Below are 72,089 nucleotides of genomic sequence, written 5' to 3' on the forward strand. Positions count from 1 at the left end.
TGTGTGTGTATACATATACATTTGGCCTTGCTGTGCAGCTTGTGGGATCTTCATTCCCTGATCAGGGATTAAACCTGGGCTCTCAGTAGTGAAAGCAAAGAGCCCTAATCATTGGATCTCCAGGGAATTCCCGAGTCTGGGTATATTAAAATTCCCTCAAGATACTCCTGGCTTTCATCCGATGTACTTTAGGGATCTATTTGTGTCAGTCCCACCAAGGCTGCAGGGACAGAATCCAGCCTGTAGTTGAAGAGTACATGGCAAAAGTACCCCAAACAAATTAGAAAATATTCCAAACAAATATAAACTGAAGACTATCCTGATATAGAAAGGAAGATCATGTTTGTTAAGAAAAAGAATATCCAAAAAAAAAGAAAAAGAATATCCTAGGAGAATAATAAGCGAAAGACTTACACATGTCTATCATAAAAGATTTGTAAAAGGACAAAGAATGAAAAAAAAAAATTCAACCTCATTAATATTCAAAGAAATGCAGTAAATCATGATGCTACTGTCATTTGAAATACAATTTTCAAATTAACAATATAGAAACACATCACAGATATAAACATACACACACATGATAAAATGTTACTCCACCTGCCTTTGTTCATTCAGCACCATGTACTCTGCCACCCATTTTCCCATTCCACGCTGACAGTCTGATCCTCCTGAAACTAAAACCAACTGCCACTTCCTTGCCTAGAACTCTTTAGCCGGACCCATTCCAGCACAGGCCCCTTGGCCTACAAGGTCAGGGTGCCCAGAATCTTGGTTGTTCCTCCTCCCAGTCCTGCCTCACACTTTGCGCTCAAGTTAATACACAGCACGTATGGTCATCAGTAGCTGTCGCACTTCTTGTTTGCTCATGAATTTCCCTGGAATTCCTAAAGATTTGTCCTCCCCCCTCCCCGCCAGAGAATCCTCTGACCTGGAGCGCCTATGGTATCTTGGGGCTGCTGCCATCATCTCACATAGCACAGAGCCTGGAAATCCTAATCCTCTCCTTAGAGTGTAAGTTTTAAACTAGGACTGTCTCACTAAATTTTCTATCCATGGTGCTAGCACAGTGTCTCTGGTGCATAGAATGATTAATATTTAAACTGTTTTGTTCATTCTTTTTAAAATTTCTTTTATTGTTTGAAATGTTCAGCATTCTGTTTAGAAAAGTGTGTTGGTGATTATACAGATATCTCATCAGAACTTGAGTGTTCTAACTTTTAAACTATACTTTTCTCTGTAAACCAAAGTTCATCTCATAACCTTAGAAATTGATGAGAGATACAAATTGAATTTTAAAAATAAATGAGCATTAATCACCTACCACCAGTGCTTTCCTTAAGGAAAACAGCTAAAGGCAAAAGCTCTCCAGGGCACGGAGACAAATTTCCACACAATGCAATGGCTTTGAGACATACAAAAAGGAAGGGAAAAACAAAAAAAAGGGAGGAAGAGAAAGTCAGGAAACCTGGATTCAATTTTAACTTTAAAAATACAATTTTGGCTTTAGTTTGTGAATGCTGTCATTTTGGGGGACTCAATGGGGTTGACTGCAAGTGACAAGCAATCAATCACCTGTCCTCAACAGAAAATTCTGAGTGCTCTGAAAGGGCTGTATCTGAAGGAAACAGACATTTGCCATTTCATAAGTATGGTATGATCCACTGAAGACATTCCTTGTCAAACAGTTATGTATAGCTCAAAGATTTTTAAATCAAATATTCATTATTCAGCTAAATACAAAAAAGATTTTTAGCAGCATATGTAATCACAAATATCTCCTCTCTCATGTTAAGCATTCAACAAAGAAGTTTGCTGAGGCAGCATGGAAAGGTGCCAAAAGCAAACTGATAAATGAAAAGGGCAAAGTAGGAAAAATGGAGAAAAAAATGCCATTTACACATAAAAACGCTTCATTTTATCTGAAGAATTAGATATGTTTAATATCTGTATATAAACAGTTAATACTTTTTTTTCCCATCATAATTTTTAAGTATAATCCAAGACTAAAAAAAAAGTTCTTTTTTTTCTTTCAGACAAACTTAAAGCCACAGAAGACTCCTTTTAAATCAGTGAACTTATTGATTCAATGACAACTGGTCAATACTGAAACAGCAATCTCTCAAAGAAGGGTCAAAGTAAAGAAAGAGAAAGCCTAGTCTTCTCCATTTCAGCTGCTGCCAATCACAGGCCCTGCTGCTGCCACAGGCAGCACTGGTTGGCCTAACACTGGTCCAAGTAAACTTCAAATCTTACTTCTGGAGGATGGAAAACTGTAAGGTTTGGAAGGTAAATCACCTAGTGGAAAATTCTTTATAAAAACTATAAGGGCCAAGGATATCCAATACCACAGAAGCATATAAATGCATAGGCTCCATGGAAAAAACCACTAAGCATGAGAAATGATGACTTCTCTCACCTGTATAAAAGTGGGAAAAACTCATTTGATCAAAACCCCATTTTAAGTAGGTTGTCATGTCAGACTTTCTTTACAAAAGACAAATTATCACCAGGTTTCAAAGAGTATGGAAGAAGTGTTGGCCAAGGAGATGTTTAAACTACACTTTGACCTAGGATAAACCAAGTGGTTAAATAATTTCAAAACATGCAAAAGATATATTTTCCATGAGTTATCAAGGCTCTTCAAAGTGCCTTTCAAATGATCCATGAGTCCTACTTGTTAAACAGTCACACAGGTGAGAATCAGATTCAGGTTTCCAACAGAAACTGTAGAATGTTACTTGGCAAAGCTGCAATCTCCTGTGACACCTTGTCAGGGAGTTGATCAGTCTTAAGTGACTCTGGTTCCTCTGGAATTGCTGTCAAATCCCACTTGGCTGCGAGCCGAGGTCAGAGGACGAGACGGCCAGCAGCCGCTGACTGAGGAGCGCGTTGTGCCGCTTCAGGTACACTATGATGTCTCCCTGCTTCTCCACAAGCTCCTCCAGGCTCGAGAGTGGCCTGCATAGAACCAAGGTGGCCATGGTTACACACGTTCACCAACAGTCTCTGCTAATGGAGCCCTACTACTTTTCAGTAAAGCATATTACATTTGTTATTTTTCTTAGACATCATAAGCCAAAGCAATATCCCCAAATGAGATTCTTTCTTTAGACTTAGTTTCACCACAGCTGAGAGGAAAGAAACAAATCAAACACAGTTGTAAACATATTCTAACATATGCAGAGTCCTAAACTCCAAGCATCAGAATGGTCTCTAGATTTTTAGATGGAAAAACTTTTAATTCTCTTTCTCTACTCTTTCACTCTGCACATACCTGAATCCAGTCTCCGAGGTAATATTGTTGGAGTAAGCATAGATTTTTTCTTCTTCAAGTACATCAGGCTGTGGCTTGGCTTTATTAAATTTTTGAATTTTCACTAAAATAAGAAAGTCATTATTATCAGGTTATCCAATCACAAAAAATTTTCTAATTCCATTTATTCAAATTACATTAGGAATTGCCTATTCTTTCCAAATAAAATGTAAAAAAAAAAAAAGCACTTCATAAAGTGAATACACAAAAATGGGAAAAATTGACTAAAATGGAATGGAAATGCTGATGCAGAGAGGCAGGAGTAGAATCAGGAAACAGCCATCAGTGGTCACTGCCAGGAAGTGAAGACACCTATATAGAGGAGCCAGAGTTTGATGACCTGGAGACCACTGATGAACTTGAAGCCCTAATCCCAACATGACTGTCCTTGGAGACAGTACCTTTGGTGAAGTAATCAAGGTAAAAACAAATGGGATTGCTGATCTGATACATGAAGAGACACCAGGGATACACGTACACAGAGCCAAGGCCACATAAGAACACAGTGAGAGGGCAGCCACCTATATCCCAAGGGAGAGGCCTCAGGATAGTCATCCTTGCCCCCCCACCCAATCTCAGATGTCCAGTCTCCAGAACTGAATAAGTTTATGTGTCTTTGTCATCGAGTTCTAGAAGCCCCAGAAGACTAATGCCACTGGGAGAAGTCAGCTGGAAAGACAAGGCTGCTGCTCCCAACCTCATATCTGTCTACACACCTGCATGTCTGAATAACAGCCACTGTCCAGGCACCTACTCCAACTGCATAACAACCCCGGGACATGGCCGGAATGAGTACTCCCACCAGAGATGGTACAAGGAGACAGAGGCTGAGGCAGGTCTCTGTGACAGGCAGTGACTGCCCTTGAGAATTATTTCTGCAGCTCGAAATGGGTGGAGTATTCAGCATGTGTGGAGGGGAGAGGAGGTGAGTTAGGCCCTGGCACAATTTTTAAAAACTCCACAGGATTCTTTCCTTTCCCATAATAACCCTTGAGATATAATTTACATATGATGCAGTTCACATGTAATTCCTTTACTGTGTACAATTCAATGGTTCAATACATTCAAAGTGTTGTGCAACTATCTCCACCATCAATTTTAGAACATCTTACCACCCCAAAAAGAAGCTTGGGTTCCTTGAGCAGTCATTCTTCATGTAGCCCAGCCTCTAGGACTAGGCAACACTTACACATTCTCTTTCTCTATAGATGTGCCTGTTCTGGTCATTTCAAGTATTATAGAATCATATAATATTTATGACTGCTTTTCCTGTGGGCACAATGCTTTCAAGCTTCACTCCATGTACTCCTTTTTTTGTGCCTGAACACTATCCTCTGTATAGACAGACCATCATTTGTTGGTCTAGTCATCACTTTATGCCTTTGGGGTTGTTCCTACTTGTGTGTGTGTGTGTGTTAGTTGCTCAGTGGTATCTGACTTTTTGCAACCCCAGGGGCTGTAGCCTGCCAGGTTCTTCTGTCCATCGAATTATCCAGGCAAGAATACTGGAGTGGGTTGCCATTCCCTTCTCCAAAGGATCTTCCCAATCCATACTATAAATAATGCCACTTGGAACACAAAGTATAGAAGTAGGCAGATACCCAGAAGTACATGTGCTGAGTCATATGTTCAATCTGTCATGGAACCAACCAGAACCCACAGATGATTTTCATGTGACTCTCAGCTGAGAACAAGGCAAAAGAAGCTTAAGCAATGAAGCTAAAGAGAAATGTGGGAAGGTTAGGAGATATGCAGAGGGTTCACCAGAAAGGACCAGAAGAAGTGAGATGCCAAAAGAACGAAGTGAGAGAATGTAATGAGAAGCCCTTGACTTTCAGGAGATGGTCAAGAGAATTAGAAATGAGAAGCCTCTCACACAAAAACAGACACATAGATCAATGCAGCAGGATAGAGAGCCCAGAAATAAACCTACACACTTATGATCAATTAATCTATGACAAAGGAGGCAAGAGAATACAATAGAGAAAAGAAAGTTTGAACTTCAACAAGATGGGCTGGGAAAACTGGACAGCTACATGTAAAAAATAAAATTATAACATTCTCTAACACCATATGCAAAAATAAACTCAAAATGGATTAAAGATCTAAATGTAAGGGTGGAAACTATAAAACTCCTAGAGGAAAACATAGGTAGCATGCTGCTAAGCTGCTAAGTCATTTCAGTTGTGTCCGACTCTGTGCGACCCCATAGACGGCAGCCCACCAGGCTTCCCCATCCCTGGGATTCTCCAAGCAAGAACACTGGAGTGGGTTGCCATTTCCTTCTCCAATGCATGAAAGTGAAAAGTGAAAGTGAAGTCACTCAGTCGTATCCAACTCCCCGAGACCCCATGGACTGCAGCCTACCAGGCTTCTCGGTCCATAGGATTTTTCAGGCAAGAGTACTGGAGTGGGGTGCCATTCACAACAATTTTGGGGGGATCTATCTCTTACAGTAATGGAAATAAAAGCAAAAATAAACAAATGGAACATAATTAAACTTAAAAGCTTTTGCACAGCAAAGGAAATGATAAACAAAAAAAGAAAACCTAAAGAATGGGAGAAAATATTTCCAAACCAAACCATGACACCAACAGGGATTAATTTCAGTTCATACAGTTCAATATCAAAAAAACAAACAACCCAAACAAAAATAGGCAAAATTCCTAAATAGACATGTCTCCAAGAAGACGTCAAAATGATCAACAGACATGAAAAGATACTTAGCATCACTAATTAGAGAAATGCAAATCAAAACTATAATGAAGTATTGCCTCACCCCAGTCAGAACAGCCATCATCAAAAAGTCTACAAATAATAAATGCTGGAGAGGGTGTGGAGAAAAGGGAACCCTCTCACACTATTGGTGGGAATGTAAATTGGTGCAGCCACTATGGGAAACAGTATGCTGCTGCTGCTGCTAAGTCGCTTCAGTCGTGTCCGAATCTGTGCAACCCCAGAGACAGCAGCCTACCAGGCTCCCCCGTCCCTGGGATTCTCCAGGCAGGAACACTGGAGTGGGTTGCCATTTCCTTCTCCAATGCATGAAAGTGAAAAGTGAAAGTGAAGTCACTCAGTTCTGTCTGACTCCTAGCGACCCCATCCATGGGGTCCTCTGTCCACAGGATTTTCCAGGCAAGAGTACTGGAGTGGGTTGCCATTGCCATCTCCGATGGGAAACAGTACGGAAGTTTATTAAAAAACTAAAAACAGTTACCACATGACCCAAAAATCCCATTCCTAGGCATATATCTGGAAGAAAAACATGGTTTGAAAGGGTACATCCACCTCAATGTTCATTGCAGCACTGTTTACAATAGACAAGACATGGAAGCAACCTACATCTTCACTGACGGAGGAAAAGATGTGATGCATATATACAATGGAATACTGCTGCTGCTGCTGCTGCTGCTGCTAAGTCGCATCAGTCATGTCCGACTCTGTGCAACCCCATAGACTGCAGCCCACCAGGCTCCTCCATCCCTGGGATTCTCCAGGCAAGAATACTGGAGTGGGTTGCCATTTCCTTCTCCAATGGAATACTAGTCAGTCATTAAAAAGAATGAAATAATGCCATTTGTGGCAACATGGATGGATCTAGTGATTATCATACTGAGTGAAATAAGTCAGAGAAAGACAAATATATGATATCACTTATATATGGAAACTAAAATATGATGCAAATGAACTTATTTACAAAACAGAAATAGACTCAGAGACACAGAAAACAAACTAGGATTTCCGAAGGGGAAATGGGGTGCAGAGGGAGGGATAAATTAGGAGTTTGGAATTAACAGATATACACTACCATACATAAAATAGATAAACAATGAAGACTTACTATATGGCATAAGGAACTATATTCAATATCTTATAATAACTTATAATGGAAGAGAATCTTAAAAAGAATATATATATATCTGAATCACTTTGCTGTACACCTGAAACTAACACAACATTGTGAATCACCTACACTTCAGTGAAAAAAAAAAAAGACATGAATAGCCCCTTGGCTTCCAATGGCATAAGCACAGCACCCTCATCCAAGAGCAGATAGGGACTGAGCACTGGGTTCCACCATGAAGGCTGGGAGAGTTCAGCAAAAAGATGAGGCCACCAAGGGGGCAGGCAGGATCCCAAGAAGCCAGGGTCCCAGGGCAAGTAAAGAATACATCTCGAGGAGGGAGCAAACCACCATGTCCAGTGCCACTTTGGAGATGAAGGATGAGACCTGACTGTCCCAGGAGGTTTGCTCCTGAATTGGAGTTATGTTCATATGGCATCTCCTTATAATCTTTTATGTTTTCTTCCACATAAAAACTCCTACATAAATGGAGAAACTTGGAACAAGTTTAAGTTTCTTGAACTTGGGAACAGAAATAACACTTAACAGGGTACTAAAATAAAAGTTAAGAGGCAGAAATAAAACACGTAGCTCGACGATATAACAATGTCCAACTATCAGACTCATCTTTGTAGGTTTTGTTTTTCCTGAAGATGTTCCCCTTTTTAAATTTAAGTATAGCTGATTTACAATGTTGTGATAGTTTCTGCTGTTTGTGGTTTTTAAAATAAGCTGCATGCAGTCAGCATTTTACAGATCGCAGCCCAGGCAACACCATGAGTGCAATCTACATAGAACAATAAATCTTCTACTCTTTCTTTCTGCTACAATAAGCCCAGGAGAGCTCTCACTAAACTGCAGGATGTGGGACATGGGCCTGCTGCCCTTACACTCCTTTCCTCCCGAGCTGAAGCCAGAACATCAGGACTGCTAGAAGACTGGTAACTGAGTAGCATTTTTTGAAGCTTGGATTGTTTCTAAACAAATGGTGAGCCAATCAAATCACAAAGCTTTTAAGTTTCATGTTCCTAATTTTTTCCAACAGAGGCAGTCCAGTGCTCAGTGAAAAAGTCCATCTGTATTTCCAGAGATTAACTACTTTACTACAGACAAGTCAGTCAAGTTTAGGTTAGAATTAGTGTATCAAAGAATTATGTCATGAAGAGTTACTATTCACATTACCAAAACTAGATATCTTTTAAATCTTTTTAATATAGGGAGGAAAAATGTATGTTAACCTTAAATTTTTTGTGATACACTTCAGTGTATCATAACAAAAGCAATATTTGCCCTAGAAGTCTCAATCAGAGGCACAAAATAGTAAAATGGAACATGAGTTTTGGTCCATGTGACTTTTCCTTCATAACTGAAGAATTATCTCTTTCAAATAGGACAGATAGGGTATTTTATTGTCACAAAACAACTGTTGATCAATAATACCAAATTAGCTGCATTACAGATTTTGGTGCATGTCAATATTGCAACAGGAATGAAATCTTGATTTCTATCAGCTTTGGATTTTTTTCTCTTCAAGAATCCTTCCACCTATTTTTCCTGTTAACATACTTGAAGCTTATTTAATTTTACCCCTCAGACTTTTGAGAGACAGCTAGCTGTACAGAGCAATCCTTAGACAATTCTAAATTTAGAAAGAAGTAGATTCTTAAATGGTTTATCAAAAACAAGTTTGGTTTAAATACAGTTTTCAGGTACTAACTTATTTACTTTCATTTTTTATTAAGATTTTGACCCCACCAGCACCTGGGATCTTAATTTCTGGATGAGGGATAGAACCCATGCCTCTGCAGTGGAAGTTAAAGAGTCTTAACCAGCATGACTGCCAGACAAGTCCTACATTTTGTTATTTTCTAATTTAAAGCCAGACTTACATCTCAGTTGCCTTTGAGGACACAGAATTTATGGATTTATCATTTCTGTTTTTTAATGAAAAGCCTTCACTCTATTTAATAAGAATTTTTGATGACATAAATCTAGAAATATGACTCACTGGTATGTTCCTAGTGGTTTGAAATTAGAGGAGTTTGGATGTGGTCAGCAATGAGAGACATGGGTGCTCAGTAGGGTCTCAGCCACATAGAAAAGCTTTCATGCCAGAAAGGTAAACAGGCTGGACTTCAGATGGGGATGGGACCTGCAGTTAAAGACCTTTCTCAGTTCTAACAGGCTCATTGTCATGCTCACCTGTGTACACAAGCAGGCACGTCAGGGAACAGATCAGCTCCAGGGCCAGGGTGGCCAAAATGAGGTTCAGGTACCATGTGCTGGGCTCAGGGAAGGAGTGCTGCAGGCAGAGGAGAAGGAGGAGTGCCGTGCTGCCTGCGGGGAAGAGATGTACACAGGTAGGGGCACAGCCGGGGTCCAAGCACCCCGGCCACCACCACAGCAGGGGCATGCACCCCCAGTTATTTGGCAAGAAGGAAGTTAGAGGATGGAAATCGAACACAAATAAACAACACTGCCAAAAGTAAATGATGTCCATAACACAAATAGAGAAGAATCTGGACTTTCTTAAAACTCAAGGAGCAAGTTTCTACAAGGACCCAGTGGCCCCTTCTGGTCATGCACCACAGTCAAGGGCAGGGCGAGGGTCCAGAAAAACCCAGGACACGCTGCTGACCTTGGACAGATGATCCAACATCTCTACTTACTGTGACATATGGGTTGATGGTACCTTCCTCACAGAGCTGCTGTGAGGAGTAAATAAGTTTGTGTGTGAAAAACACTTAGAATGATGCCTAGCCTGTGAGTATTCAATAAATATGAGCTGTTCCCCCCTGCTCAGATATCCATTATTTATTTTTGAAGATCATTTTAACTTCATCCTATACTTTTATTTTGAAGACTGTCAAAGAAAAGTTTGGGCTTCCCAGGTGGCTCAGTGGTAAAGAATCAGCCTGCCAATTCAGGAGCTGGAGGAGTTGTGAGTTTGATCTTCAAGTTGGGAAGATCCCCTGGTAAAGGAACTGGTAACCCACTCCAGTATTCTTCTCTGGAGGATTCTGTGGACAGAGGAGCCTGGAGGGCTGCAGTCCACGGGGTCACAAAGAGTTGGATGTGACTGAGCATGCACATGCATCAAAGAAAAGTTTAGGGGCAGAAATCATTCTTATAGTGTTTTATCTTAGAATTTCCTAAAACTAACACATTTATCTAAATCTGATCAGGGCTGGAGAGATGCTTATTTGACTTACCTTCTATTTCTTGGTACAATGGGGTTATTTTGAGCCATGATTTTAAATAACCTATCAGAAGTCTCTCTACACAAAGCAATAGTCTAGCACAAATCCCTAAGGCCTCTCCTTACACTCACAAATGTCAGTGTCTTAGCATGTTGACCAAGAGCTCAATTTATAAATTAGCTTTATGTACAAGGAAAATTTAATTTTACAGCTTTAGGAAGAGGAAAAAACTAGAGGAAAACCTCTGCAGGGAAAGTGAACACAGTTTCCAAAGGATTTTTGATATCCTGAGAAGGCCTGTGTCAGCAAGGTGGCAGGACATGGGGTGAACCTGTAGGCAGCAGCAGAGACTGCTGAAGTAAGACATTCTCCTGATAACAAACACTGTAGACACGAGAGCACCCCACCCACTCTGCCCATGTTTCAGTGAAGGGTTAAGTTTTCAAATCAATCAAAAAAACAACTAAACGTGCAACTTGTTCTGTAGCTAGTAATATTTGAAAGAGTTCAAGATTAAGGAAGGAGAAGAGAAAAATCAGATAAATACTTTCAGCTTACTGGAAGGAAACCAAAGCCCTTTTTCCCATCTCCACAAAATAAAGTCAAATCAATTTATTTTTCTCTCTGCAGAGAAAAACAAGTGTCAAGATGAAGCTAAACAATACCCAGAAATACTATCATAGGCCAAAAAAAAAGAATGGTTACACCCTTCAGATTAACTGGAAGTTCTATATCCTCATAGATTTATGTTCTTTTTCTTCAAATTAGAAAAAATATATATTTAAAGAAAATAGAAACAGAGTAAACATCTGCCCCAATCTCTTGGATTTTCTGCTTCCTTATATAAGCAACTTGAAAGTGAAGCCTTCTGTGATTGTTTAGAAACAGGTTGTGATTAAGGGTCATACATGTAGCAATAATTTCAAAGTCAAAAGAAAGGCAAAAAATGGCTAGAAAATGGAAGCAACCTAGATGTCCAACAGCAGATGAATGGATAAGAAAGTTGTGGTACATATACACAATGCAATATTACTCAGCTATTAAAAAGAAGGCATTTCAATCAGTTCTAATGAGGTGGATGAAACTGAAACCTATTATACAGAGTGAAGTAAGTCAGAAAGAAAAACACCAATACAGTATATTAACACATATATATGGAATTTAGAAAGATGGTAATGATGACCCCATATGCGAGACAGCAAAAGAGACACAGATGTAAAGAACAGACTTTTGGACTCTGTGGGAGAAGGGGAGGGTGAGATGATTTGAGAAAACAGCATTGAAACATGTATATTATCATATATGAAATAGATCACCAGTCCAAGTTTGATACATGAGACAGCTGCTCAGGGCTGGTGCACTGGGATGACCCAGAGGGATGGGATGGTGAGGGAGGAGGCAGGGGGGTTCAGGATGGGGGACATATGTGCATCCATGGCTGATTCATGTCAATGTATGGCCAAAACCACCACAATACTGTAAAGTAATTAGCCTTCAATTAAAATAAATTAATTAAAAAAAAAGATTAGACAATCTCTTGGTGATTTCAATACTATTTCCAGACCAGCACTGGAGAAACTGAACATACAGTCAGCATACAGGTCAGTATATAGACAAGATTCCACTTTTGCTTTGTCACAGGCACAGAGTATAAGTGACATCTTCTGGCCAAAAACAAGCACTGCACATTAGCCATGAAGTGAAAGTGAAGGTCACTCAGCCCTGTCCAATTCTTTGGGACCCCATGGACTATACAATCCACGGAATTTCCAGGCCAGAATACTGGAGTGGGTAGCCTTTCCCTTCTCAAGGGGACCTTCTCCCCCAGGAATCGAATACAGGTCTCCTGCATTGCAGGCAGAATCTTTATCAGCTGAGCCACAAGGGAAGCCAAAGAATACTAGAATGGGTAGCCTATCTTCTCTTCAGGGGATCTTCCAAACCCAGGGATTGAACCAGGGTCTCCTGCATTGCAGGTGGATTCCTTACTGAGCTATCAGGGAAGCCCACACATGAGCAGTAGAAAGCAGAAACAGCTCTTCCTCTGGAGAAGGAGTTAAGGCCACCCCCTTGGAGATGTATCAGGACTAGTCATCCCACTACAATGCTTCTTTCTCTGCAATCCCTGGGCCCTCCACCCCCACTGAGAACCTCACTGAGCAGATGAACTTGCAGCCTGACTTTTAAGAAAAGGCACTACAGAATACAGAAGAAAAAAAAATTAAATTCTATAGAGCTGTTTTTCTGTGAAAAGATTAATTTCTAATTTGGCTTCAAAATGTTTAATCATTTATTCTGGACTCAAATTGAAACAGAGGGCTTTTTTTAAAAAAAAAAAAAAAGGGTAGAAACTTTGACAATTAGGCAAAAATACATGAGAGTTCAAATTAATTCCATTAAGCCTTTAAAATGTCTGCAGCAATAAAGAAAAGCAGGTAGGCATATGTTCAAAGTCCTCGATGGACTTTCTGATCTTGCATTCATAAATTGCTTTCCACATTTCTGTTTTAAATAATACATCTTATTATAAAACAGTCTCTCTCTTACTGCAAGAAAAGCATTATGCTGTTGTTTAGTCACGAAGTTGTGTCCGACTCTTTGTGATGCTATGGAGCCTCTGTCCATGGGCTTTCCCAGGAAAGGATATTGCAGTGGGTAAGAAAAGCATGAAGCTTCGTGTAAAATAAAACAACTCTCTCTTATCCTACAAGTATAAACTAGCATCAGCTTTATATCTCCTTGAGATAAACAAGACTGCTAGTAGCAAGAGCAATGAAGGGAGTCACATTTCACCCAGGCCTTCCTTGCTCACAATTAAGTGGACAGACAGTGCCACAGTAAAATATGCCTTTTTGTCATAAAGGTTGTTTTAAGCTGATTAGTTTTAAGAAATGGTAGACAAAGATGAAGTTCTGAAAACCAACTAGGGGTTAGCTTTTATGAGAGGCATTTACATTTATAAGGGAAATCTCCATTGATAAGGTGATATCCCTCTATATATCAGGATGAAATAACAGAGCCTTCCTAAGTGAACAAAGCAAAGAAATAGAGGAAAATAATAGAATGGGAAGACTAGAGATCTCTTCAAGAAAATTAGAGATATCAAGGGAACATTTCATGCAAAGATGGGTACAATAAAGGATAGAAACAGTATGGACCTAAAAGAAGCAGAAGATATTAAGAAGAGGTGGGAAGAATACACAAAAGAACTATACAAAAAAGATCTTAATAACCCAGACAACCATGCTGGTGTGATCACTCACCAGGAGACAAACATCCTGGAATGTGAAGTAAAGTGGGGCTTAGAAAACATCACTACAAACAAAGCTACTGAAGGTGATGGAATTCCAGCTGAGCTATTTCAAATCCTAAAAGATGATGCTGTTAAAGTGCTGCACTCAATAAGCGAGCAAATTTTGGAAAACTCAGCAGTACCAACAAGACTGGAAAAGGTCAGTTTTCATTCTAATCCTGAAGAAGGACAATGCTAAAGAATGCTCAAACTACTGCATAATTGCACTAATTTCACATGCTAGCAAGGTCATGCTCAAAATTCTCCAAGCTGGGCTTCAACAGTATGTGAACCAAAAACTTCTAGATGTACAAGCTGGATTTAGAAAAGGCAGTGGAACCAGAGATCAAATTGACAACATCCGCTGGATCGTAGGAAAAGCAAGAGAATTCCAGAAAAACATCTACTTCTGCTTCATTTTGTACTCTAAAGCCTTTGACTGTGTGGATCACAACTGTGGAAAATTCTTAAAAGAGATGAGGATACCAGACCACCTTACCTGCCTCCTGAGGAACCTGTATGCAGGTTAAGAGGCAACAGTTGAACCGCACATGGAACAACAGACTGGTTCCAAGTTGGGAAAAGAGTATACAAGGCTGTATATTGTCACCTTGCTTATTTAATTTATATGCAGAGCACATCATATGAAATGCCAGGCTGGATGAAGCACAAGCTGGAATCAAGATTGCAGGGAGAAATATCAGTAACCTCAGATATGCAGATGATACCACCATTATGGCAGAAAGTGAAGAGGAACTAAAGAGCCTCTTGATGAAAGTGAAAGAGGAGAGTGAAAAAGCTGGCTTAAAACTCAACATTCAAAAAACTAAGATCATGGTATCCGGTCCCATCACTTCATGGGAAATAGATGGGGAAAAAAATGTAAACAGTGAGAGACTTTATTTTCTTGGGCTCCAAAATCACTGCAGATGGTGACTGCAGCCATAAAATTAAAAGATGCTTGCTCCTTGGAAGTAAAGCTATGACAAACCTAGATAGTATATTAAAAAGCAGAGACATCACTTTGCCAATAAATGTCTGTATAGTCAAAGCTATGGTTCTTCCAGTAGTCGTGTATGGATGTGAGAGTTGGAACATAAAGAATGCTGAGCACCAAAGAATTGATGCTTTCGAACTGTGGTGTTTGAGAAGACTCTTGAGAGTCCTTTGGACAGCAGGAGATCCAACCAGTAAATCCTGAAGGAAATCAACCTTGAATATTCATTGGAAGGACTGATGCTCAAACTGAAGCTCCAATACTCTGGCCACCTGATGTGAAAAGCCGACTCATCAGAAAAGATCTTGATGCTAGAAAAGATAGTAAGTAGGCAGAGAAGGGGATAACAGAGGACAAGATGGTTAGATGGCATCACTGACTCATTGGACATGAGTTGGAGCAAGCTCTGGGAGACAGTGAAGGACAGGGAAGCTAGTGTGCTGCAGTACATGGGGTCGCAAAGAGTTGGACACGACTAAGGGACTGAACAATAACAAAGACCACAATGACTCTAACTGTCTAGAAACTCTAATCATGGAGAAGGCAAGAAATCAACGGAAATCTGCTTAACAACCTTACCATTGCTTATTGCGCTTTTCCTGGTCACCTCTCAGAATTACTGCCCCCTGCAATCTTTCCCATCTTCTTTGGTCTTTAGCTGTAGATCTTATTGAAGTAGGTGGCTTAGGCCATTTTCAAGTCACTCAGTTCTCTTGGGTCTCTCTCTTGTATATTGTTGTTTAGTTGCTAACTGTGTCTGACTCTTTTGTGACCCCATGGACTATAGCCCACCAGACTCTTCTATAAATGGGATTTCCCAGGCAATCATACTGGAATGAGTTGCCATTTCCTTCTCCAGGAGTCTTCCAACCCAAGGACTGATTGCATCTCCTGCACTGGTAAACAAGTTCTTTACCACTGAGACACCAGGGAAGCATCTCCCTTGTATACAGGAAGTATAACGTTATTAAACTTGTTTTTTTTTTTTCCTTCTGTTAACCTGTCTTTTTTTGGTGGAATCTCAGCTAAAAACCTAGAAGGGAAGAGAAAATATTTTTCCTCCTCTATATAACAAATGCAGATTTCTAAGGGAAATACAAGAAAAATTTCAAGACATTAAGGTGATATGAATTTTAGTGGCCACATCACTCTCACAGAAACAACAGCATATATTTGATTATAAAACCAAACTTAACACCTTATTCTGCTGTCATTTATGCCACTCAAGCAAGCTGCCAAAGAGCTGAGTGAGACAACTGAACTTACCAGTGGAGTGTATCATCAGTGGAAGTCTTTTCAGATGTCTTGTTGACCGGTAGATCTTGTTATAGCCTCGGTTTCTTACTTTGCAATGGTGATACTGGATGTATCGTTCAAGAAGGAAATACAGAATCCACAAAATAACTTTTCCAAGGATTATGACTGTCTGAACTTTCAGTGGGTTGGTATAGTTTCCTGGGCACTTGTCCTCCATTGGATTGGGGTAAGAACAAAGCACACCTGTTAAAAATGCTAAAATAACAAACACAAGCTGGTAGAAAAGAAAACAGTAGGATTAACATTCAATATTTGGATTTAAGAAACAATAAGGTCCATGCCCAGCACATACTCTTATACCTGTGACTTTCACTATCCTATTTTTTATGAATTTAAAAATGGATTTTTGCTATTTTTACAAACTTTTTAAACAGATAACCTGGAGAAAATTTTGCAGAAAATTTGGGGAAAAAACAAATTCCAAATAAAAAAATAAAAACCACCCTAAATCCCATCTGCTAGAGATGAGTACTTCAATGTTAAATGCAGTTTCCTGTCCACTTCTTTTATTAAAAAGAGTAAAAACAATTAATTCAGCACCTCAAAAGTAACTAATAAACATCATGCATTAAAGTTTATTTCTAATTTCAGTTTTAAGAGAACTAAAATAATTGTCCAATTAGATTGACAAAATTTTAAAGACTGGTATCAAAATATGGGCAAACGGTCTTACAAAATGCTGACTGGTCTGGGATGTGTTGTTGAAAATAATTTGGAAATATCTTGACTGAGAAATTCTATCTTAAGGACCCAGTCACTCAGAAGTAAAAGCAGAAGTAAAAGATATTTTACTTCAGTTTTCTCTGTATTTTAAAAGAAAAAAATGTAAACTGCCCAAGTATATGTGTGTATCCAAAGCAGAATATTTGAATAAATTAAGGTATACCCACTCACATAATAGAATGTTATTCAGCTATAAAAGAATTAACTGAAGTTCTATCTATTAGTTTGGGTGGATATCTATGACATGTTAAGATTTAAAAACACTAATGTTTAAAGTAGTAGTTGAAAGTGCGGTCTCCAGACCAGTTAGAAATGCAAACTCTCAAGCCCCAAATCAACACCTCTGGGGGAGCAGCCAGCAGCCTGTGGTGTAATAAGCCTGTCAGGGGGTCTGATGTATGTTCAAGTTTGAGAAATGTTGTTTAGAAATAAATACTGTAGTGTCTATTTTTTTTTTTCTTGGAAATGGGAGACCTCCTTTTACAATGAGGTAATCTTTTTGTATATATTTGTATGAACTTAGACCATGGCATCCGTTCCCATCACTTCATGGGAAATAGATGGGGAAACAGTGGAAACAGTGTCAGACTTTATTTTTCTCGGGCTCCCAAATCACTGCAGATGGTGACAGCAGCGATGAAATTAAAAGACGCTTACTCCTTAGAAGAAAAGTTATGACCAACCTAGATACCATATCAAAAGCAGAGACATTACTTTGCCGACTAAGGTCCATCGAGTCAAGGCTCTGGTTTTTCCAGTAGTCATGTATGGATGTGAGAGTTGGACTGTGAAGAAGGCTGAGCGCCGAAGAATGGATGCTTTTGAACTGTGGTGTTGGAGAAGACTCTTGAGAGTCCCTTGGACTGCAAGGAGATCCAACCAGTCCATTCTGAAGATCAGCCCTGGGATTTCTTTGTAAGGAATGATGCTAAAGCTGAAACTCCAGTACTTTGGCCACCTCATGCAAAGAGTTGACTCATTGGAAAAGACTCTGATGCTGGGAGGGATTGGGGGCAGGAGGAGAAGGGGACAACAGAGGATGAGATGGCTGGATGGCATCACTGACTCAATGGACGTGAGTCTGAGTGAACTCCGAGAGTTGGTGATGGACAGGGAGGCCTGGTGTGCTGCAATTCATGGGGTCGCAAAGAGTCGGACATAACTGAGCGACTGAACTGAACTGAACTGAACAAAAGATACTGCAAGAAATACAACAAACTCTGAGATATATTTATTAACTCAGGGAGAAGGGGTGAAGCAGAGAAATGGGAAGATTATATCTCGGTATACTGTGTTTTACTTGTTGTAAGAGGAAGTATTATTCTGTAATATTTTGAAAAATCATATTAAAGAAAATTTTAAATATTGTCATTAGCATCCATCACCAAGCAGGCACCTATCACCAAGCAGGGAGTCTTATCATGTAATAAATCTATTTAAAATGTATGTGATTTGTCAAGAGTAGTAATATTTGCTATATTATGCACATCCTCATAAAGCAAAAGTGGAAAAGTCAACATACTCCCTCTACTGTAATGTACTGTACATTGAACCTAACTGAACCATTTTATACAAAGTAGCATATAAAGGCATTAATTTTTCTTGTTCTTTAACACAAGATTATCTTAGTCCTAAAATTAGGGCAATCAGTGCCATAATAGCAAAGGCAGGCAATTTTTTTTAAGTGTTGTGTACATGTATGTGTATGTATGTATCACATACATAAAAAGTATGAATACAAAATACACAAAAAGGCACCAGGAAAGAAGTGCTTCAGCTGCTGTCTGGAAATTAGGAAGTCATGGCAGAACCAGGCCACTTGCTAGATGTACAGAGGAGCACACGCGTACCTCTGTCCTCAATGCAGTCAGTTCTCTCACAGCGCACCTCACAGGAGCAGCAGCTGGGCCAGTCCTCAACCACGTCCACTCTCCTCATGAACACCCAAGAAGCGGCAAGATTTTGCCCTCTTTTGATTTTTCACATTTCAGCAAAGAGCAACTGCAGCCCCTGGTGCTTGAGACTGCAGTCTCAAAATGAGGAAGAGACTTGGAACAGAGCCCCCAGCGAGCCTCCAAGACCATCCATACATGTGTCTTGTTTTTATGATGCTGAACTTTACTTATTTCTTTTTATTGAGGAACATAACTGACATAACATTGTGTAAGTTTAATGTGTACAATGTGTTGATTTGAAAAATTCATATGTTGCGAAATGATGGCCACCATAGCTTTAGCCAATACCTGTATCATATCATATAATTACCGTTTCTTTTTTGTGGTAAGAGCAATTATTTAGTCTCCGAGCAACTTTGAAATTTATAATATTATAGTGTTGACTATAATCTCTATGCTACGCATTAGATCTCCAGGATTTATTTATCTTGTGGTTGACATGTTTTAAAAATCCCCAGACATTTGTAATTTTATCATATAAAACATGGGAAAACATTATACTGATTTCTCTGTTTAACATTATTTCCTAGGTGTAAATAAATTGATAAATGTCTGTCAACATATAGATTTATCTATATCTTTTTTGTTGTTTTTAGAACTGAAAAAGTAATACATGATATGGTAAAAAAAAATTTTCAAATAGTACAAAAGGTAAACATTAAAACATATTAGGTGTCCATTCCATTGAGGTGCTCAGTGCAACTAGTATTAAAAGGATGTCTGCTTCTGGAAATACTCTATTACAGAATACAGAATAAATGTTAAATGTTTCCAGTACCAATTCCAAGGGGGTGGGTGAGCAGGAGGCGAGCAAGCCTTTAACACCAGCTTTAACACCAGCTGCATGTACTACTGCTGCAGCTAAGTTGCTTTGGTCATGTCCGACTCTGTAAGACCCCGTAGCCCACCAGGCTCCCCTGTCCCTGGGATTCTCCAGGCAAGAACACTGGAGTGGGTTGCCATTTCCTTCTCCAACGCATGAAAGTGAAAAGTGAAAGTGAAGTCGCTCAGTCGTGTCCGACTCTTAGCGACCCCAGGTACTGGTGCCTACCAGGCTCCTCCATCCACAGGATTTTCCAGGCAAGAGTACTGGCGTGGGGTGCCATTCAACTCAATTCTGACACTATCTACCTGGTATATCCACTATCCACCTAAAATCACTTCCACTATCCACCGAGGTATCAGATTCCCTCAGTATCGGCCCAGTCCCACAAGACTACCCCCACTTCAGATGCTAATTGCAAGTCTAGCTTGTAACCAGTGTTTCTTACCCACTGGCTACAAATCAAAGATTCCCACCAACTCCCTCTTGGGCTCAATTAGTTTGCTAAACAGGCTCACAGAACACAAGAAACCTATTTAATCTCCAGATTACCAATTTATTACAAAGGATAATAAAGGATGCACATCGACAGCCCAATGAAGAGACACACTGGGTGAGGTTCCAAAGGAGCTCCTGTCCTGGTGGAGTTCAGGGCCTGGCAGTATGGCACATCACAAGCGTTCTGGCTCACTAACCTAGAAGCTGTCTGAACCCCTTCCTTTTGAGCTTTTACAGAGGCTTCACTACATAGGCCTGGTTGATTAAATCCCTGGCAGTCAGTGAATGATTCAACCTCCAGCCCCTTTCCCATCCCCAGAAGTCAGAGGGTGGGATGGTATGTTCCAACCTTCTGTCCCTGCTTAGTTTCCCTGGCTGTTGCCCCCATCCTTTAGGTGCTTTTCAAAGTCAACTCATCAACATAAACAGAAATGGTGGAAAGATGCTTGCTATGAATATCAAGACACTCAGTTCACCTTTATGACACTGAAGTGATTTTAGGAACTGAAGACAAAAGACCAAAAATTGTAACAAAAGATACTCCCATTGCTCTTATTGCTCAGGAAATTCCCAGGGTTTTTGGGAGCTGAGAGCCAGAAACCAAGGATGACGACCCAGTGCACCTGAGAACTCTACTCTGATCACCTGAATGACCAAATATGTTTCTTATAAGTCACAATATCACCCACATGTCCAAAAGCTCTCTCAACTCCCTTGCAAACATGCAAAAGGAACATTCTGTTCACACCATTGTAAACTCCATTTTACTCCATTCAACAATGAATCGTGAAGAGTACTTTAAATACATATGCATCTACCCCAAATTTCTAAGTTTCTCTTCTAATATTACATAAGCATTCCTTCCTATGGAAAGGACATACAAAACATCTTCTGGGCAGTGGTAGTTTGCAGTTCCTTCATATTGCAAACATTGCTATCATAAACAATATCCTTGCGTTTGTGCAAATATGTCTACAATAAATTCTTTGAAGTAGAAGTATGAGTAAAAAAGTATGCACTCTTTAAATGCTGATAGATACAGCCAAACTGCCCTCTGCCCTCTGAGGAGGTTATAAATTTTTTTTAGAAATATCACCTCTAGAAAAACATCACCTCCAAATGGACCACTTTCCCCCAGCCAACTTACATGTATCAGCAAGAGAAGATTTGCTATGATGACAGTAGGAAGAGGGTGGAATCTGGGCCTAAAATGAGCATGTAAAGAGTGATGTGGAAGCTGCTGGGTGTCCAGAAGAGGGTCATCTTCAATACTCTGGATGAGATCCAAGGAACCCTGGGGTACAGAAAACGGAAGCAAGCAATAAACACCACTTTCTGGATTATGTTTTCAAGAAAAACTACTAACTACAAAGCTTTAAAATTCATTACAAAAATTACAGACAAGAAACCACACTCCTTACCTAAAGCCAAATTTGAAAAAAATATCATAAACCTCTTAATAACTACTGTAAATAAATTGGTAAAAATAACAATTATTAAAAGAAGTAAAAGAAATATTGATTCTTTATCTCCCAATAAGGTAATACATAATGGGATTAAAGCAAATAATTTTCTTCAAGCCCTAAAAACTTACTGATTTTTAAAATACTTTATTCAACAGCTTTATTGAGATATAATGTATATAACATAAAATATACTAGCTTAAGTATGCTGCTGCTAAGTCACTTCAGTCGTGTCCAACTCTGTGCGACCCCGGAGACGGCAGCCCACCAGGCTCCCCCGTCCCTGGGATTCTCCAGGCAAGAACACTGGAGTGGGTTGCCATTTCCTTCTCCAACGCATGAAAGTGAAAAGTGAAAGTGAAGTCGCTCAGTCATGTCTGACCCCCAGCGACCCCATGGACTACAGCCTTCCAGGCTCCTCCATCCATGGGATTTTCCAGGCAAGCATACTGGAGTGGGGTGCCATTGCCTTCTCCAAGCTTAAGTATACAACTCAATAAATGTCTGTATATTTATAGTTATGCAACTATTACAACAATTTTAGAACACCTGCAACATGTTAATCATGCCCATTTATAATCACTCCCCATTTCTGTCCCTAGACCTAGGTAACCTATAATCTGTCTTTATAGATTCTTTTTTTTTTTTTTTTTGACATTTCATGTAAATGAAATCATAAAAAATGTGCTGAGTCCTGCTTCTTGTACTGAATATGTTTTAGAGTTCATCTGTGTTGTGGCATGTATCAGTAATCAGTTCATTTTTATTGATGAATATGGTATTTCATTATACGGATATATCACATTTTGTTTGACCATTATAAATTGATGTATATTAATAATAATGCTGTTTCATACAACTCAATAGCAAAAAAACAAAACCAAAAACAATTCAATTAAAACATGGGCAAAGGAACCAAATAAACATTTTTTCAAAGAGAAATACAGATGGCCAACAGATGCACAAAAAGATGCTTAGATCCCTGATCACCACGGAGATGCGAATCAAAACAGCGATGAGCTATTAACTCACACTTATTAGCATGGCTTTTATCAAAAAGATGAGATAATATGTGCTAGAGAAGATATGGAGAAAAGGGAACCCTTGAGCATTGATGGTGGGAATGTAAATTGGTACAGCCACTGTGGAAAACAGTATGGAGGGGCCTCAAAACATCAAAAATAGAATTATTATATGGCCCAGCAAATCTGCTTCTGGGTGTATATCCAAAGGATACAAAATCTTATCTCAAAGTTATCTGTACTCCCATGTTCATCACAGCATTATTCATAATAGCCAAGACATGGCAACAATCTAATATATTTTTATATAACAAATTATTATTTAGTCATAAAAAAGAATGAAGCCCTGTCATTTGCAACAACATGGATGGACCTTGAAGGAATTATATCAAGTAATATAAATCAAATAGGGAAAGACAATTACTGTATGATCTCACTTTTATGTGGAATCTATAAAAACTGAAGATAGATACAGAAAATAGATTGGTGGCTGCCACAGGAAGGGGATGGGAGAGTAGGAGAAATGAGTGAAAGTGGTCAAAATGTAAAAATCTGATGGCAAATAAGTCCTGGGGAAACATAATTTGTGGCCCAGTGACTACAGTTATCTGTAATGTATATATATTTGAGTGTTGTGAAGAGAGTAGATAATTTTTTTCACAATAGTAAAAGATGCTTATCAGTTCCCACATTTAATAGTCATACACACAAAAAAGATATTTACAGTTACAAGTCATAACAGAAACATGATTAACCTAACAGTATAAAATAACTGCATACAATTTGGGGAGTTAAGTAGAGTGACGTGGTAAGTGGAAGTGCATACGTGCATATGTTTTCATCTACTTAGCCAGTTTATGTCTTTTGGTGTGCATTTAATCCATTTATATTTAAGGTAATTATCAATATGTGTGATCCTATTACCATTTTCTTCACTGTTTTGGGTTAATTCTTTGTAGGTCTTTTCCTTCTCTTGTGTTTCCTGCCAAGAGAAGTTCCTTTAAAATTTATTGTAAAGCTGGTTTGGTGATGCTGAATTCTCTTAACTATTGCTTGTCTGGAAAGCTTTTGATTTCTCCATCAAATCTGAACAAGAGTCTTGCTGAGTAGAGTATTCTTGGTTGTAGATTCTTCCCTTTCATCATTTTAAATATATCACGCCATTCTCTTCTGTTGAAGGGAATTTCTGTTGAGTTTCTGTTGAGAAATCAGCTAAAAATCTTATGGGAATTCTCTTGTATGTTGTCATTTTCCCCATTACTTTTTAATATTTTATCTTTGTTTTTAACTTGTCAGTTTAATTACATTGTGTCTTGGTGTATTCCTCCTCAGGTTTATCCTGCCTGGGACTCTCTGCACTTCCTGGATTGGTTGACTATTTCTTTTCCCATATTAGGTAAGTTTTCAACTAAAACCATCTCTTCATATATTTTCTCGGATCCTTTCTCTCTCTCTTCTCCTTCTGAGACCCCCATAATGCAAATGTTGGTGCACTTAACATTGTCCCAGAGGACTCTTAGGCTGACTTCTTTTTTTTTTTCATTTTTTTTCTATATTCTGTTTTACAACAGTGATCTCCACATTCTGTCTTCCAGGTCACTTATCTGTTCCTCTGCCTCAGTTATTCTTCTACTTATTCCTTCTAGTGTATTGTTCATCTCTGTTTTGTTTGTTTAGTTCTTCTAGGTCTTTTGTAAACATTTCTTACATCTGCTTCAATTTTTCCCCAAGATTCTGAATCATCTACACTATCATTATTTTGAATTCTTTTCCTGGACCCAGCTCCACTTCATTTAGTTATTTTTCTGGGGTTTTATCTTGTTCTTTCATCTGGGAGACAATTATTTGCCTTTTCATTTCAGTTAACTTTTGTGGTTGTGGTTTTCATTCAAGAGGCTTCAGGATTGTAGTTCTTCCTGCTTCTTCCTTCTGACCTCAGGTGAATGAGGCTGATGTGAGGGACTGGTGGTGGGAAAAACTGGGTCTTATTCTTGTGGGCTGGGTAAAATTTTAATCCAATTATCAGCTGATGGGACAGGTGGGGCTAGTATTTTGGCCTGGGGCAACCCAGCCTTGGAGTCTACAGGCTCTATGGTAGGTCTAATGCCTCTTCCAAGAGGGCTCACTTGCCAAGGAACACCTCCCAGGACTGCTGCTGCCAGTGCCCCTGTCCCCACAGTGAGCCACTGACAACCCACACCTCCACAGGAGACCCTCCAACACTAGCAGGTAGGTCTGGTTCTGTCTCCTATAGGGTCACTGCTCTTTTCCCCTGAGTCCTGGTGTATGCAAGAGTTTGCTTGTGCCCTCCAAGAGTGGATTATCTATTTCTTCCAGTCCTGTGGAAATCCTGTAATCAAATCCTGCTGGCCTGCAAAGTCAGATTCTCTGTGGATTCCTAGTCCCTTTCCTGGATTCCCATATTGGGAAGACTGACATAGAGCTCAGAACCCTCACAACAGAGGGAGAACTTCTTAAGTATTCTTCTTCTCCAGTTTGTGGGTCACCCACCCAGAAGGTATGGGATTTGATTTTATCACGACTGTATCCCCTTCTATTGTCTCACTGCAGCCTCTCCTTTGTCTTTGAACATGGGGTATCTTTTTTGGTGAGTTCTAGCATCCTCCTGTTAATGGCTGTACAACAGCTAGTTGTGATCTTGGTCTTCTTACAGGAGGAGATGAGCACATGTCCTTCTACTCCACCATCTTGATTTGATCTTCTGATTTAACATTATACATATATGTATACATCAGTTCAGTTGCTCAGTCATGTCCGACTCTGCAACCCCATGAATCGCAGCACACCAGGCCTCCCTGTCCATCATCAACTCTTGGAGTTCACTCAGACTCACGTCCATTGAGTCAGTGATGCCATCCAGCCATCTCATCCTCTGTTGTCCCCTTCTCCTCCTGCCCCCAATCCCTCCCAGCATCAGTCTTTTCCAATGAGTCAACTCTTCGCATGAGGTAGCCAAAGTACTGGAGTTTCAGCTTTAGCATCATTCCTTCCAAAGAACACCCAGGACTGATCTCCTTCAGAATGGACTGGTTAGATCTCCTTGCAGGGCAAGGGACTCTCAAGAGTCTTCTCCCAACACCACAGTTCAAAAGCATCAATTAATTGATATGTGTATATATATATATATATGTATACACATACATACATACATACTGTTGTTGTTGTTTGGTCACCCAGTCGTGTCCAACTCTTGGTGACCCCGTGGACCACAATGCACCAGGCCTCTCTGTCCCTCACTATCTCCCAAAGTTTGCCCAAGTTCATATCCATTAAATCAGTGATGCCTTCCAGCCATCTCTTCCTCTGACACCCTCTTCTCCTTCTCCCCTCAATCTTTCCCAGCATCAGGGACTTTTCCAATGAATCGGCTGTTAGCATCAGCCGTTCACATATATATGTATGTATATATATAAATATATAGGGCTTCCCATGTGGTTCTAGTGGTAAAGAAACTACCTGCGATGCAGGACACAGAAGAGACTTAGGCTGGATCCCTGGGTCTGGAAGACCCCCTGCAGGAGGGCACGGCAACCCACTTGCCTGGAAAATCCTATGCACAGAGGAGCCTGGTGGGCTACAGTACATAGGGTCTCCAAGAGTCTGATACGACTGAAGTGACTTAGCACCAGCACCACACACACACACACACACACATATGTGCATATATACATACATACGTGTGTGTGTGTGTGTGTGTGTGTGTGTGTGTGTGTGTGTGTGTGTGTGAGGCTTCCCAGGTGGTTCAGCGGTAAAGAATTCATCTGCCAAGCACGAGATGCAGGTTCAATCCCTGGGTCAGTAAGATCCCCTGGTAAAGGAAACGGCAACCTACTCCAGTATTCTTGCCTGGGAAATCCCAAGGACAGAGGAGTCTGGCAGGCTACAGTCCATGGGGTTGTGAAGAGCTGGACATGGGTTAGTGACTTAACATATATTTACTTCCAAAGTAAATATATATACAATGTATAAATACATATATATTTAATATAATTTAATTGTAGTTATTATTAATAATTGACTGTTGTTAGTTGATATTAATATATATTTAGTATATATATATTAAAAGACTTCCCTGGTGGCTCAGACAGTAAAGCGTCTGTCTACAAAGTGAGAGACCTGGGTTCAATCCCTGGGTTGGGAAGGTTCCCTGGAGAAGGAAATGGCAACCCACTCCAATACTCTTGCCTTGAAAATCCAATGGACGGAGGAACCTGGTGCAGGCTACTATCCATCGGGTCGCAAAGAGTCGGGCATGACTCTTATATATATAGATATATATATATATAAAATATATATAACATTTACATATTATATAATATATATATATATTTACTTTGGAAGGGGTAGAGAGGAGGACAAATGGTGTAAGGGTGGGCTCTGGGCACCGAGATTATAAAGATAACACAGAACTCTGGGACATGACCAGATCTGGGATGGGCTTCTCGATTTCCACTAGTAGGCATTCAACACTGCTACAATTTTTTTTTTTTAATTCAATGCCTAGATAGCTTCCTGATTAGTTTGCCATAACTCAAGGAGAAATTCTGATATCTGTTTTCTTCATGACTTCTATTCTTCTAGCTTCCTCAGCAGCTGTCTCACCTCCTTGGGTATTCCCTTAGCTAATGTCCATGCACACCTCCAGGGGCCATTTTTCCAATCTCTGCGCCTCTTCATCCCTCCCCACCTGTCAAACAGCTGTCTTGCAAACATGCCGCCTTCCCTGATGCCTCAATGCTGTTCCCTCTGCCCTTTTTTTCATTTTGACACTGTAGTTTTTATTTCTACAAGTTTGAGTGGGTCTATTTATATCTCTCATGTCTTTTTAACCTTTGCAACATACAGAAAAGTTATAATAGTTTTAAATGTCCTTGTTTGCTATTTATGTCATTTTTTAATCAGTTTTAATTGATTTATTATGTCATATTTCCCTGCCTCTTTGCATGCTTGGTCATTTTTTCCACTTTATTGAGATATAATTAACACGTCACATTGTGTAAGTTTGTGTATCATGAGTTGATTTGATACACTTATATACTGCAAAATGATTATCATGATAGCATCACTTAACATCTCCATTATATCACATAATTAGCAATGCCTGGTAATTTTGGATTGGATGCAGGACACTGCAAAAAATTTTAACTCTTTGGGTGCTGGATACTTTTGTATTCCTGTAAATATTCTTGAGCTTTTTTCTGGATTCAGTCAAGTCACTGGAAACAATTTGATCTCTTTACTCTTTTAAGGTGCTTCTTAGGTGGGACCACACCATGTTTGGTCTAGTGCTAAATATTCCCTACAAGTGAAGTAAGACCTTTCCTAATACTCAGCACCCTGTGATTATGAGGTTTCCAGTCTAGCTGGAAAAACAAGCACTAATCCTGGTCCTTGTGAGAGTACTGCTCCTTCTAGTCCTTCTGGGTCATTTTTTTTTTTTCCCTCGGTCGTCAGGGCATTACCTCAGAGGCATACAGAACAGGACTTAGCTGAACAGGGATTCTGCACTCTTTGGAGCTTTCCCTCTGTACAGTGCCCTGCTCTCTGGGTTCTCTGTCTGGTGAACCCAAGCTGCTTCGGTATCCCCAGATTCAGCTCCACCTCCTCAACTCAGGGTCTACTGAAGCCCACCTGGTGCCCCTACCTCTGCCATAGCCCACAAACTCTCTTTAGGCAGTGAGCTGGCAATGACACAGCTCGTGTTGTTTCCTATGTCTCAAAGATCACTCTAGTTCATTGCTTGATGTCTATTATCTCAAAACAATGTCCTTTCATATACAGATATTTTGTTCTTCCAGGCAGAAAGCACAAGGTATGAAAGTGGTTGGAACAGGTGTGCTTCACAGGGCAGGACTCTACATTATACTTTATTCTTTGTACCTTTAGTACCTGACACACAGCAGGTGCTCAATATGTGTGTAGAGTGAATGAAAGATGGCCCAACTTCTTGAACAGTTGGGATCTAGAATTTTTTAAAAGATAGCACTGAAACCCTGACTGTAAGACAGCAGTCTACTTTATCTCTCTCTTGGTCCCTTTCATGCACTTTCTCCTCTGGTCTGCATGAGCTTTTTGGAGTGCCCACAAATACCCTCTCTTATCTTTTTCAGCATCCAACTCATCTTTCAAGGTCCAACAGAATTTCCATCCTCTATAAAACTTGTCTTGCCAACTGTTTTCTTTCTACTTTAAAACCAAAAAAGGTATTGCATTTCATGTGCTGACTTGTATTATTTCATTTATGTGTATGCCTTTTGTTCTCCCTCACTACACTGAAGGGGTTGGGGACAATATAGTTTCTGTCACTTATTCAATGTTCATGAAATACAATGTGTTTGGTGACTATATCAAATACACTGTCCTTTGGATCCTATAAGAAATGTAGGAAAACTATACAAACAGCATCCTGTCTCTCTCTGTAACTTGTCATCTGCAAGAGAACGGTGAAAGGAATAAGACTCTTAAAATAATCACACTGCTTACCTGGAAAAGATACCTGTTGTTTGTCCACATCATCTCCTCCCTTTTTTGTCACAATTATTACTTTCCCTTTGGGGACCCAAAGTCTACCTCTGCAATCTCAAGGGGAACATCCTTCAGTGCTCTTCACCTTCCTCTGGTCTAAGGATGGTCATGAAACCAAAGAGGGTTAGGCCAATCTAACTCTCTCTTAGAGTAACAGAGCAAACAAAAGGCCATGGTTGAGATAGATCCATCCCAGAAGAGATTCTGAAAGGACTCCTGTCACTGGATCCCTTAAGCAGCCCTGGTTTGAATCCTTTCAGAGAATTATGTGTTCATCTACCCTATATTCTTTCAAATAAATCCCTTTCTTCCTTAAAGTAGCCAAAATTGGTTTGCCCGCTTGCAAACAACCCAAACTAAAAAGTTTTTGCCTCTTAATTCATTTAGGTGTCTGGGCCTAGGACATAGCACATAGTTTTTAGCTTTCTCTTGGGTGGGAGAAATCATATCCACAAATACCAAAGGTAGGCAATTGTTCATACCTAAAGTGACCTAGCTATGTAGCTATTGGTGAAACATTACTCTCCAATCTTGTGAAACAAATTTCTAGGATTGTACTAATCCTAAAGCTGAAAGTTACAGATCCAAGAACCTGCAGGCAGCTTAGCACCAAGCAAGAAGCATTTACTGCACACATTTTTATGAGTCTCATTTTCCATTTGGATACTCATTTTCTCCACATATTTTCAATTCATGAATCTCACCCTTTAAAAATTCAAAAACAATCAATTTTTCTTTAAATATGTGAATCTCAAATCTACTTACAGGTGTTACAGTTAGCTTTCCACTTTCTCATAGTGTAAAAACATGGGTTTTAGTCCTATCATTAGAAATTGTTTGGTCTCTATTTAGTCAAGATAATTGAACTATGGTCACTATTTGCACAAGAATCTAAGGTATTGTAGGGCTTGAATTGTATTTCAAGTGTCTTGCGGGATGCATCTCATTCAGTAATATGCCTATTAATTTATTAACTCAAATCTGCTTTCATATAACTATCAACTTTGCATTTTCTCAAGAGCAAGAATTTTGTAATTCAATGGGTAATCCAGTTAATTCTGGGCACAAATACATGCTTTTCCTAAAAATGTTTTAATACACTCAAGCAAAGACTTTTACAGTTACGCTGCACTCTGTAACGCTGCACTCTGCACACTGTAACTAGTGCAGTGGCTTCTTAATAATCCTGTTTGGATCCACTTAAGTAAGATTTAAAAATCCCTTCACTCCTACCAGGCCTCCATTTAAAACATCATATTGTTTGTCTCCAATGCGGGTTTCCGTGTAATGATAGCGACAGATCTGCCCTCAGAGCCAAGGCCGGAGGCCAAGAGGAGGTGGACTCGCTCCTGCGCCCGAGGCCATGCGCGCATCGCTGGCCTCCCCAGTTCCGGGACCCGACACGCGACCTCAAGGGCTGGGCGCCCCTCCTGCCTCCTGTGACGAGAAAATAAGCCCAGGGCCAGCAAGGCGCGGACCCCGCCAGCGCCCCTGCGCCTCCTCCCACAAACCGCAGCCCGGTAGCCGCGCGCAGAAGGATCCCCTCCGCCAAGTCTGTTCCCAACCCCGTCTCTGCCCCGGGCGCCCAGCATCAGAGGAGGGGGATGCGGGCCGGTCGCTCGCCACCTGCCGCTGAGCACTCACGTCCTCCATACTGCCGGCCGCCGGAGGCCGCAGCCGGGCCGCCCAGCCTCCGCACCTGAGCCCGCGCCGCCTTCCGGGGCACGCCCTGGGACCCACCCTTTGCTTTCAATTGGCCGAAGCGTAGAGGCGGGCCCCTCCTCCTCGCTCCAGGGCCCTGCTTCCGGCGGCCGTCCAAGGCCCGCCCCTCGCCCTCGATTGGCAGAGGGGCAGGAGTGATTGGTCCCGCCTCTTGCTTACTATTGGTAGACTCTGAGGGGGCTGATCCAATACCTCGATCCCGAATGGCCGAGGAGAAAGGGGGAGTGACCCTTCCCGAAGTCCCTCCCTGGAAGGCCGCTGGCTCTGGGAACGCTGCGGTGCCTATGGACTGCGAAACCTGCGCTAGTGTCCTAGGTTCGCCAGAGATTTGGGCGCTAATGGATGCGTTCTAAGTCCAATAATTGAACTATTTTTGGCCGTCAGCTGCTTCTTTATAAAGCATTATTTTTTCTCGGCTTTCTTTAGTTATTGTTTGCAGCGTAGGTCTGTGCATAGGACCCGCGGTAGAATCCCAGGTTTTCATTGATAGCGCAAAACTCCACCATCAGAGGAACACAAACAGAATAAAAACTGTTTTCGAGGACACAGTTAATGATTTCACCAGTGGGAAAGGAGGAAATAAGGGGTTTTTTTTTCGGGGGGGGGGGGTTGGACTTTTTATTCCAAATGAAATTGAACAAGAAATTTTATGGCATTTTTCTGAGACTACACTATCGTTTGTTAAAACGTGAAAGTGAAGTTGCTCAGTCGTATCTGACTCTTTGCGACCCCGTGGACTGTAGCCTACCAGGCTCCTCCGACCATGGGATTCTCCAGGCAAGAATACTGGAGTGGGTTGCTGTTTCCTTCTCCAGGGGAACTCCCAGCCCAGGGATCAAACCCAGGTCTCCCACATTGGAGGCAGACGCTTTAACCTCTGAGCCACCAGGGAAGCCTGGTTAAAGTGTTAAGAAAGTGAAAAATTTTGTCAATATCAGCCCCCATTCTATTGTTATATTGTAGTAATAAACTTTCATACTTTTTAATGCTTATTTGTACATTGTGTATGGTGTAATCTTGTTTATACCATTGTTGAAATAAAATTATTTACGTATCAGCCAAGAAAAAGATGGAAGAGCAAGCAGATCAAGCCAGTCAATCCTAAAGGAAATCAACCTGAATATTCATTGGAAAGACTGATGCTGAAGCTGAAGCTCCAACAGTTTGGTCACCTGGTGTGAAGAGCCAACTCATTAGAAAAGATTCTGATGCTGGAAAAGATTGAGAGCAGGAGGAGAAGGGGGCAACAGAGGGTGAGATGGTTGGATGGCGTCACCAACTTGATAGCTATGAGTTTGAACAAATTCAGGGATGTAGTGAAGGACAGGGTAGCCCAGCTTTCTGCTGTCCATGAGGTCACAGACAGTTGAACTTAGCAACTGAGCAACAACAAAATAAAAGATGAACTTTTGATCTTTAAAATCTCAAGGCAACTTTAAATCTTTAAAATTTTCTGAGACACTATGAATTATATCTCAAGAGCTTTGTCTAGATGTGCATTTCCCCTCAACATTTTATTTTAAAAGTTTTCAAACCTGGGAAACTTTGAAAAACTAGTACAGAGAACATCTATGTACCTCTCACATTGATTCAACAGTGGTTAACATTATCTCAACAGTTAGTTGCTTTGCGTGAGGATTCGTGCTTATGTGTGTGTCACATGTTTTTAAATTGAACCATCTGAAAGTAGATTGAGTCCAAAATGAAGCTGTTTCTAGATAGTTCATTGCCTAAAAGGAAGGATATTTTCATGTTAACTGCAGGTTTCCCTGGTGGCTCAGATGGTAAAGAATCCACCTGCAAGAGACCTGGTTTCCATCTCTGGTTGGGAAGATCTCCAGGAGAAGGGAATGGCAACCCACTCCACTATTCTTGCCTGGAGAATTCCATGGACAGTGGAGCCTGGCAGGCTCCAGACCATGGGGTCACAAAGAGTTTATCAAAACTGAGCGACTTTCACTTTCCTTCTTAACTATAATGATATGATTATACTTAAGGAAACCAATAGTAATTCCATATTTGCAAATCCATGGCAAAAATTTCCAAATTGTCCTGCAAATGTATGTTTTGCTGCTTCCCTTCACCCAACCACATAGGATCCAATTGTCAGGAAAGAGTGTAATCTCCTCAGTTCTGTCTCACCACAGCAAAGGTTTGAACAGTGGACCAGTGTTACAGCTCCACTACAGCTCAGAGTTTTATCCCACAAACAAAGGATAGTACACCCTCGAGGTGTGAGGGCAGACGGAACCCAAAGGAGAAGCCCCAGCCCATCTTAGCTCCCTCTTTTTAAATGTTTTGTCTCCTCATCCTCTGAGCCTGTACTATCCAAATTAGGGCTAGCCAGGAAAGGGGTGTGTTTGTTTCACCTGAGGTTCTCATTCCAGTCTGCGTATTTTTCCTTTGTTCTCTTTGTATGGGCTTTTCCCTTTCTTTGTCTTTTTGCCACCACCACTTTAGACTCCTTTTTCCTATTCTGCTGCTGCTGCTAAGTCGCTTCAGTCATGTCCGACTCTGTGCGATCCCATAGACGGCAGCCCACCAGGCTCCCCCGTCCCTGGGATTCTCCAGGCAAGAACACTGGAGTGGGTTGCCTTTTCCTTCTCCAATGCATCAAAGTGAAAAGAAAGTGAACTCGCTCAGTCGTGTCCGAATCTTAGCGACCCCATGGACTGGTGCCTACCAGGCTCCTCCGTCCATGGGATTTTCCAGGCAAGAGTACTGGAGAGGGGTGCCATTGCCTTCTCCTATTCTAACTACCTAAAATTCCCTCCTCAAAAGATGGGAGGCCCAATTCCTTGGGAATAGGGGCACCAAGATCTCTCTGACTACTTCCTGCTAAGATGGGTTGGCAAGGGGCATTGGACCTTCCCTCTTGCTGGTCTCAAGCCTCAGAGTCCTTGTAGTGGTATCCGTCTAAGAGTGAGTAATAGATGTTTTCTGCGGTTGGTGTAGTTTTATATATCCTTATTGAACTAGCACTGCATTTTGTAGCTTGTTGACCTGATCAGAGACAAAATGAGTTAAATAATTGATACTACATGGAACAATTATAAGCAGTATCAATATGGTGCTAACAGGGGTTAGTAGGGATATTAGTCAACTCAAAATCCCCCCTCACAGGGAGAAAGATCCCCAAGGAGAGATTATAGACACCCTGAGGACTCTCCAGCTCGTTCTTTGAGATCCTGTAGAATATGAATATTTTTCTTGAAGATTGTGAGACTTTCTTCAACTTGGCTGGAGGTGTTTAGCCAGAAACAACACATCTCATTCAAGATGGCCCAAGTACCTCCTTTTGGAACCACCTCATATTATCTTCTTGAAAACCCTTACTCTTAGCTTTAAGAGTTTCACCTTCAGTATAAGGAATTTCTGGTAAATTAATCTGTGGAACTAGGGTGGAAAAACTAGGTCATTGTTTTGTAATGCTGCTCCTTCAGCCGCCTAATCGGCTGCTTGATTCCCTTGTGCCACTTCCGTGCTCCCTTTTTGGTGACGGGGGAGCCTGGTGGGCTGCCGTCTATGGCGTCACACAGAGTCAGACACGACTGAAGTGACTTAGCAGCAGCAGTAGCATAGTGGGAGACTGAAACCTCAGCAGGCAGATGGACTGCCTCCGAGAGCATAAGGATTTGATCACCATACTTGATTGAGGACCCCCTGGTGGTCAAGTGGCCTCTTCCTTTCCAAATAGCAGCATGTGCATGTAGCACCATAAAGGCATACTTGGAGTCAGTATAAATGGCTACTCTTTTTCCTTTTCCCAGCTTTAAAGCTCGAGTCAGAGCTATGAGATCAGCCAATTGGGCTGAAGTACCTTGTGGCAACAGTTAGCCTCTATGGTCTTGAAATTGGAGACTACTGCATATCCGGCTCTTCCTCTTCTTTTTCCATCTAAGACAAAGCTGCTTCTATCAATGTATCAGACTTCCTCAGGATTAGTCAGAGGATCTTCAGTTCAGTTCAGTTCAGTTGCTCAGTCGTGTCTGACTCTTTGCGACCCCATGAATTGCAGCACGCCAGGCCTCCCTGTCCGTCACCAACTCCCAGAGTTCACTCAGACTCACGTCCATCGAGTCAGTGATGCCATCCAGCCAGCTCATCCTCTGTCGTCCCCTTCTCCTCCTGCCCTCAATCCCTCCCAGCATCAGAGTCTTTTCCAATGAGTCAACTCTTCACATGAGGTGGCCAAAGTACTGGAGTTTCAGCTTTAGCATCATTCCTTCCAAAGAAATCCCAGGGCTGATCTCCTTCAGAATGGACTGGTTCGATCTCTTTGCAGTCCAAGGGACTCTCAAGAGTCTTCTCCAACACCACAGTTCAAAAGCATCAATTCTTCAGTGCTCAGCCTTCTTCACAGTCCAACTCTCACATCCATACATGACCACTGGAAAAACCATGGCCTTGACTCGACGGACCTTAGTCGGCAAAGTAATGTCTCTGCTTTTGAATATGCTATCTAGGTTCAGTCAGTCCCTTTCAGGGTTTTGTCCAATGGTCCAAAGTTTCTAGGCAACAGTGAAAGGTGAGAGAGCCCTCAGGGGTAGGCAGGAGGGTAGCTGGGTTAAGAGTCTCACAAGGGGATATAGTCAGGCCTGGATTTTCATCAGCACTACTTGATATCTGAGGATCCTTTGATCGGATTTCCATAAATGGCCTTTCCCATTCAGGAGTTGTTTCACTTGGTGGATGGTAAAAATAGTTTTCCCCCAAGAGAGAGTTTTGAAGCATCTTCTATCAGGAGTGCAGTAGCTGCAAGATTTCAAAGGCATGGAGGCCAGCCTCAGTGGTTGGGTCAAACCTCTTGGATAAGTAAGCTACTGGCTGGGGCTCAGGTCCCCACCTTTGACTTAACACTTCCAAGTCTATTCCATCCTTTTCGTGGACATATAGTTGGAATGCTCTTTCTGGGTCTGGCAACCTCAAGGTGGGTGCTTGAGTTAAGGCTTGTACACTAAAGTAGCCTCTACCTCCTTTTGAGGAGCTCCCCTCGTCAATGGGATTGAATCATCCGGTTCCTTTAAGCTGTCCTATAAGGGCTGGGCAATAGACCATAGTTGGATATCCAGATTCTACAATATCCGGTTAGCTCACAATTGTTTTAGAGTTGTGAGGGAAGGCAACTGCAGGATTCTTTGTTCTCGGTGGGTGGACAGCCTCCTGGACCCATGCATAATCTGAACTCCCAAGTAAGTAACCCTTGTCTGGACCATCTATGCCTTAGCACAACAGACTTTATATCCCCTCTTTGCCAAAAAGTTTAGAATTTGAATCACATTTTATTGGGCATTTCCCTCATCTACAGATTAGGTCATCTACATATTGTAATATTTTCCCGTTTGGTCCCAGATCCAGATCTAGGAAATCACAGCTAAGAGCCTGTGCAAACAGGTGGGGACTATCTCTGAACCACTGATGTAATAATGTTCAGGTTACTTGTTGTTTTTCTCCTGGAGTCTCCCATTGATTTTGGTCTCTCCCTATTGGAGAGGGAGTAACGGGTTCCTCAGCAGTAACCAGAAGCTGTAGGGCTCTAGGGGCTGAAAATCTTCGCATCACAAGGGTGGTTCCCAGCTTAGTGAGTATATATCTTCCCAATAAGGGAGTAGGACACTCAGGGACCACCAGAAACTGGTGGGAAAATATTTGTCCATCCCAGTAACAAAGAAGTGCTCACATGACATTTTTTGTAATTGTTTTCCTGTAGCGCCCAAAATGGTATAGGTTTGGGGGGAGAAGGCTCTGGAGTAGGAAGTCAGGATAGAGTTGGTAGCCTATGTGTCAACCAAAAGAATTCTTGGATGTACCTGCCACATCCAGTTGTACCCTTGGCTCCAGCCCTGTGATGGTTATCTGTGATAGGCAGGCTGGCTTGAGTGGGCCACTTCAGTCCTGTTGAACCATCGTGAAGGAAGGCTTGGCACTCAGCCTTGAGACTGTACTGCCCAGTGTCCCAATTGACAGCATTTGTAGCAAGTTGTTTTAGGAAGCTTTCCATGATTTGGACAATCTTTGGCCCAATGTCCTGCCTGTCTACAGATTAGGTATTCATATCGTGCCTTGTCCTTCAAAGACTTGGGGTTTGCCATAGCACTTCCCTGGAGGGCATCCAACACCTTGGCATGCCTAGTCTCTCTTTCTCTCCCTTTGCTGGGCCTTGGCTTCCCTCTTATGTTCTGTTATAAAAGGTACTGGTGGCCATCTGGACCATCTTGTCTAAAGTGGCAGCAAGGTTCTCCTGCTGTAGCTGTTGAAGCTTTATCCTTGTATCTGATGCATATTAGGACAAGAATTTGTCCTTTAAAATCACCTGTCTCTTGTAAGAGTGTCAGTCCAGATTGGTAAACTTTTGGAGGGCCTCTTTTAGCCTTTCCAGAAAGGCAATCAGGTTCTTGTTGGGCTCCTGAGTTGTTGCTGAGACTGGGCACAGCACCACAACTAATATGCTTCCTACTATTTCCATGGGTGGACTTCCTTAGGGATGAGTCTTTCTGAAGCTTATCCTACCCAGTAATGTTGCAACCTGGGAGCTGGGCATCCTGGGTCAGAGTGCAGATCCAGGCAGGTTGAAGCACATCAACCTCCTGGAGATTGAATCCCCGGGCAGGTCAAGGCATATCGGCCTCTGAGGGTCAACCTCTTGGGCCCCCTGGGATGGAGTTGGGTGTCTCCAATGTCTTCAGCATAACTAGTGCTGGGTAGGATTAAGGGGTTGTAATCTTAACTCATTGTCAGTTTGTCCACCATGATATAAAGCAATCTAAGCCTGTGCCCTGAGACTGGGAACCTGGCAAAACAGCCACAAGGCTAATTCTCTTAACCCTTGTGTGGGAATGTAAGTCCCTGATTCCCTCCCCTAGTCTTCCATAAGAGAAACATTTCATTGTCATAGATCCACTCTAGGTAGTAACAGAAGTAATGATAAAGGAGTGGGTTATTGGCTGGGTGGAGTGATGTTGCCTACAGAAGGGGCAGGGTTGTGGTTGTAGGAGTTGAGGCAAAGTGGCCTAAGGACAAAATGACAAGAAGCAACCAACTGATTTTCAATAAAGTGGAGTGGAGATTTGATCCAGGGAGTACATTCACAGCTTGAAGAGAAGGATGGTAAGGGTTTGGGCTCAAATGGCCTTCATGGCTAACTCCCAAAGTGACAAACATTGTCCCTGGTAGCCCAATTGCCCTTGAAGGGATGCCACCAAAAGATGGACTTCTAGCAGGCATTGTGTGCCTGTCACCCCCACCCCCACCCCCAAGTGCATCCACTGAAAGGTGCTGTTGTTGTCGCACATGTTGTAGGAAACATGGAAGATGAAGGCCTAAATCTCTACAGGGATTGCTTATTATACCATCTTTCCCACACAAGTGCCAGCTATTTTCTTTTTTTTTTTTTTATTGAAGGATAGTTGCTTTAAAGAATTTTGCTGTTTTCTGTCAAATCTCAACATGAATCAGCCATCAGTTCAGTTCAGTTCAGTTCGATTCAGTCGCTCAGTCATGTCTGGCTCTTTGAGACCCCATGAATCGCAGCATGCCAGGCCTCCCTGTCCATCACCAACACCTAGAGCTCAGACTCACATCCATCGAGTCAGTGATGCCATCCAGCCATCTCATTCTCTGTTGTCCCCTTCTCCTCCTGCCCCCAATCCCTCTCAGCATCAGAGTCTTTTCCAATGAGTAACTCTTTGCATGAGGTGGCCAAAGTACTGGAGTTTCAGCTTCAGCATCATTCCCTCCAAAGAAATCCCAGGGCTGATCTCCTTCAGAATAGACTGGTTGGATCTCCTTGCAGTCCAAGGAACTCTCAAGAGTCTTCTCCAACACCACAGTTCAAAAGCATCAATTCTTCAGCACTCAGCTTTCTTCACAGTCCAACTGTCACATCCATACATGACCACTGGAAAAACCATAGCCTTGACTCGATGGACCTTAGTCGGCAAAGTAATGTCTCTGCTTTTGAATATGCTATCTAGGTTGGTCATAACTCTTCTTCCAAGGAGTAAGCGTCTTTTAATTTCATGGCTGCAGTCACCATCTGCAGTGACTTTGGAGCCCCAAAAAATAAAGTCTGACACTGTTTCCACTGTTTTCACATCTATTTCCCATTAAGTGATGGGACCAGATGCCATGATCTTTGTTTTCTGAATGTTGAACTTTAATCCAACTTTTTCACTCTCCAGTTTCACTTTCATCAAGAGGCTTTTTAGTTCCTCTTCACTTTCTGCCGTAAGGGTGGTGTCATCTGCATATCTGAGGTTATTAATATTTCTCCCAGCAATCTTGATTCCAGCTTGTGCTTCTTCCAGCCCAGAGTTTCTCATGATGTACTCTGCATAGAAGTTAAATAAGCAGGGTGACAATATACAGCCTTGACGTACTCCTTTTCCCAGGTACATATATAACCCTTCCCTTTTGGAACTCCTTATTTTTTGATTGTCCTGCCAGAAGATTGTAGAGGCAACATTGTTGTCCCAGACAGGGCTCACAAAAAGAGCAGGAGACAGGAGGGAAGGGGGCCGGGCACAACTTTTGAAAGAATGACATAACCCAAGAACATAACATAAACCAATTAAATCAAACGAGTCCAAGATGGCAGACAAGTTGACTTCAACTAAGCGTTGATCTTCAATCTTCCAGGTAAAATGACACACCCAGATGTGCCAGGACAGTTCCAAGGCATTTATCAAAAGACAAAGAGTGGGCAGTTCCCCAATAGTTGGAATGATCTTCCCACTTATTAGCATATGAAATTACCCAGCCCTTAAAAACTAACCACACCACATTTCACAGCCACCACACTCGGCCTCTGGGATTGCTCACACTCTGTGGAGTGTGTTTCTCTCTGATTCCGAACAAATCTACCTCTTACCTATCCCTGTGTCTCTCATTGAATTCTTTCTGCAATGAGACATCAAGAACCTGAGCTTCATTAGGCCCTGAAACCAGGCACCCTGGGTTTTGGCCAGGCTGGAATCCTGGTAGGACATGACTGAGCAACTAAGCACAACACAGCACAGAGTCCCGGTCACATGGATTCGAGTGATGTGATTCCAGTCTTAGGTAAATTGTTTCAAGCACAACTTTTGGAAATGGAAAGATGATGACCTGCCCAATACTTTGTAAACAGTGCTATAGATGAAGAGAGGAGCTGAAGGACGGGAAGAAAAAGCAGTGGGAAGAACGTGCCAAAGAATCCCCTTCATAACCTACTGGAAAAACTGCTAGATGCCTGACCTGTGCCCACAGCTTTCATTGGCCTGATCCTTGAGACAAAGGAGATTAAGGAGAGACGAACTCTCACTTGCTTGGGCAACAGTTACTAGGGCACAGCAGATAGTGGAGCCTTCAGAACACATTGGGTTGTAGCCCCTACCAGAGTCCCTCAATTGTGCCCACTGTTTGCAGAAGGTTTGAGGAAACAAGAAATGAGAGATTGTAAAAGAAATGATTTTGTTAGCCATATGTCCTTGCAGCCATAGGGGTGAAGACTTCTTACCTTAACTGGAGGTCTTCTGGAATCTGAGACTGAGCCGTATGAGCTTTCTGCTGAGTTTGTGTTTGCTGTCCTGGTTTCCAGCACGCTGGGCTTCTTGTCACTTCCCCTGCACTGGGTTTCTTTTTCTGCAGTTTCCACAGCATCAACTTTTGCCAAGTTGGGCTTCTGCTGTGCTTTGTCTCTGCCTCACTGGAGCCGAGCCAAGGTTACTTCAGCTGGATAACATCCAGGTCATAGCACCAGATATGTAGGGAGAGTGTATAATTTCCTCAGTTCTGTCTCATTGCAGCAAAGATCTGAAACAGTGGACCAGTGGTACAGCTTGGTTACAGCTCAGAGTTTTATTCCACAAGCAAAGTACTCCCTCAAGGTGTGAGTGCAGGGTGACCCCAAAAGAGAGCCAAGGCCCCAACCCAGCTTGACTTCCTCATTTTATACATTTTGTCTCCTCCCCTCTGAGCCTTCCCTATGCAAATCAGGGCTAGCCAGGAAGGGGGAGTGTTTGTTTCACCTGAGGTTCTCACTCCGATCTGTGGATTTTTCCTTTGTTCCCTTTACGTGGGCTTTTCCCCTTTGTTTTTTTAGCCACCACATTTTGGACTCTTTTTTTCTATTGTAACTACTTAACACAATCAAGGTTCACATACAACATTTAGTTATTATGTCAATGTGTACAGTATATTGCTTTCAAGATGGTAGAGCAGAAGGACATGTGCTCATCTTCTCCCATGAGAACTCCAAAAGGGCAACTATCATCAGCAGGAAACTGAAAAACCATCAGCAGGAAAATATTGGATCCCACCAAAAAAAGATACCTCATGCCCAAGGGGAAAGGAGAACCCCCAACAAGATGGTAGAAGGGGTGAAATCATATTTAGATTCAAATCTCATGCTTGCCAGAGACACTCAGAGGGCGCAGACAAAACCTTGTGCACCAGGACCCAGGGACCCCACAAGAGATTGAACCAGACCTTCCTTTAAGTGTCTGAGTGTCTCCTGCAGAGGCGTGGGTCAGCAGCAGCCTGCCAGGGGGACAGGGGCTCTGGCTGCAGCAGACCTGGGAGGCAAGGCATGCGGCATAACGTCCTCTTGGAGGAGGTGGTCATTAGCCCCACCATAAAGCCTCTGAGCAGAATGCCCACAAACTGGAGAACAATTATACAAAGAAGTTCTTGGAATGTTGCAAAAGTTCTAGGGCCCACAATAGATTTCCCAACATGGAAATCTGGCAAAAGGACTGAGAACCCCAGGGAATTTGACCTTGAAGGCCAGTGGGATTTGATTACAGAACTTCCATAGGACTGTGGAAACAGACTCTTGAAGGGCACAAACAAAACCTTGTGAGCACCAGGACCCAGGAAAAAAAAAAAAAAAGCAGTGACCCTACAAAAGAATGAGCCAGACTTTCCTGTGAGTGTCCAGGAGTCTCCGGCAGAGGCATGGGTGACAGTGGCCTGCCACGGGGTCAGGGGCACTGAATAAAACATTCCTGAGAGCCACACATGCTGGTATAAGTCCTTTTGAAAGAGGTCACCATTATCACCATTACCCCTATCATAATTGGCCTCATGCTAAACTACAGAGAAGGAACACAGCACCTCCCCTTCAGCAGAAAATTTGGATTAAAGGTTTACTGAGCATGGTCCCACCCATCAGAGTGAGACTCAGTTTGCCCCACAGCCAGTCTCTCCCATTAGGAAGCTTTCTCAAGCCTCTTATCCTTATCCATCAGAAGGCAGACAGAACGAAAACCACAGTCATGGAAAGCTAACCAAACTGAGCTTGAGTAAGCTTCAGGAGATGTTTAAGGAGATGGTTAAGGACAAGGAAGCCTGGTGTGCTGCAGTCCATGGGATCACAAAGAGTCAGACATGACTGAGCAACTGAACAACAACAACCAAACTGAACACATGGATCACAGCCTTGTGCAATTCAATGAAACTATGAGCCATGCCATGTAGGGCCACCCAAGATGGATGGGTCATGGTGGAGAGTTCTGATGAAACCTGGCCCACTGGAGAAGAGAATGGCAAACCCCTTCAGTATTGTTGACTTGAGAACCCCATGAACAGTATGAAAAGGCAAAAAGGTATGAAACTGGGTAATGAGCCTGCCAGGTTGTTAGGTGTTCATTATGTTACTGGAGAAGAGCAGAGAATTAGCTCCAGAAAGAATGAAGAGGCTGAGCCAAAGTGGAAATGACGGCCAGTTGTGGATGTGTCTGGTGGCGACCATAAATGGGGAAACAATGGAAACAGTACAGGCTTTTATTTTCTTGGGCTCCAGAATCACTGTGGATGGTGACTGCAGCCATGAAATTAAAAGACGCTTGCTCCTTGGAAGAAAAGAAATGACAAACCTAGACAGCATATTATAAAACAGAGACATTACTTTGCCGACAAATGTCCATATAGTCAAAGCTATGGTTCTTCCAGTAGTCACGTATGGATGTGAGAGTTGGACCATAAAGAAGGTTGAGTGCCAAAGAACTGATGCTTTTGAAATCAACCCTCTAGGGTTCAATCAATGAATATTCATTGGAAGGACCTGGGATGATGATAGTGTACTTGGTAGGCTAAAGGACTTACTTACACTTTAGGGTAGAAATCATCTGTGATTACACATTATCTTTGTCTCCCTATAATAGAGAAGAGGGCTTCCCAGGTGGCACTAGAAGTAAAGAACCTGCCTGTCAATGCAGGAGACAAATCCCAGGTTGGGAAGATCTCCTGGAGACAGGCATAGCAGTGCACTACAATATTCTTTCCTGGAGAATCCCACGGACAGAGGAGCCTGGTGGCCTACCGTCCATAGGGTTGCAGAGTGGGACACAACTGAAGCAACTTACCACACATGCTATAGGAACCTTTGTATTCAACAGAAGTCGAACTTTAATGACAAGTTAGTCATTAAAATGATTTGCCTGTAAGCTCAATTATACATAATGGCCCATCCATGGGAATCCTACCTCCCAGATAATGAATATTTAGCTTTGTTTTACTCATAGGAAACATCCAGACCAGACCCACCTGTGAAAACTGCAGGAAAGAAGAAATTAACACGTCCCCTTTGAAGCCTTATTGCAACCAGGAAATGTTTGACTTTACTCCCTCTCACTTTGTTATCAAAGAAGCCTGAATTCTAACTCAGAGAAAATGGTTCTTTGGACATTAGTCCACCATCTTCTTGGTCTGCTGGTTTTCTGAATAAAGTTGGTATTCCTTGCCCCAACAACTTGTCTCTCAATTTATTGTCCTGTTGTGCAGTGAGCAGTACAACCTTGAACTTGGTAATGCCATCAACTTTTTGTTTGAAAAAAAGATGTGCAGGGTCAGCTCCAATGGTAGAGCTAATGGTGACCTTCTCCAAGAGGAATTAGGCCAACAAGCCATGTCTCCCCAAACTGCTGTTGCCAGTACCCCTGTTCCTGCAGCCGGCCACTGCTGACCCATGCCTCTGCAGGAGACCTTCAAACACTTATAGGCAGGTCTGGCTCAGTCTCCTGGAGGGGAGGTCACTGTTCCTTTCCCCTGGTCCTGGTTTTATTTGTGCCCTCCAAGAGACTCTGGCGGGTATGAGGTTTGATTTTAACGTGATTGTGTGCCCTTCCTACCACCTTGTTGAGGCCTTTCCTTTGTCGTTGTATGTGGGGTATCTTTTTTCTTGTTGGATTTCAATATTCTCCTGTTGATAGTTGTTCAGCAGCTAGTTGTGATTTTGGTGTTCTTGCAGAAGATCAGCACATGTCCTTCTATTCTTCCATCTTACTCCCTACAGGTGCAAACAATAGGTGCCTACTTAATATTTATTATTGATTTTAAAGTGAGATCTCTTTGTTCACTCTCATTCACTTTAGCTACTGACACTGGAGATTGTTTTGGGCTTCCCTGGTAGTTCAGACAATAAAGAATTTGCCTGCAATGCAGAAGACCCCAGTTTGACCCCTGGGTCCAGAAGACCCCCTGAGAAGGGAATGGCTACCCACTTTAGTATACTTGCCTGGAAAATTCCATGGGAAGAGGAGCCTGGCAGGTGGGCTACAGTCCATAGGGTTGCAAAGTGTTGGGCACGACTAAGCAGCTAACACTTTTATGGATAGTTATTAAAAATTTATTTATTTTTGTCTGCATTTGGTCTTTATTGCTGTGTATGGGCTTTCTTTAGTTGTGGAGAGAAGGGTCTACTCTCTAGTTACTGTGTTCTGGCTTCTCATCGTGGTGGCTTCTTTTGTTGTGGAGCATAGGTTCTAGGGCTCACAGGCTTCAGTGTTTGTTGCACATGGGCTCAGTACTTGCGGCTCCTGGGCTTAAGAGCACAGGCTCAATAGTTGTGGTGCACAGGCTTAGTTGCTCCACAACATGTGGACTCATTCCTGATCAGAGAATGATCTGCATTAGCAGGTGGATTACTTACCACTGAGGCACCAGGAAAGCCAATACTGATTTCTACCTTGGCTGTAAACCAAATTTCAAATTTGATCTTTTTACAAATCTCGTAAGTTTCCCTGTACCTTTATCAGGAATGCATATATTCCAAATTCAAGCTTTGAAATAAAGCTTTGTAGCTAAATCTCTCTTAGATCCCCAGAGATGTGTCACTGAAATTTTTCCTTTCAATCAACAGTCAGAAAAAGTAAGTCAACAGTTATTTTAGTGTGTCAAATTATTTTTGACTCATAAACTTTTCCTAGAAAGAAATTTAAGGATATTGTAAGCAATTGGAAATATTCTGCAGTTTCTATTTATTTGTTCCATAAATGTATCTTTCAGAGCACTGTGTACCACAAATAGAATCCAACTGTAACAAAACTTTTCAAATTTGGGTGAAAGTGTTCTATTCGAGGTCCTTAGCACCTATGAAATTTCAGACTTTATCCCGCACTTTCTCCCAAGTTATTGGTTTGTGTTATCCAGGAGTTCTTGTGCCTGACATTTAAAAACACACTTGTTTTTGAAGACAGAAAAATTTTATATCGGTTTCGCTGACTAATTCAGAGTGGGAGAAAAAAATTTGCTAAGACTTCCAAATATAATTTTTCCTTGGATAGACACCAAAATGTGAAGATTTAGACCAAAAGCAAAATTTCTCTGAAAGTTTAGAAAAACCATTTACAGAAACTCAGGATGAAATGAATTTTGTACACTTCATGGAAATCATGGCAGCTGCTGCTGCTGCTGCTGCTAAGTCGCTTCAGTTGTGTCTGATTCTGTGCAACCCCATAGATGGCAGCTCACCAGGCTCCCCTGTCCCTGGGATTCTCCAGGCAAGAACACTGGAGTGGGTTGCCATTTCCTTCTCGCTCAGTCGTGTCCGACTCTTTGCAACCCCATAGACTGGGGCCTGCCAGGCTCCTCTGTCCATGGGATTTTCTAGGCAATAGTACTGGAGTGGATTGCCATTTCTTTCTCCAGGGGATCTTCCCAACCCGGGGCTCGAACCCGGTCTCCCACATTGTAGACGGACGCTTTACCGTCTGAGCCACCAGGGAAGTCCCCCAAATCATGGCTACTACTCAGTAATTTAGAGCTGGTCTCATCTGATCTCTGCTCCTGCCTGATTCAACTCTAAAGCTAAGTCCCAGGCCCTGAAATCCAGCCAGGTTAGTTCTTAGTATTTCCATAGAGGATTTCCTTATTTCACAAATAACCGGAAGATGGGGCTTTCATCTTTCAGCAGTGATATCTCATTTAATTATGTTCTAGGCTTTAAGAAGGAAAATATTTCTTTTAAAATATAATTCATAATTTTGTGTGCTGAGGTTTAAAAGACATTTGAAAGTATCTTCCAACAACTTATAAAATAATTATTTTGATTTTCCAATGTTTAGAAAAGTTTGTAGTTTCAGTCTCTGAAGTTGTTTGTACAAAGGTGACATAAAACAGGACATGTGATGATTTGCTATTAATGGCATTCTTGTTAATATAAGCTAGAGATGAACTTATTCTTTAAAATAAATGAAAATTAAGTTACTTAGAGTGTTATAAAGGAGAAAAAACAGAAGACACAAAGGAATAACATGTACATTTATACATGGACATGTGTATATCCTGCCTCTCTCTAAGAAGGATCCTATGTACAGCTTTTATGTGGGCGTGACAATTTACAAAGCCTTTACACATATTTAAGCAACATTTCTATTTCGGTCTTGATAACAATCCTCAGAGTTGGGCTTGTAAAATACTATTGCTTGCATTTTACAGTTCAGAAAACTGGTAAGAGTGTTTAAATGACTTTCCCAAGATAACAGGGAAACTAGAGTTTGAGTGTATGTTTAGCACTCCCTCACTCATTCATTTATTCATTCATCAATAATTATTTACTAAAGTCCTCCAGTGTGGGACACTGATGGGAAATATGGGAAACTAAAATAAAATCACCTATGTTTCCTTGTTTCTATTCCTTTGTTGTTGTTGTTTAGCCACTCAGCCATGTCTGACTCTTTGCAACCCCATGAACTGCAGCACTCCAGACTTCCCTGAGCTTGCTTAAACTCATATCTATTGAGCCGGTGATCCCACCTGAGCATCTCATTCTCTGTTTTCCTCTTCTCCTCCTGCCTCAATCTTTCCCAGCATCAGAATCTTTTCCAAGGAGTCAGTTCTTCACATCAGGTGGCCAAAGATTGGAGCTTCAGCTTCAGTATCAATCCTTCCAATGAATATTCCTTGTAGTCCAAGGGACTCACAGGAGTCTTCACAGTTCAAAAGCATCAATTTTTTGGCACTCAGCCTTCCTTATGGTTCAACTCTCACATTCATACATGACTACTTGAAAAACCACAGCTTTGACTATTCTGACCATTGTTGTTAGCAAAGTAATGTCTTTGCTTTTTAGTATGCTGTCTAGGTTTGTCATGGCTCTTCTTCCAAGGAGGAAGCATCTTTTAATTTCATGGCTGCAGTCACCATCCACAATAATTTTGGAGCCCAAGAAAAGAAAGTCTCTCACTGTTGTAATTTTTTCCTCATCTATTTGCCATGAAGTGATGGGACTGGATGCCATGATCTTAGACTTCTGAATGTTGAGTTTTAATCCAGCTGTTTCACTCTCCTCTTTCACCCTCACCAAGAGGCTCTTTAGTTTCTCTTCGATTTCTGCCATAAGGGAAGAAATTCTGTCATTCTATCATCTGCATATCTGAGGTTATTGATATTTCTCCTGGCAATCTGATTCATTTGTGCTTCTTCCAGCCTCACATTTTGCATGATATCCTCTGCATATAAGTTAAATAAGCAGAGTGACAAAATACAGTCTTGATGTTCTATTCCTTGTCTCTTGGCTAATCATTATAAAGTCTGCTCTAAGATTTGTCCTTAGACTCCTGTTTTTAGGTTTAATCTCTACATGCACTGAGTACACTATACTTACAAATGTCCATAACTCTCCTAATTATTTTCTTGCATGATGTTCTAGTTTCCAGCATAAGCCCAATTCTCTGGTCTCCTTTCAACCCCTTCCCATTTTCAGCTTTCTATTCTCAGCTGACAGGTGAAAATGATTCCTGGATGTTCTGATACGTGTGTTTGAAATGGAGCAGGACAAAAGACAGAAACTTTTGGAAAACTTATAAATATTTCATTATGGTTGAGGTAGCAACTGAGTTAGATTTCACAGAGAAAAGTAGAAAGAGAGGGATATTTGAATTAAAGGGAAGGAGCAAAGAACCCAAATTAGAAACCATAGTATCACACACTGGGCTGATAGTAGTTCCCTAATCTGGCTCCAATTCAGTTCTGAAGGATAAGTAGTTTTCTGTCACGAGACTCATGCTTTAGACTAAACCTTTTAAACTTTCTGGGAGTAAAAATGCCCTAGTCATTTTTTAACTTGAACTTTATATTTCTTTTATAAGTACCTCCCAGTTGATAGATTATTTAATGAATGATGTTGGGAAAAACAGATAGTCATTTAGAAGAAAATGAAACTGATCACTCCCACGTTCCTTAAGACAGAATAAGTTCCTAACTTCTAAAGATGTAAACATAAGATAAATCGATAAGTGCTCTAGAACAAAGAATTGTTTTTAACATATATTTATATTAGTTTCATTTTATGCTAAGTTATATAAAGAAAGACTTTCCATGTATAACCCCAAACCCAGAAGCACCAAAGGAAAAAAAATGTAATGAATTTGAATACATAAAAGGTTTGAGACTACTGCATAAGGAAAAAAAAAAACATAAAGTTAAAATATAAATGCCACATAATTGGAAATAACCTAAATACCCATTATTTGTGAAATGGTTAAATAAAGTATGGTATCTATAATTAAAATACTATCTAAAAATTTTTTAAATGAGTTACATTTATACAGGTTAGACTGAAAAAAGAAGCAGCTCTATAACATGTTGCTATTGTTGTTGTTCAGTTACCCAGTCATGTCCAACTCTTTGCAATCCCATGGCCTACAGCATATCAGGCCTCCCTGTCCCACATCATTAGAAGTTTGCCCAAGTTCACGAATATTGTATCAGTGATACCATCCAGTCATCTCATGCTCTGACACCCTCTTTTTCTTCTGCCCTCAATCTTTCCCAGCATCATAGGCTTTTCCAATTAGTTGGCTCTTCATATAACATGACCAAAATACTGGAACTTCAGCTTTAGCATCAGCCCTTCCAACGAGTATTCAGGGTTGATTTTCCTTAAGATTGACTGTTTGATCTCCTTACTGTTCCAAGGGATTTTCAGGAGTCTTCTCCAGCACCACAGTTTGAAGGCATCAATTCTTTGGTGTTCTGCCTTCTTTATGGCCCCCTCTCCCAACCGTATGTGGCAATTGGGAATATCATAGACTTGGCTATATGGACCTTTTTCGACAGAGTAGTGTCTCTGCTTTTCAACACACTATCTAAGTTTGTTATAGCTTTCCTCCCAAGAAGCAATCATCTTCTGATTTCATGGCTGCGGGCACGTGATCCACTGGAGGAGGGAATGGCAAACCACCCCAGTATCCTTGCCATGAGAACTTCATGAACTGTATGAAAGGACAAAAAGATATGGCACTGAAAGATAAGTCCTCCAGGTCAGAAATTGTCCAATATGTTATTGGGGAAGAGCAGAGGACAACTACTAATAGCCTGAGGAAGAATGAAGTGACTGGACCAAAGCAGAACTATGCTCAATTATGGATGTCTCTGATGATGAAAGTAAGATCTGATGCAGTAAAGAACAGTATTGCATAGGAACCTGGAATGTTAGGTCCATGAATGAAGGTAAATTGGACGTAATCAAGCAGGAGATGGTAAGAATAAACATCGACATCTTAGGAATCAGTGAACTAAAATGGACAGAAGGGAGAATTTAATTCAGATGAGCATTATATCTATTACTGTGGGCAAGAATCCCATAGAAGAAATGGAGTAGCCCTTATAATCAACAAAAGAGTCAGAAATGCAGTACTTGGGTGTAACCTCAAAGATAACAGAATGGCCTTGGTTCATTTCCAAGGCAAACCATTCAACATCACAGTTATTCAAACATACGCCCCTACCACTAAAGCCAAAGAAACTGAAGTTTCTTTGAATTTTCTTCACAGTTCTGTGAAGACCTGGAAGACCTCACCTAGAAAAATTAACACCAAAAAAAGATGTTCTATTCGTCATTGGGAATTGGAACGCAAATGTAAGAAGTCAAGAGATACCTAGAATAACAAGCAAGTTTGGCCTTGGAGAACAAAATGAAGCAAAGGCTGACTGAATTCTGCCCACAGAATGCACTGGTCATAGCAAATACCCTTTTTCAACAACAAAGGAGATGACTTTATACGTGGACATCACCAAATGTCACATCAGCAAAAAAAGACCTGGAGCTGACTGTGATTCAGATCATCAGCTTCTCATTGCAAAATCCAGGCTTAAACTAAAGAAAATGGGGGAAACCACTAGGCCAGCCAGACACCACTTATATCAAATCCCCAGTGAATATGCAGTGGAGGTAATGAATAGATTCAAGGGATTAGATCTAGTTAACAGTGTGCTTGAAAAACTGTGGACCGAGGTCAGTAATATTGTACAGGAGGCAGTGAACATTGCCACATATATACTTAAAAATCATTAATAAATGTTTCTCACAGCTTAAAACAAAAAAAAGGAGGCAGTGAACAAAATCACCCCAAAGAAAAAGAAAAGTGAGAAGGCAAAGTGGTTGCCTGAGGAGGCTTTACAAGTAGCTGAAGGAAGAAGAGAAGCAAAAAGCAAGGGATAAAGGGAAAGGTATATCCAACTAAATGCAGAGTTCCAAAGAATAGCATGGAGAGACAAGAAGGCCTTCTTCAATGAACAGTGCATAAAACTAGAAGAAAATAACAGAATGTGAAAGACTAGAGATCTCTTCAGGAAAATTGGAAATATCAAGGGAATATTTCACCCAAAGATGGGCACATTAAAGGACAGAAACAGTAGGAAACTAGTACACACTGAAGAGATCAAGAAGAGATGGAAAGAATACCTGGAAGAACTGTACAAAAAATATCTTAATAAATCAAGTTGCTACAGTGTGGTCAGCCACCCAGAACCAGACTTTCTGGAGTGTGAAGTCAAGTGGGCCTTAGGAAGCCCTATTGCTAATAGAGCTAGTGGATGCAATGGAATTCCAGCAGAGCTATTCAAAACCCTAAAGGATGATGCCATCAAGGTGTTACATTCAATATGTCAGCAAAGCTGGGAGACCCAGCAGTGGCCACAGGACTGGAAAAGGAGTCCTCATCCAGATTCCCAAGAAGGGTAGTACTAAAGAATGTGCTAACCATCAGACAATTACACTCATCTCCCATGCTAGTAAAGTCATGCTTAAAATCTTGCATCCAAACTTCAGCATTATGCAAACCAAGAACTTCCAGGTGTCCAAGCTAGATTTAGAAAATGAAAAGGAACCAGAGATCAAATTGACAACATTGGCTGCATCATAGGAAAAGCAAGAGAATTCCAGAAAAATATCCACCTCTCTTCATCAACTATGCTAAAGCCTTTGACTGTGTGTCATGAAAGCAGATAGCAAAATAATAGTCTTTTATAAATTTTTTCATAAAAAAGAGTACATAGATAATGCAAGACACAAATATTTTGATGTGTAAATATATATTACGAACAGATACAGAGCAAGAGAAATTAGTCAAGAAAAAGAAATAAAAGGCATTCAAATAAAGATGAAAGAAGTAAAACTATCTCTATTCATAGAAGTCATGATATTACATCTAGAAAACCTTAGGGAATGCATAAGTACACCACTTGAGCTAATAAAAAGATTTAGCAAAGTCTCAGGATACACAACTACTCACAAAATGATTTGCAGTTCTAAACATTAGCAACAAATGAGTGTTTGTTCTGGAGTCAGAATAAAAGAAATTCCAAAAATAATTACACTTACAATAGCATCAAAAGAATAAAATACCTAGGAATAAATTTAACCAATAAAGTGCAAGACTTGTGCACTGAAAACCGAAGAACATTGCTGAAAAAAATTAAACAAGACCTAAATAAATGGGAAGACATCTTATGTTCATTGACTGCAAGACAATATTGCTAAGATGACAATAGTATCCAAAGTGACAAACAGTTTCAATGCAATCACTATGAAAATCCTAACAGTAATTTTTTCAGAAATGGAAACCCTCATCCTAAAAATCATATGGAACTTTAGGTGACCCAGAATAGCCAAAATAATCTTGAAAGAGAAGAACAAATTTGGAAGACTCATATTTTTCCTGCTTTGAAAACTTGCTACAAAGCTATAGTAATCAAAATAGCATGATACCAGCATACAGCTAGGCTTTAGACCAGTAAAGATAGAACTGAAATCCCAGCAATAACCCACACATTAATAATCAATTGATTTTCAACAAAGATTCCAAGATCATTCAATGAAAGAAAAAATGACAGAAAATGGATTAAAATCTAAATTTAAGAACTAAAACTGTAAAACTATTAGAAGAAAATGTAGAGTCAAACCTATATGACCTTGAATCTGGCAGTTTTTAAAAATATGATATCAAAAGCACAGAGAACAAAATAATGAAAAGATAAACTGGACTTGATTAAAATGAAAATCTTTGTTCATCAAAAGATGATATCAAGAAAGTGAAAAGAGAGAATGAAAAATATTTGATGCTCACATATGTAATAAGGGTTTAATATCCAGAATATATAAAGAACTCCTACAACTCAACAGATGCCTGGGTTGGGAAGATCCCCTGGAGAAGGAAATTGCAACCCACTCCAGTTTTCTTGCCTGGAGAATCCCATGGATGGAGGAACCTGGGTGACTACAGTCCATGGGGTCACAAAGAGTCAGACACGACTGAGTGACTTCACTTTCACTTTCACAGCTCAAAAACGTCAAAAATTTAAAATAAATGTATAAAGAATTTCAAAAGACACTTCTCCACAGAAAACATACAAATAGACAACAGGTACATGAAAAAGTGCTCAGCATCATTAGTCATCAGAGAAATGCAAGTCAAAAAACCCCAATGAAATGCCACATCATATCTATTATATTCAGAAAAAGAAAACAGCAAATAACAATGTGGGAAAATTGGAATCCCAAACATTGCTTGTGGAAATATAAAATAATGTAGCTGAAATCAGTTTCGCAGTTCCTCAAAAAGTTAAACAGAATTACTATAAGACACAGGTATTCCTCTTGTAGGTACACAACCAAGAGGATTGAAAGCAGGCACTGAGACAGATACTTACCTGACAATGTCCACTGCAGAATTGTTCACAATAGTCAAAACGTGGAACACTCCTTTTTCTTTTTGTTTTGTTGCTGTTGTTGTTTTGCACATCTCCATGTTTATTGTGGAATTACATATAGGAAATATAAACATTATTAAATAGGATGAGTAGCATTCTGGTTAAAGGCAAAAATGGTTATACACACACACACACATACTGTGTGTGTGTATATATATATATATATATATATATGTACATATTGTAGTATATACAAAGCTGTATATTGTCACTCTGCTTATTTAACTTATATGCAGAGAACATCATGTGAAATGCTGGGTTGGATGAAGCCCAAGCTAGAATCAAGATTGCCAGGAGAAATATCAATCACCTCAGATACACAGATGACACCACCCTTATGGCAGAAAGTAAAGAGGAACTAAAGAGCTTTTGATGAAAGTGAAAGAGGAGAGTGAAAAAGCTAGCTTAAAACCCAACATTCAAAAAACTAAGATCATGGCATCTTGTCCCATCACTCCACGGCAAATAGATGGGGAAACAATGGAAACAGTGACAAGCTTTTCTTGGGCTCCTAAATCACTGCAGATGGTAACTGCAACCATGAAATTAAAAGGTGCTTGCTCTTTGGAAGAGAAGTTATAACAAACCTAGATAGCATATTAAAAAGCAGAGACATTACTTTGCTGACCAAGGTCCATCTAGTCAAAGCTGTGGTTTTTCCAGTAGTCATGTATGGATGTGAAAGTAGGACTATAAAGAAAGCTGAGCATCAAAGAATTGATGCTTTTGAACTGTGGTGTTGGAAAAGACTCTTGAGAGTTCCTTGGACTGCAAAGAGATCAAACCAGTAAACCCTAAAGGAAATTTGTCCTGAATATTCACTGGAAGGACTGATGCTGAAGCTGAAGCTCCATTACTTTGACCACCTGACCGGAACAGCTGACTCATTTGAAAAGACTCTGATGCTGGGAAAGACTGAAGGCAAGAAGAGAAGGGATGACAGAGAATGAGATGATTGGATGGCATCACTGACTCAAAGGACATGAGTTTTAGCAAGCTCTGGGAGTTGGTGATGGACAGGGAAGCCTGGAGTGCTGCAGTCCATGGGGTTGCAAAAAGTTGGACATGACTAAGTGACTGAACTGAACTGATACATACTGTATACATGGGCTTCCCAGGTGGTGCTATGTAAGAGACACAGGTTCAGTCCCTGGGTGGGGAAGATCCCATGGAGGAGAGCACGGCAACCCACTCCCGTATTCTTGCCTAGAAAATCCCGTGGGCAGAGGAGCCTGGCACGCTAGAGTCCATAGGGTCACAAAGAGTCAGACACAATTAAGCAATTGAGTATGCATGCATGCATACACATACATAGGATTGATATTACATATTTACATATGAAATGAGTCAGGGAACTTAAATCTCTGTAATTTGCAGTGGGAGTTATGATTTCCTGCCACTGAAAAATAAGAAAATAGACAGATGAGGCTCTAAAAGCACCACAAATGTAAACCAATGGAACCAAGAGCTTCACAGCTGAGCTGTTCCTCACAGGCTATGGAGAGACACACAGGGAAGTCATATCATGCACATGATTGCCCACCAAGTCCACTGTTTACAACTCCATTTTTAGCAATTACTGTGCCAGTCTGTGGAGAAGGCGATGGCACCCCGCTCCAGTACTCTTGCCTGGAAAATCCCATGGGCAGAGGAGCCTGGTGGGGTGCAGTCCATGGGGTCGCTAAGAGTCAGACACGACTGAGTGGCTTCATTTTCACTTTTCACTTTCATGCACTGGAGAAGGAAATGGCACCCCACTCCAGTGTTCTTGCCTGGAGAATCCCAGGGATGGGGGGGGGGGGGGGGGGGAGCCTGGTAAGCTGCCATCTATGGGATCGCACAGAGTCGGACACGACTGAAACAACTTAGCAATAGCAGCAGCAGTGCCAGTCTGGTCCATAGCAAATGGCCTGAACTCTTTGGGCATCTTGGGGTCACAAGCCTCTCTCTGCAGGGGTGAGGATGTGAAGGCCAGGCCTCTCCATTCCAGCACCTCCCTTTACTCACAACTCCAGTGTCCATCAATAGATGACTGGATAAAAAAGTTTGATCTCCGTCTAGTCAAGGCTATGGTTTTTCCATTGGTCATGTATGGATGTGAGAGTTGGACTGTGAAGAAAGCTGAGCGCTGAAGAATTGATGCTTTTGAACTATGGTGCCAGAAAAGACACTTGTGAGTCCCTTGGACTGCAAGGAGATCCAACCAGTCCATCCTAAAGGAGACCAGTCCTGGGTGTTCTTTGGAAGGACTGATGCTGAGGCTGAAACTGCAATACCTTGGCCACCTCATACGAAGAGTTGACTCATTGGAAAAGACTCTGATGCTGGAAGGGATTGGGGGCAGGAGGAGAAGGGGATGACAGAGGATGAGATGGCTGGATGGCATCACCGACTCCATGGACGTGAGTTTGGGTGAACTCCGGGAGTTGGTGATGGACAGGGGGGCCTGGCGTGCTGCAATTCATGGGGCTGCAAAGAGTCGGACATGACTGAGTGACTGAACTGAACTGAACTGATGAAATATTATCCAATACAATGAAATACAATGAAATATTATCCAGCTATTTAAAGAAATAAAGTTCTGATACATGCTACAACATGGACGAACCTTGAAACATGCTAAGTGAAATAAATCTGATTAAAAGTACAAATCATAAGATTCCACTTATATGAAACATCTAGAATAAGCAAATTCATAGAGATAGAAAATAGATCAGAGGTTACCAGTTCAGTTCAGTTCAGTTGCTCAGTTACGTCAAACTCTTTGTGACCCTATTGACACTCCAGGCTTCCCTGTCCGTCACCAACTCAGAGCTTGCTCCAACTGATGTCCATAGAGTCGGTGATGGCATTCAACCATCTCATTCTCTGTCGTCCCCTTCTCCTCCTGCCTTCAATCTTTCCCAACATCAGGGTCTTTTCAAATGGGTCAGTTCTTCACATCACGTGGCTAAAGTATTGGTATTGGAGCTTTAGTTTCAGCATCAGTTCTTCTGATGATTATTCAGGGCTGATTTCCTTTAGGATGGACTGGTTTGACCTCCTTGTAGTGTAAGGGGCTTTCAAGAGTCTTCTCCAACACCACAGTTCAAAAACATCGATTCTTCAGTGCTCAACTTCTTTTATAGTCCAACTTTCACATCCATACATGACTGCTGGAAAAACCATAGATTTGACTAGACAGACCTTTGTTGGCAAAGTAATATCTCTGCTTTGTCATCTAGGTTTGTCATTGTTTTTCTTCCAAGGAGCAAGCATCTTTTAATTTCATGGCTGCAGTCACCATCTGCAGTGATTTTGGAGCCCAAGAAAATAAAGTCTCTCACTGTTTCCATTGTTTCTCCATCTATTTGCCATGAAGTGATGGGACAGGATGCCATGATCTTATCAGGTCAGATCAAGTTGCCATGAGGTTACCAGGGGTCTGGAGAAAGGAGGAAGTAGGGAATTATTGTTTAATGGGTAAAGATTTCTATTTTTGGAAATAAATAGTGATGATGGTTGCATAATATTGTGAATATAATTAATTCCACTGAATTGCACACTTAAAAATGGGGAACATGGCAAATGATATGCTATAAATATTTTACCAAAATAATAATATAGTTAATAAAAAATCTGGAATACACACACAGAGCTGTTTGCTCAATTATGGATCATTGCAGGATTCTAATTTTGATTCATAATAAAAAGTTAATTTCCTTATTATACAAAGAGTGCTTCAAGTCACTGTTAAACAAATATATTGGGGAAAAGTGGTGCGTACAAATGATAATAGCAAGTGGTTCACTGAAACAGAAATACAAACAGCATAGGAAAAATATGGTCAGTTTCATCCATAATTTTTAAAACACAAATTAAAACAAGAAATGATGTCATCTTATGTATCAGATTGATGAAGTTGAACAGTCTGGTTGAGAGTGTGGGAAATATTCACACCCTGTTAGAGACAACATGCAATACCCCACCGTTCTGAGAAAAATTTGGCCAAATCTGTCTAACTTGCCAAATCAAATCCAAGTTTTAAATGTTTATCCTTTGACTCTAGGGGTTTTTCCTGATGTTATGGGAGAAAAGGTAAAAAAGATATTTGTTTATGGATATTTGTTGGAACATTGTTTCTAAATTCTCCTCTTTATTAAAAACAGTAACAATCTGAATGTCCACCAGTAGGAGACTAGTTAAATAAAATGCTGCACCAATGAAACTTATCATTAAAAAGCATAGGGGTAGGTCTAAATCCTCTGATCTACAAATGCTCTAGAATGGTGTATCTAAGGAAAAAGTCTCCAATTTGCAATTATATATATTACATATATGTCTGTCAAGTTACCTCTACTGAATTAAGAGTAAAGGTGTTGAAGAATGTTTTCTTTTCAGGTTAAATTTTTCCACAGTGTAAAATGTTTACTATATGTGACTTTTAACACTTTAACTTTTAAATGTTTCATTAATCAGGTAATCCATAACTACATCATGAGCAGTTTGTCATGTGTATTCTTGCAGATATTTTTCTGTAGACTTTTATAGCATACATTTGGGTTTGATTTTTCTATTACATATACATTTTTCATGAATGAAATGATATAATAATTATTTTTATACATTGTAGAACTGATTTTTTTGGTTAATGTATTATTATTTAAAAATTCTTGAGTAGTAATTTAATTATGAATATCATAGTCTATTTAACCTCAAATAATATATATCCTCACATAGTATATAAATTCAAATAATATATATCCTCAAATGATGGATATTTAGCTTGTTTCATTTGATATTTCAAACAATGCAAAAGATGAATGTTTTTCTACTTCCTTCTTAAAGGACATGTGTGCCTCAATGAGTTTTCTGGAACAGATATGTATGTTATTTTTACAATTAAAAATATTTTGAAAAGAATTATGCTTTGGAAAGCTAGAAGACACAAATTTGGAAAGTTCAGGCATAAATATCCAGCAATATAAATAGGTGATATATTTAAAGGATGAAGATGTCTTTTTATGTATCATTGGAAAGTATTCAAGAGAAATAAAATGGGTGGGTGTGACTTAAAAACCTACCTCATATCTGAAAGACAGTTTGAATTAAGTATTTTGAGTCAAGGGTGGAAACTGTAACCAAAGAAATTAAAAAAAAAAAGAAGAAGAAGAAATAATGTAACAAAAACAAACATCCACAGGAATAGGGGTAGGAGTCCTCCAGGATTACAGACAAGGGGAAGGAGAGTAAGATTTTCCTCAGTCAGGATCAGGTGGATTTAGGCAGAAAGATGCACTGATTCCCTTCAGCTCCTTGACACTCCTTGATGCGTGGATCCTCTTCTTTCTGTAACAGATTTTCTCCAGCCACTTGAAAGTAATAAACCTGAATTTATTTATTAAATGTATCCTTTTCTTACACATTATAACATATATTTTATATGTTTTTCTGTACAATTTATAGCATATATGTGCATTTTATTTTCCATTATGTATTATATATATGTAATTTATATATATGTATATATAAACTGACCTTTATCCTTTAATAAGTGAGAAATTAGCAAATTTCAAGTCAGATAGTTAGAGTTTAGAGGGTTAAAAAAGAAGACCAAATCCTTTCTCATACTTTAGATCCCAGTTCACATCATGTTTCTGAATTCCATTAAGAGTTTCCTGTAACCCCTGAGTTTCATGGTTATGACCCCCGACCCCATGCCACCACCACCCTGCCCCATGCCCTGCAAACATCAGATACTCTGAAATGTGATCCACACACATAGCCCAGAACTGAATATGCAACAAATGGAGGTTGAAATGAACTCAAAGAGAAATGAGTGGAAAAAAGTAGAAAACAAAATGCAGCTGGAAGGTCAGAGTGGGAAAAATATGATCAAGAAGGATGGGTTAGAAGGAGAGTTGTGGGAAGGAGGAGGAGAGAGAGGGACGGTAGAGAAACAGAAAAGAACACTCATGGCAGCTGAGCAGAGGTGCAGTAAAGCGGTGGGGAGAGTCCTGAGGGGCGCTGACCTGGGAGCCACCACACCCCTCATTAATTAGTTCAAGGTGTGGAGAAGATCTACTGAAACACCAAGGGCTGGTAGGGGCACAGGGAGATCAGTCATGTAGGTTCCAGAGGCAAGGTAAGAGAGGCACCAGCACTCGGACACTCGGTCCTCACAGTGATGGCAGACTGATACCAGGCCGCAAGAGAATGGCTAGCGGTCCTGACCTGCCGCTGGTCGCTACAGTTTCTTCACCGTTTCTTGGATTCTGCCATAACCTTGCAGCCTTACTCTCAAAAGGCACCTCGATCTGTGGCAGATTGACTGTCCAGAAGCATTAAATACCAGGGGCAATCTTCAGATCTCCTAGGACACTTCTAAGACTCAGGGTCAAATAAAGTTTGACTAAATATGACCATGATGTCCTTCCACATCAAGTCAAAGGCCAAGGTAATATGTTGGGATGTATCTGTATATTTACCTGGGTCATCTGTATAGCTTCCCAGGTTTTGTTTGATCTGTCTTAGTTCTCAGAAGGAGAAGGGCTTATGGTCCCAGGTTAGTCCAAATTCTCCTCGTTTCAACTTAGAGACATACTCAAGTTGGTTTTTGTGGAGGGGGTGCTCCTGGATATGGGGGCACATTTGGATATGAGGAAGGTGCACTGGGCAATTCGGGAGCCATGGGAGGTGAGCCTTCAAGTCAGGGTTCCTTCTCTTGGTTGTCTGTGCCTAACATCATTTGCCTAGTAGGCTCACTTTTAGGGCATACAACAATCCCATACCTGAGATAAAGTTCCTTCATATCTCTTAGTAAGAAGAAAGTTTGCAAACAGGGGGTCTCTGTCTCTTTCCCTTGCTTTTTATAGAATAAGTCTAGCTGCAGGATGGTATTGTAATTCAAACTCCCATCCTCAGGCCAGTGGTCCTTGTCCACCAGAGGATACTGTGGCCATGCAGTGGCACAAAAGGATCTTAAGTTACTTCTCCTTAGAGTTAGGGGATCAAACAGCTTCCAGTTATCAAGGATGCATCTCAAGGGCATCTGTCGGGAAGTGAATTGGTTATTTCCCATCTGAAAGACAGTGACAGCAGGAAGAAAAAAACAAAACTAATAGGCCCCCTGTTTCTAAGGGTGGACCTCCTTAGGGCTGAGTCTTTCTGAAATTTACCCTACAGAGTACCGTTGCACCTGAGAACTGGGTGTCCCTGGGTCTAGATGCAGATTCCCCAGGCAGTCTGAGGTATGACATCCTCCAAGAGATTGAATCCTGTGCAGGTTGAGGCATGTTGCCTTCCAGAGATTGGGTCCCTGGACAGGTCGAGGCATGTTGACCTCCTGAGATCCATGGACTGGCGGATCACTGAGTAGATTGAGGCATGACAACCTCCCGGAGACCAGATCCTTAGGCAGGTCAAGGCAGGTTGACCTCCTGGGATCCCCAGATTGGAGTTAGCCATCCCCAAGTTCTCCAGCATGACTTGTGCTGGGTAGGATTAGAGGGTGGTAATCTTAACTCTAGTACATCATGAGAAACACTGGACTGGAAAAAACACAAGCTGGAATAAAGATTGTCAGGAGAAATATCAATAACCTCAGATAAGCAGATGACACCACCCTTATGGCAGAGAGTGAAGAGGAACTAAAAAGCCTCTTGATGAAAGTAAAAGAGGAGAGTGAAAAAGTTGGCTTAAAGCTCAACATTCAGAAAACGAAGATCATAGCATCCGGTCCCATCACTCCATGGGAAATAGATGGGGAAACAGGGGAAACAGTGTCAGACTTTATTTTTTGGGGCTCCCAAATCACTGCAGATGGTGATTGCAGCCATGAAATTAAAAGACGCTTACTCCTTGGAAGAAAAGTTATGAGCAACCTAGGGAGCATATTCAAAAGCGGAGATATTACTTTGCCGACTAGGGTCGTCTAGTCAAGGCTATGGTTTTTCCAGTAGTCATGTATGGATGTGAGAGTTGGACTGTGAAGAAGGCTGAGGGCCAAAGAATTGATGCTTTTGAACTGTGGTGTTGGAGAAGACTGTTGAGAGTCCCTTGGACTGCAAGGAGATCCAACCAGTCCATTCTGAAGGAGATCAACCCTGGGATTTCTTTGGAAGGAATGATGCTAAAGCTGGAATTTCAGTACTTTGGCCACCTCATGCAAAGAGTTGACTCATTGGAAAAGACTCTGATGCTGGGAGGGATTGGGGGCAGGAGGAGAAGGGGACAACAGAGGATGAGATGGCTGGATGGCATCACTGACTTGATGGATGCGACTCTAAGTGAACTCTGGGAGTTGGTGATGGACAGGGAGGCGCAAAGAGTCGGACATGACTGAGTGACTGAACTGAACTGAACTGAATCTTAACTCGAAAGTGAAAGTCACTCGGTCGTGTCTGACTCTTTGCGACCCCATGGACTATGCTGTCCATGGAATTTTCCAGGCCAGAATACTGGAGTGGGTAGCCTTCCCCTTCTCCAGGGGGATCTTCCAAACCCAGGGATCGAATCCAGGTCTCCCGCATTGTGGGCGGATTCTTTACTAGCTGAGCCACAAGGGAGTAGCCATCATGGTCAACAAAAGAGTCTGAAATGCAGTACTTGGATGCAATCTCGAAAACGACAAAATGATCTCTGTTCGTTTCCAAGGCAAACCATTCAATATCACAGTTATCCAAGTCTATGCCCCAACGAGTAATGCTGAAGAAACTGATTGAACGATTTATGAAGATCTACAAGAGCTTTTAGAACTAACACCCAAAAAAGATGTCCTTTTCACTATAGGGGACTGGAATGCAAAAGTAGGAAGTCAAGAAACACTTGCAGTAACAGGCAAATTTGGCCCTGGAATGCAGAATGAAGCAGGGCAAAGACTAATAGAGTTTTGCCAAGAAAATGCACTGGTCAGAGCAAACACCCTCTTCCAACAACACAAGAGAAGATTCTACACATGGACATCACCAGATGGTCAACACTGAAATCAGATTGATTATATTCTTTGCAGCCAAAGATGGAGAAGCTCTATACAGTCAACAAAAACAAGACCAGGAGCTGACTGTGGTTCAGATCATGAACTCCTTATTACCAAATTCAGACTCAAATTGAAGAAAGTAGGGAAAACCGCTAGACAGTTCAGGTATGACCTAAATCAAATCCCTTATGATTATACAGTGGAAGTGAGAAATAGATTTAAGGGTCTAGATCTGACAGATAGAGTGCCTGATGAACTATGGAATGAGGTTCGTGACATTGTACAGGAGACAGGGATCAAGACCATCCCCATGGAAAAGAAATGCAAAAAAGCAAAATGGCTGTCTGGGGAGGCCTTACAAATAGCTGTGAAAAGAAGAGAGGTGAAAAGCAAAGGAGAAAAGGAAAGATATAAGCATCTGAATGCAGAGTTCCAAAGAATAGCAAGAAGAGATAAGAAAGCCTTCTTCAGCGATCAGTGCAAAGAAATAGAGGAAAAGAACAGAATGGGAAAGACTAGAGATCTCTTCAAGAAAATTAGAGATACCAAGGGAACATTTCATGCAAAGATGGGCTCGATAAAGGACAGAAATGGTCTGGACCTAACAGAAGCAGAAGATATTAAGAAGAGGTGGCAAGAATACACGGAAGAATTGTGCAAAAAAGATCTTCATGACCCAGATAATCATGATGATGTGATCACTAATCTAGAGCCAGACATCTTGGAATGTGACGTCAAGTGGGCCTTAGAAAGCATCACTATGAACAAAGCGAGTGGAGGTGATGGAATTCCAGTAGAGCTATTTCAAATCCTTAAAGATGATGCTGTGAAAGTGCTGCACTCAATATGCCAGCAAATGTGGAAAACTCAGCAGTGGCCACAGGACTGGAAAAGGTTAGTTTTCATTCCAATCCCAAAGAAAGGCAATGCAAAGAATGCTCAAACTGCCGCACAATCGCACTCATCTCATATGCTAGTAAAGTAATGCTCAAAATTCTCCAAGCCAGGCTTCAGCAATACGTGAACCGTGAACTCCCTGACGTTCAAGCTGGTTTTAGAAAAGGCAGAGGAACCAGACATCAAATTGCCAACATCCACTGGATCATGGGAAAAGCAAGTGAGTTCCAGAAAAACATCGATTTCTGCTTTATTGACTATGCCAAAGCCTTTGACTGTGTGGATCACAATAAACTGTGGAAAATTCTGAGAGAGATGGGAATACCAGACCACCTGATCTGCCTCTTGAGAAATCTGTATGCAGGTCAGGAAGCAACAGTTAGAACTGGACATGGAACAACAAACTGGTTCCAAGTAGGAAAAGGAGTATGTCAAGGCTGTATATTGTCACCCTGCTTATTTAACTTCTATGCAGAGTACATCATGAGAAATGCTGGACTGGAAGAAACACAAGCTGAAATCAAGATTGCCAGGAGAAATATCAATAACCTCAGATATGCAGATGACACCACCCTTATGGCAGAGAGTGAAGAGGAGCTAAAAAGCCTCTTGATGAAAGTGAAAGTGGGGAGTGAAAAAGTTGGCTTAAAGCTCCACATTCAGAACATGAAGATTATGGCATCTGGTCCCATCACTTCATGGGAAATAGATGGGGAAACAGTGGAAACAGTGTCAGACTTTATTTTTGGGGGCTCCAAAATCACTGCAGATGGTGACTGCAGCCATGAAATTAAAAGACGCTTACTCCTTGGAAGAAAAGTTATGACCAACCTAGATACTATTTTAAAAGCAGAGACATTACTTTGCCGACTAAGGTCCGTCTAGTCAAGGTTATGGTTTTTCCTGTGGTCATGTATGGATGTGAGAGTTGGACTGTGAAGAAGGCTGAGCACCGAACAATTGATGCTTTTGAACTGTGGTGTTGGAGAAGACTGTTGAGAGTCCCTTGGACTGCAAGGATATCCAACCTGTCCATTCTGAAGGAGATCAGCCCTGGGATTTCTTTGGAAGGAATGATGCTAAAGCTGAAGTTCCAGCACTTTGGCCACCTCATGCAAAGAGTTGACTCATCGGAAAAGACTCTGATGCTGGGAGGGATTGAAGCCAGGAGGAGAAGGGGATGACAGAGGATGAGATGGCTGGATGGCATCACGGACTTGATGGACGTGAGTCTGAGTGAACTCGGGGAGATGGTGATGGACAGGGAGGCCTGGTGTGCTGCGATTCATGGGGTGACAAAGAGTTGAACAGGACTGAGCGAATGAACTGAACTGAACTGAACTGAACCGAATCTTAACTCATTGCTTGTTTGTCCACCATGGATGGGAATAGATACCATGACGTAAAGCAATCCAAGCCTGTGCCCTGAAACTGAGAACCTGGAGAAATAGCCTTAAAAGCCTTATCCTCTTATTGCTCTGACTTCATTTTTGGATGCTCCAAAATCACTGCAGATGGTGACTGCAGCCATGAAATTAAAAGACACTTACTCCTTGGAAGAAGCGTTATGACCAACCTAGACAGCATATTAAAAAGCAGACACATTACTTTGCCAATAAAGGTCCATCCAGTCAAGGTTATGGTTTTTAAAGTAATCATGTATGCATGTGAGAGTTGGACTATAAAGAAAAGTGGGCACTGAAGGACTGATACTTTTGAACTGTGGTGTTGGAGAAGACTCTTGAGAGTTCCTTGCACTGCAAGATCCAAACCAGTCCATCCTAAAGGAAATCAGTATTGAATATTCATTGGAAAGACTGATGTTGAAGATGAAACTCCAATACTTTGGCCTCCTGATGCAAAGAGCTGATTCATTGGAAAAGACCCTGATGCTGGGAAAGTTTAAAGGTGGCAGGAGAAGGGGATGACAGAGGATGAGATGGTTGGATGTCATCACTGACTCAATGGGCATGAGTTTGAGTAAACTCCGGGAGTTGATGATGGACAGAGAGGCGTGGTATGCTGCAGTCCATGGGGTTTGCAAAGAGTCAGACATGACTGAGTGACTGAACTGAATTGAACTTATTGCTCTGAGATAATATAAGTCACTGATTTCCTCCCCTAATCCTCCATAAGAGTAGTTTAGGGTGTCTCCAATGGTAAATATTCCATTGTCATAGACCCATTCTAGGTAGTAATAGAAGTAATGACAAAGGAGAGGGTTATCTGGTCCTGTTAGGGGAGTTAATAGTACTTAGTATTAGGCTGGGTAGAACGATGTTGTCTACAGAGGGAGCAGGGTCGTGGTTGTAGGAGTTAATAAGGGGTTAAGGAAAAAACTGATAAGGCAACAGATTCAATCGGGGGGGGGGGGGGGGGGTATGTTTGCAGCTTTAGGAGAAGGGTGGGAAGGGTTTGGGCCCAAATGGCCTGCATGGCTAACTCCCAAAGTGTCAAACATTGTCCCTGGTAGTCCAATTGCCCTTGAAGGGATGCCACCAATGGATGGATTTCTAGCAAGCATTGTGTGCCTGTCACCTGCCCTAGTGCATGCACTGAGAGGTGCTGTTGTCACACATGTTGTAAGAAACATGGAAGATGAAGGCCTGAATCTCTACAGTGATTATATATTATAAAGTATTTACCTCCCAAGGGACAGGTATTTTCTGGTTGTCCTGCAAGAAGATTGTAGAGACAACACTGTGGTCCCAGATGGGGCTCATGAAACGAGCATGAAGCATAACTTTGAAAGAATGACATAGCCCAAGGGCATAACATAAACTGATTAAAATCAAATGAGTAGAAATGGCAAATTCAGGTAAACCTTGATTCTCAGTCTGCAAGCTAAATGACACACCCATGACAGTTCCAAGGAACTATCAAAAGACCAAGGAATGGGTGGCTCCCCAATTGTTGGAATGATCTGCCCACTGATTAGCATATGAAATCACCCAGCTCACAAAAACTAACCATACATTTCAAGAATTGTAAAGGATTGTAAGGAAATTGTAAAGGAATTAAGATTTTGTTAGTCATATGTCCTTCCAGCCATAGGGACAAGGACTTCCTGGAATCTGAGACTGAGCCGTGTGAGCTTTCTGCTGAGTTTGTGTTTGCTGTCCTGGTTTCCAGCACCCTGGGCTTCCTGTCACTTCCACTGCACTGGGTTTCCTTGGTGTTCAGCTTCCACAGCATGAACTTTTGCCAAGCTGGGCTTCTGCTGTGCTTGGTCTCTGCCTCACTAAGGCCAAACCAAGGTTGCTTCAGCCAGGTTACATCAGAGTCTTGGCACCAGATATGTCCGGAGAGTGTGTAATTTCCTCGGTTCTGTCTCACTGCAGCAAAGATTTGAAATGGTGGACCAGTGTTACAGTTCAGAGTCTTTTAGCCACCACCATTTTGGACTCCTTTTTCCTATTCTAACTACCTAACAGCTTCCTTCGGAGAAGGCAATGGCACCCCACTCCAGTACTCTTACCTGGAAAATCCCATGGATGGAAAAGCCTGGTAGGCTGCAGTCCATGGGGTCGCAAACAATCGGATATGACTGAGCGACTTCACTTTCACTTTTCACTTTCATGCATTGGAGAAGGAAATGGCAACCCACTCCAGTGTTCTTGCCTGGAGAATCCCAGGGACAGGGGAGCTGCCATCTCTGGGGTTGCACAGAGTTGGACATGACTGAAGTGACTTAGCAGCAACAACAGCTTCCTTCATGTCTCACCCTCCATCCAGGCCACTTCTCTATACTGTAAACTGCTGAAGGTGGGACCAGGAGCACATTCTGTCTGTGGGCACAGCAATTCCCATAATTAAGTACTTCACATATGCTTTTTGATTAAGTTTAGCAGCATCATAGCAGGTGAAAAGCACTTTGTCTATCACCTTGATTAGCTGTTTTTCCTGGGCAGAAATTCAGATGGCACCAATGCTAATTCAAAGTGTTGTTTTGGCAAGTCACATAATGATACTTCAATTCATTTCTCCCCAAGATGGGCTGATACTTCTCACACCAGTCTCACAACTTTGCTTCTATGTCACTGGGCAGTCAGATGTCTAGAATTTGAGGGCCTGCCCTTAGACCACGTAGTTATAAGATAGATGCAAAGAGGTTAAGCTGAAGTCTACTTAGACTGATGAAATTCCTTGTCTCTTGTTCATTGTCGCCACCCCTTCAAAGGTCAGGAGTGCTCCTTTGAGGTCAGAAGGGTGAGACGAGGCTTTCAGTAGCAAATCAGATGTTAGCTGGGGTCTCCTGGCCCTTCTCCCTTCACTATTTTCTGCAAGAAACCAATTTATACCAGGTGTTTGTAGGTTGTAGAATTCTCTGAGGTTTTGAGGAAGTGTGGGCTTTCTGCCATCCTACTGGCTCAGCCCCTTTCCCTCATTCTTGCTCCATGTATACCCTTGCTTACATCTTTTGTTGTCCAATCAAACTCTTAAGACCCTACCCTTCTTCCCTAGCAGCTTCTGAACTCAGGACTCCCTAGGAGAAATTCTGTGGTGTGGAATCTTCTTTACCTCACCACTCCTCCTCCTCCTCTTTAATTCCTACCCCTCCTCTGCACTGCTCAGGTGGCTATCCCCTAGCAGCAAGCAGTGAAGTTTGTGAAGGATGGAGTACTCATCTCATTGCATTAAGGACTGAACACTACCCAGAAGCTTTACTGAACTGACTTGCTTCGCAAAAGCTGAGCAATCTAGTTGTAAGTTCTCTGTCCACCCTGTAATTAGAGATGCAGTTCTGATCCAGGCCGCTGAGCAGTGCTGCTCCTCCACTAGTAAATGGGCAATGGTCCCTTAAAAATGTAATCTTTCTCATCAAATGGATAAATATTTAATGTTTCTAGCTAATTGTTGAAAGATAGATTTTGTTTCCTTTTCATGACATGCATGAAGAGGCTCTTTAGAGGGCACTAATAAGTACAGCAAACTATTATTTGAATAGCACTTAGCATGCATCAGGCATTGTGCTAAAAGATTGACATACTGGAATATCTAAAGATAGGGTTTTAAAATGTGAGACCTTAATAACATACCTCATCTGTGATGATGACCATCATCATTTTCATTATCACTAAGGCTGGAGTCTTTAGTTCTATATTAAGCTGTTGCCATGTACTTGGATACTCTCGTCTTTGTGCAGGTGGCAGGAACATGAAACTGGATAACAGAACCAAAATTCTTTACCTGTGAGTTTTGGAAGAGGCATTCAGGTGTCTTAATCTTTTCTTCTTGAGAAGGAGAGCAGGGAAATGAGATTAATATTTATTAAATGACCACTGTACATTATGTATTATGTTGTTATTTCTATAAAATTACCTCATTAAACCTCATAACCTTATGAGGTAAGTGATATTATGCTGAGTTTTGTTGTTCAGTCACTCAGTCGTGTCTGACTCTTTGTTACTCCATGGATTGCAGCACACCAGTCTTCCCTGTCTTTCACCATCTCCTGGAGTTTGCTCAAACTCATGTCCACTGAGCCAGTGATGCCATCCAAGCATCTCATCCTCTCTCATCCCCTTCTCCTGCCTTCAATCTTTCCTAGCATCAGGGTCTTTTCCAATAAGTCAACTCTTCACATCAGGTGGCCAAAGTATTGTAGCTTCAGCTTCAACATCGGTCCTTCCAATGAATATTCAGGATTGATTTCATTTGGGATTGACTGGTTTGATCACCTTGCAGTCCAAGGAACTCTCAAGAATCTTCTCAAACATCACAGTTAAAGAGCATCAATTCTTTGGGACTCACGCTTCTTTATGGTCCAACTCACAACCACACATGACTACTGGGAAAACCATACCTTTGACTAGACGGACCTTTGTTGGGAAAGTAATGTCTCTGCTTTTTAATATGCTGTCTAGTTTTGTCATAGTTTTTTTTCTCCAAGGAGCAAGGGTCTTTTAATTTCATGGCTGAAGTCACCATCTGCAGTGATTTTGGAGCCCAAGAAAATAAAGTCTCTCACTGTTTTCATTGTTTTTCCATCTATTTGCCATGAAATGATAGGACCAGATGCCATGATCTTTGTTTTTTGAGTTCCAAAAGGGAGGGGATATATGTATACCTGTGGCTGATTCATGTTGAGGTTTGACAGAAAACAGCAAAATTCTGTAAAGCAATTATCCTTCAATTAAAAATAAATTAAATTGTAAAATAATGACATCAGCTAGAGAAGAAAAGCAAACATTTGCATATTCAAATAAAAACTTGCATATTGTAAATTAAAAAAAAAAAAGATTTAAGCCAGCTTTTCCACTCACTTTTTTTACCTACATCAAGAGGCTCTTTAGATCCTCTTCACCTTCTGCCATAAGGGTAGTGTCATTTGCATATCTGAGGTTATTGATATTTTCCTGGCAATCTTGATTTCAGCTTGCTCAGTTTACAGAAAAGAAAACCAAGGCTCAGATAAGCCAGATGACTTTGCTAAAGTCACATACCTACAACCAATGTATAAACTCAAATATGTGCTGTGCTGTGCTCAGTCACTTCAGTCCTGTCTGACTCTTTGCTACCAATGGACTGTAGCCTGCCAGACTCCTCTGTCCCTGGGATTCTCCAGGCAAGAATACTGGAGTGGTTTGCATGCCCTTCTCTGGGGTATCTTCCTGATCCAGGAATCAAACCCATATCTCTGGTGTCTTCTGCACTGCAGACAAGGATTTTACCCACTGAGCCACCTGGGAAGCCCAAACTCAAATATATGTGACAGCAGAGTGATGACTTTTTAGCCTAGACATACACACTGCAACAACAAACAGAAGGCAGATATTTCTGATGGAACTGAGTGTTTTCAAGTCTTTGAAATTATTTTTAAAAATTGCAAAATTAGGAAACAAGTTTATGTTTTCTAGAAAATCAGTGTTGTACATTCATTCTCTTTTTAAGCCATTTTCTTCAATATTGATGCCTTTATAGAAATCTTAGATGATTGAGGATTTAAACTAAATGCAAAGCAATATAAATCTATTGCAGACTCATCAGCAGATATTAGGAGGGTAGAAAGACGAGAGTGAAAAAGCTGGCTTAAAATTCAACATTCACAAAATGAAGATCATGGCATCTGGTCCCATCACTTCATGGCAAGTAGATGGGGAAGCAATGGAAAACAGTAACAGGCTTTCTTTTCTTGGGCTCCAAAATCACTGCAGGTGGTGACTGCAGCCATCAAATTAAAAGACACTTGCTCCCTGGAAGAAAAGCTATGACAAACCTGTTGCTAAGTCACTTCAGTCATGTCCGACTCTGTGTGACCTCATAGACAGCAGCCCACAAGGCTCCACCGTCCCTGGGATTCTCCAGGCAAGAATTCTGGAGTGGGCTGCCATTTCCTTCTCCAATGCATGAAAGTGAAAAGTGAAAGGGAAGTCACTCAGTCGTGTCTGACTCTTAGCGACCCTGCAGACTGCAGCCCACCAGGCTCCTCTGTCCGTGGGATTTTCCAGGCAAGAGTACTGGAGTGGGGTGCCATCGCCTTCTCCAATGACAAACCTAGACAGCATATTAAAAAAGCAGAGACATTACTTTCCCAACAAAAGTCCATATGGTCAAAGGTAAGGTTTTTTTCAGCAGTCATGTATGGATGCTGAAGCTGAATATTTTGGCCACCTGATGTGAAGAGCTAACTCACTGGAAAAGATCCTGATGCTGGAAAAGACTGAAGGCAGGAGGAGAAGGGGGTTACAGAGGATGAGATGATTGGATGTCATCACCAACTCAGTGGACAGGAGTTTGAGCAGGCTCCTGCTGCTGCTAAGTCACTTCAGTTGTGTCAGACTCTCTGCGACCCCATAGACAGCAGCCCACCAGGCTCCCCCGTCCCTGGGATCCTCCAGGCAAGAACACTGGAGCGGGTTGCCATTTCCTTCTCCAATGCATGAAACTGAAAAGTGAAAGTGAAGTCGCTCAGTCGTGTCTGACTCTTGGCGACCCCATGGACCGCAGCCTACCAGGCTCCTCCGTCCATGGGATTTTCCAGGCAAGAGTACTGGAGTGGGGTGCCGTTGCCTTCTCCGTGAGCAGGATCCAAGAGATGCTGAAGGACAGGGAGGCCTAGCACAGTCCAGGTGGTCGCAAAGAGTCATGCATAACTGAGTGACTAAACAGCAGCAGCAGATATTATATTCAAATGAACTCTGTACATTTTAGGGATGTTCTTTTTTTGTTCTAGGCAGAGATTACATGATCTTTACTTTCTAATATAGCAGCCTAATAATAATACATTTGGTTCTCTGTTTTAAGGTGTCTTCAGCCTTTTAAAAGAAAGATGTATGAGTTGCCACCCACCACAGGTGCAATAAGTTTGCAAAGTTAAATCGACTGTGCTAAAAAGGAATGGTCAACATGCTTCAGAGCAACATAATGGAATCTATATTTCTACAACATAACATCGACGATGTTTAGTAAATAATCCAAAATTACTTGATTTATAAAAAACTAGGAAAATCTGAACTATTCTCAACAGGAAGAATATCAGTAGAGGTCAACCATGAGATGAACCAACCAGATGTTAGAATTTAAAGGACTTTCAAGCAGAAAAATGGAAATATACTCAGAACAGAAACATGCAATAGGATTTGTAGATGGAGGTGGAAAAGGTGGAGAAAGAGAGACAAATGACATACACAGACAAGTTTGTCCCTTTCTCTGTCAGGCTCACACAAAGCATTTGATTATCTTTTCACCCTTGGCAAGTGCAGTGTGTATTTTCTTGAAAAAGCCTGTATTGATAGAAAAGTTACTGTTTCAAAGTAAAGGAAAATGATTCAAAGTTGAGTCAATATTGTAGGTTGGGAGGAGAAAAATGCAAAGATGCACACACTATGGAATCTGAAGAATTAGATAAGAGTCATCATTTAATTACATTATCTTAGGTATATCATTTAACATTTTTAAGCCTCAAATTTCCTCAGCTGCAGAATGGGGATATTAATAACACTTACTCTAAAAGGTTATTGTAGAAATCACTAAATAAATATAGTACAGGTGTGAGTGTATTTTGTAAAGTACTATATCTTCAGTCAGTCAGTCAGTTCAGTCGCTCAGTCGTGTCTGACTCTTTGTGACCCCATGAACCACAGCATGCAAAGCTGCCCTGTCCATCACCAACCCCCAGAGTTCACCCAAACTCATGTCCATTGAGTCAGTGATGCCATCCAACCATCCCATCCTCTGTCGTCCCCTTCTCCTCCTGCTCTCAATCTTTCCCAGCATCAGGGTCTTCCCAATGAGTGAGCTCTTTGCATCAGGTGGCCAAAATAT

At 41.3% G+C, this 72,089-nt stretch overlaps 1 protein-coding gene across 2 annotated transcripts; it reads right to left on the reverse strand.

Moving 5' to 3' along the window:
• Positions 1-2,085: 2,085 nt before the first annotated feature.
• TMEM192 (transmembrane protein 192) lies at positions 2,086-30,682 on the reverse strand. 2 transcript variants are annotated; one of them, XM_052654939.1, is made up of 6 exons: positions 30,641-30,682; positions 21,113-21,259; positions 15,916-16,180; positions 9,363-9,497; positions 3,278-3,380; positions 2,086-2,961 (listed from the first exon to the last, which is right to left on the reverse strand). In XM_052654939.1, the coding sequence occupies exons 1-6, from the start codon at positions 30,647-30,649 to the stop codon at positions 2,823-2,825; spliced, it is 798 nt and encodes a 265-aa protein (XP_052510899.1). In that variant the 5' UTR covers positions 30,650-30,682; the 3' UTR covers positions 2,086-2,822. The 2 variants fall into 2 exon arrangements, with proteins under 2 accessions (XP_052510899.1, XP_052510898.1); XM_052654938.1 differs by lacking the exon at positions 30,641-30,682 and adding an exon at positions 28,955-28,987.
• Between the last annotated feature and the right edge of the window lie 41,407 nt (positions 30,683-72,089).

Source organism: Budorcas taxicolor, chromosome 17 (genome assembly GCF_023091745.1).
Source record: "Budorcas taxicolor isolate Tak-1 chromosome 17, Takin1.1, whole genome shotgun sequence".
In the NCBI taxonomy this organism is placed as follows: Eukaryota; Metazoa; Chordata; class Mammalia; order Artiodactyla; family Bovidae; genus Budorcas; species Budorcas taxicolor.

Excerpts from the sequence above, each read along its gene's own strand:
- TMEM192 (XM_052654938.1), bottom strand. The coding sequence starts at position 28,987 with ATGATGTGGACAAACAACAGGTATCTTTTCCAG. Across the intron at positions 21,260-28,954 it reads ACAACAGGTATCTTTTCCAG|GGTTCCTTGGATCTCATCCA; the intron begins GTAAGCAGTGTG and ends TCTGTACCCCAG. Across the intron at positions 3,381-9,362 it reads GTGCCTGCTTGTGTACACAG|TGAAAATTCAAAAATTTAAT; the intron begins GTGAGCATGACA and ends TTCTTATTTTAG.